The sequence below is a fragment of the Callorhinus ursinus genome, unplaced genomic scaffold (assembly GCF_003265705.2).
Source record: "Callorhinus ursinus isolate GAN/ISIS: 27379988/994484 unplaced genomic scaffold, GSC_fseal_2.0 scaffold9, whole genome shotgun sequence".
Taxonomy (NCBI): Eukaryota; Metazoa; Chordata; class Mammalia; order Carnivora; family Otariidae; genus Callorhinus; species Callorhinus ursinus.
In genome coordinates, this window is record NW_027397071.1 from 35,926,427 (window position 1) to 35,998,515 (window position 72,089).

The following is a 72,089-nucleotide window of genomic DNA, read 5'->3' on the forward strand; positions in this document are numbered from 1 at the left end:
ACCACACATGTGCCCTGTGTCCCTTGCCCTTGTGACACGATTGTCGTCCGACTACAGATTGCTTTAAATCAGCACTGCTGCTCATATCAAATCTTGACTATCTAAGGCCCGGAGGCCAAATCCAGACAGTCATCTCTGCATGCAGGTAAAGTGTCACTGGAACACAGCCACACCCATTCACTTAACACATTATCCACGGTTTCTTTGCTACTACAATGGCGGAGTGAGTCGATGCTACAAAGACCCTATGGCTCACAAAGCATAAAACATTTACTCGTTAGCCCTTTACAGAAAGCTTGCTGACCCCACATCACCACTGTACCGCAATCCCTCAGACCACATCTTCTAGGTACTGTTTTAGTGTCACTTCCCAGGCTGCCTCGGGATCTCGTTCTGAGTACCTCAGCTTTGAAACTCTTATCCCATCTCCTCTGACTTCCCTTTTGCCCATGGACATGTTCTCTGAGACATTTCCTCTACAACCCCTCTGTCTCCTCTCTTCAACTGTAATGCACACCCCTTGGACTACAGCTACTCTCACACTTGAATGTCGGCCAAGCCTGATCCTGTCTGGCTTCCACTCAACTTCAGTCACACAGCTGGAATTCCTTTTAGATTCACCTGTTCCTTCAGATAAGGCCTCTGGCAAGTGTACTGAATGTCAATGCATTAACTTTCTAAATTAACACACACAGCTGTAGAAAAACATTGTCCTGCCTAATCTTCCCTCCCCATATGACTTTTTTCTCCTTTGAAACAGTAGACAGGCTTCAAGCAGTTGAGTTATGTTTCCAAAGAAGAAATGGCAAATGAAATTTCTTTAACTTGCAGGGTCGCTTTAAAAGAGAGTAAATTTAAAGGATTCAGGGAATTTGGTCTAGAAAGGAACTGTCTTTTTCCAAGTTCACCTGTGGCTCCCTCATTCATCATGGTTTTCAAGTTCCTGCCATATTTTCTCAATTTGTTGTATATTTATACCAGAGAGAAACATACTAAGGCTTATAAATTGGAAACTGTTATTCATAGAGTCATTCATTTTCGTTAGGACTGAGTTCTGTTTTCAGCTTAAAAAATATTTGTTTGGGAATAAATTCACCTTAGTTTAATATACATATTATTCCCTGTAGTAAAAGACAATATGTTTGAATTTCACAAGTCTCTAAGAACTCTAAACTCTCTTGCATTGCTTGGTATAAGTTTTGACCTCAGGCAATTTTTTTTTTTTTTTTTATAGAAGGATAAGTTTTAGAAGTGAAAAAGCCTAGGAGCCTTACTTAGGCTAATAAATAGATTATCATGACTTACAAATACAACCGTGATTAATGAATTTTTCTAATAGCCATCCCCTGATCTCTCTCTTTAGACATGACATTTACTCCCAGATAACAACTTGCTTAAAAGTTTCACCAAAACTTAAAGGAACAAAAGACAGCATGAAAAGGCTTTCATTTTTGTCTTTGTCTTTCTTTTTTTAATATTATCACCACTTTGTACAATGGCTACTCTGTTTGCCTACAGACTCCCTACTCTAAAAGCATCTCATTCATTATTTATAAAGTACATTAGGATACTTTGAGTGTGGAAGATGCTACAGAAAACCAATTCTCCTCTTCTTATTGTGTTAATCCTGGATTAAAATTAATGAATTTTATAGCAGAAAGAAAATGAAATAATACATAAAGCTAATATAGCAAATACAATGGAATTCAGAAAATTAATTTTTAATACACTTTACTTTGTAACTTATTGGTTGAGTATGATGTGATGTCCACTTTTATTCTGATGTCTCTATGAACCCTATGGTAAAAATTATTACAGCATATGATCTGTGTCCACTAACCTAGCAATAGTGAAGCTGTCCTAAGATGAAATATGGATTTAACCACAACAATGAATCTATCTGCCTCAAGCCATCATGTGTACCCTTTATTCCTATAATATCTATGTCCTGCACTTTCCCATCTGACAACTTCATGTTCAGGTTATTAGGATTAGAGGTTATTTTACAGCATTGGACTCATGTTATAGGAAACATCATCTAAGCTCACAAAATCTTGTTTAAAATCTTGTTTAAATGTTTCCCCTATGTTTGTTCCAAACATAGGGGAAAAACTAAAGTAAGAGATTTCATCAGCATCTGATTTCCTTAATGCATTTCATGCAAAATATTTACTACCTGTATGGTTTGGGGTAAAGTAGCTTTGCCACTTTAGGCATCATTTTTTGTCATCTGTAATGTGAGGGGTGGATGTGAAGAGGGCTGAGATGAGAATATACAGCACTGGCCACAAGTGTCTCTCTCCTGATATGGGCAAACCCTAAGAGCACAGCTTGGTTACATCAGAAGGCATCCTTTATGCTGGAAAGACACAACCCTACAACAGAGTAAAAGATTTGACCAACAGAGTGGAAATTTGGCTTTACTCATCACTTTTTCCCTTAGCTGGACACACTTGTGCAATGAGCAACCTGCAAAGACAGGTATGGTGGCTCTAGATAAGTATTAGAAAAGTAGGCAGCCCCTAGTTTCTTCATTTCTCCCACTATTTGCTCTTTCTGTGACAATAATATGGAAGCAACGTGTTCAGAACAAGAGAACTTATGATCAGAGCAGACATGGAAAACTGGGTACATTTCTGTGTACCTCGGAGTATACTTTGACAACCTGAAGCATGCATCTACACATGGTGTAAAATAACTACAATGGTGATAGTCACTAAGCTATGCCATAGAGAAGAAGTGGATAAAAGGACTGAAAATTCTAGCATGATAAAGGAATGAATAAAGAGAATCAAGGAAGAAGATACAAAACAAGAAGGTGCATCTTTTTTTCTAGATGTAAATAACAAGGCAGATTTTAATATAACATAAGAAAGAAATGTTAATAGAACTCTCCAAGCAGGAATTAAGTTAATTACAGGAATAACAAGCTACAAATGATTAGAAGTGTTCAAAGTAATGATGGTTGGTCACTGGTTTGGAATACTCTAGAAGGAATCTATTTAATCAAAAAGAGATCAGTTTTTGTGCAAATGCATCAAGATAAACACAAAGCTTTAAGAGATAACAGCTCTACTCCACAACACTGTTTGGAAACATGAATATTCCAAGTTCTCTACCATCTGCTAAGAATATGCACATAGGTAAGAACATGTCTTTATTTTTAAGATACAACAGAACGTGAAAATAAATATATACAAAATTAAATATGCTATCAATATAAACAATACTATTAGCTCTTATACTATTAGAAGGGAAAGCAAGAAGGATTCTTGAAATAGTTAACATTTGGTTGAATCATAGAGACAGCTGGACTAGAATTTCCCAAAATGAGGGATACTAAAAAAGAAGAGATTGGCTGGACAAAACGAGATGGCTTCCTAGATAGGAACCTACAATTGAACCTTTACCTTGACAAGTTCACTGTTATGCAGTGACCAGTGAACAAAACTATTCACTATGTTACTCATTTGACATTAATAGGATACCCTACATGACAACAGAGAATATACATACTTTTCCAGTGCATACAATATATTTACCAAGACTGATCATATCCCGGACCACAAAAGAGGTCTTTATACATTTAAATCCATTCAAGTTATTAAAAGCATGCCCTGTGACTACAATTGGATAATTTAGAAATAAAAAAATGGAAATATCTCTGATAAATTCCTAAATATTTGCAAATTAAATAGCATACTGTAAATAATCATGGGTCAGAGAAGTGGAAGAGATGTTAAAGATTATTTTGTCTGAGTGAAAATGGAAACACAGTATATCAAAATTTGTGGGGTGCCACTAAAGTGGTACTTAGAGGAAGTTTTGTGTCACTGAATTCTTATAATCGAAAAGGATCAAATCAATGATCTCAGCTTTTACCTTAAACTGGAGAAAGAGTTTCACATTAACTTCAGAGTAAGAAGGAGAAAGAAAGATAATTGTGAAATCAATGAAATAAATGTTTAAAAAAGAAAAGATGTTTACCAGCATCTCTGGCTTCTGCCTTTTAGAGTAATTCTCTCCCAACTTGTGAGAAACAAAAATGGCTCTAGACATTGCCAAATAACCCTTTGAGAGCAAAATTTTTTTTAGGGGGAATCAGTAAGTTGCACTCAAGTATTGCTGACTTAGGAACTAGTCTCTAAGGTGGCTCTGTATGGCTTTATTATCTCTCATTGTGTTGATTTCTGAGTTCAATCTTCTGAAAACAATGTTTTGTTAATCCTTGTTCACGTTTCAACAGTAAGTAAGAATTTCCCTTATAAGGGGCACTAGTAAATAGTTATAAGAGACATTTCCATCAGAAAGATCAAGATGAGCAAAAGAACATGGAAGCAATGTACAGTTGGAAAAAATCCAGAGCTAAGAGAGATTAGAGTGTATCTGACAGTATTAAATCCTTGATTTAAATATTAACCCTTTTCATTCTGTACTGATAAGTAGCAATAATTAACACTGAAGTTTAGAACATGTGAAGAAAAGTGTCAAGAGTTACATTTATTACATTATTCAATACTTACCCTATGAAGTAAGTCCTATTATTATTCCCATTATGTACATGACAAAACATAAGTAACTTAACCAAACACATATAATAAGTAGCAGAACTAGTTTACAAATTCATCTTGTCTGTTTCTATAATCTGAATTCTAGACAATGTGCTCTACTACAGGGATAAAAAAAAAGACAAATAAGATAATCTTTCAAGAAGCTCATAGTCTAGGAAATCCTCAATAATCCAGTTTTATCTTTATATATTAGTTTATCCTTTTAGAATATCTAGCCATTAAATGTCAACTTAAATAAACATTAATTACAAATTACTCTGTATTTTATTCATTCCCTAAGCCTTGACCATAATATAGCCTGAATATTCATGTCTTTGGAAATTTTCATTTCAAATACCATACCCCTGAAATCAATTGCTTCCCATCATGTCTGCAAGAGGTAAAAGTAAACAAACAATGGGGGGAATATGTAGTGATGTGACTGCGCCTAGATTTCAAAGACCCAATGGAATCACCTACCTTCAGTGCAGAGGCATTGGCCAAGAACATTTTTGACTTAGAAAATTATTTGACAAAGCTTTAAAGGAATGTTTTACTTAGACTGGAAAGCAATGGCAGTAAAGAAAGAATGTGTAACTCTGTATGCTGATGATTTTCTGTTGTTGTTGTTAAAGGTAAGGCATCTTTATGTTTTCTTTTTTTTTAAAAAAAAAATTTGTGATAAAGTTTATTTATGGGAGTGGGAGTACTCTTTCCTTGTCCTTCCTGGCAACGAAATCCCCCAGAAAGGAGATTTTCACGGTAGCTTCTCTGCCTTCTCAAAGTTGCCATGTCTTTTTTTTTTTATTGTTATGTTAATCACCATACATTACATCATTAGTTCTTGATGTACTGTTCCATGATTCATTGTTTGTGCATAACATCCAGCGCTCCATGCAGAACGTGCCCTCTTTAATACCCATCACCAGGCTAACCCATCCCCCCACCCCCCTCCCCTCTAGAACCCTCAGTTTGTTTTTCAGAGTCCATGGTCTCTCATGGTTCGTCTCCCCCTCCGACTTACTCCCTTTTATTCTTCCCCTCCTGCTATCTTCTTCTTTTTCTTTTTTCTTAACTTATGTTGCATTATTTGTTTCAGAAGTACAGATCTGTGATTCAGCTGTCTTGCACAGTTCACAGCGCTCACCATAGCACATACCCTCCCCAATGTCTGTCACCCAGCTACCCCATCCCTCCCAGCCCCCCACCACTCAGCAACACTCAGTTTGTTTCCTGAGATTAAGAATTCCTCATATCAGTGAGGTCAGATGATACATGTCTTTCTCTGATTGACTTATTTCACTCAGCATAACACCCTCCAGTTCCATCCACATCGTTGCAAATGGCAGGATCTCATTCCTTTTGATGGCTGCATAATATTCCATTGTGTATACATACCACTTCTTCTTTATCCATTCATCTGTCGATGGACATCTTGGCTCTTTCCACACTTTGGCTATTGTGGACGTTGCTGCTATAAACATTGGGGTGCACGTACCCCTTCGAATCCCTACATTTGTATCTTTGGGGTAAATACCCAATAGGGCAATTTCTGGATCGTACGGTAGCTCTATTTTCAACTGTTCGAGGAACCTCCATACTGTTTGCCAGAGTGGTTGCACCAGCTTGCATTCCCACCAACAGTGTAGGAGGGTTCCCCTTTCTCCACATCCCCGCCAACATCTGTCGTTTCCTGACTTGTTAATCTTAGCCATTCTGGCTGGTGTGAGGTGGTATCTCATTGAGGTTTTCATTTGGATTTCCCTGATGCCGAGCGATGTTGAGCACTTTTTCATGTGTCTGTTGGCCATTTGGATGTCTTCTTTGGAAAAATGTCTGTTCATGGCTTCTGCCCATTTCTTGATTCGATTATTTGTTCTTTGGGTGTTGAGTTTGATGAGTTCTTTATAGATTTTGGATACTAGCCCTTTATCTGTTATGTCATTTGCAAATATTTTCTCCCATTCTGTTGGTTGTCTTTTGGTTTTGTGGACTGTTTCTTTTGCTGTGCAAAAGCTTTTTATCTTGATGAGGTCCCGATAGTTCATGTTTGCCCTTGCTTCCCTAGCTTTTGGCGATGTTTCTAGGAAGAAGTTGCTGCGGCTGAGGTCGAAGAGGTGGCTACCTGTGTTCTCCTTTAGGATTTTGATGGACTCCTGTCTCACGTTTAGGTCTTTCAACAATTTTGAGTCTATTTTTGTGTGTGGTGTAAGGAAATGGTCCAGTTTCATTCTGCATGTGGCTGTCCAATTTTCCAAACACCATTTGTTGAAGAGACTGTCTTTTTGCCATTGGACATTCTTTCCTGTTTTGTCAAAGATGAGTTGACCATAGAGTTGAGGGTCCATTTCTGGGCTCTCGATTCTGTTCCATTGACCTATGTGTCTGTTTTTGTGCCAGTACCATACTGTTTTGATGATGACAGCTTTGTAATAGAGCTAGAAGTCTGGAATTGTGATGCCGCCAGCTTTGCTTTTCTTTTTCAATATTCCTCTGGCTATTCGGGGTCTCTTCTGGGTCCATACAAATTTTAGGATTATTTGTTCCATTTCTTTGAAAAAAGTGGATGGTATTTTGATAGGGATTGTATTGAATGTGTAGATTGCTCTAGGTAGCATTGACGTCTTCACAATGTTTGTTCTTCCAATCCATGAGCATGGAACGTTTTTCCATTTCTTTGTGTCTTCTTCAATTTCTTTCATGAGTATTTTATAGTTTTCTGAGTACAGATCCTTTGCCTCTTTGGTTAAATTTATTCCTAGGTATCTTATGGTTTTGGGTGCAATTGTAAATGGGATCGACCCCTTGATTTCTCTCTCTTCTGTCTTGTTGTTGGTGTATAGGAATGCCACTGATTTCTGTGCATTGATTTTATAGCCTGCTACTGTACTGAATTCCTGTATGAGTTCTAGCAGTTTTGGGGTGGAGTCTTTTGGGTTTTCCACATACAGTATCATATCATCTGCAAAGAGTGAGAGTTTGACTTCCTCTTTGCCGATTTGGATGCCTTTGATTTCTTTTTGTTGTCTGATTGCTGTGGCTAGGACTTCTAATACTATGTTGAATAGCAGTGGAGATAGTCGACAAACCTGCCGTGTTCCTGACCTTAGGGGAAGAGCTCTCAGCTTTTCCCCATTGAGAATGATATTCGCTGTAGGTTTTTCATAGATGGCTTTTATGATATTGAGGTATGTACCCTCTATCCCCATACTCTGAAGAGTTTTGATCAAGGAAGGATGCTGTACTTTGTCAAATGCTCTTTCTGCATCTATTGAGAGGATCATATCATTCTTGTTCTTTCTTTTGTTAATGTATTGTATCACGTTGATTGATTTGCAGATGTTGAACCAGCTTGCAGCCCAGGGATAAATCCCACTTGGTCGTGGTGAATAATCCTTTTAATGTACTGTTTCACCCTATTGGCTAGTACTTTGGTGAGAATTTTTGCATCCATGTTCATCAAGGATATTGGTCTGTAATTCTCCTTTTTGATGGGGTCTTTGTCTGGTTTTGGGATCAAGGTAATGGTGGCCTCATAAAATGAGTTTGGAAGTTTTCCTTCCATTTGTATTTTTTGGAACAGTTTCAGGAGAATAGGTATTAATTCTTCTTTAAATGTCTGATAGAATTCCCCTGGAAAGCCATCTGGCCCTGGGCTTTTGTTTCTTGGGAGATTTTTGATGACTGTTTCAATTTCCTTAGTGGTTATAGGTCTGTTCGGGTTTTCTATTTCTTCCTGGTTCCATTTGGTAGTTGATACATCTCTAGGAATGCATGCATTTCTTCCAGGTTATTTAATTTGCTGGCATAGAGTTGCTCGTAATATGTTCTTATAATTGTTTGTATTTCTTTGGTGTTGGTTGTGATCTCTCCTCTTTCATTCATGATTTTGTTGATTTGGGTATTTCTCTTTTCTTTTTGATAAGTCTGGCCAGGGGTTTATCAATCTTGTTAATTCATTCAAAGAACCAGCTTCTAGTGTCGTTGATCTGTTCTACTGTTCTTTTCGTTTCTATTTCATTGATTTCTGCTCTGATCTTTATTATTTCTCTTCTCCTGCTGGGTTTAGGCTTTATTTGCTGTTCTTTCTCCAGCTCCTTTAGGTGTAGGGTTAGTTTGTGTATTTGAGACCTTTCTTGTTTCTTGAGAAAGGCTTGTATTGCTATATACTTTCCTCTTAGGACTGCCTTTGCTGTATTCCAAAGATTTTTAACAGTTGTGTTTTCATTTTCATTGGTTTCCATGAATTTTTTTTAATTCTTCTTAAATTTCCTGGTTCATTCATTCTTTTGTAGGATGCTCTTTAGCCTCCATGTATTTGAGTTCTTTCCGACTTTCCTCTTGTGATTGAGTTCTAGTTTCAAAGCATTGTGGTCTGAAAATATGCAGGGAATAATCCCAATCTTTTGGTACCGGTTGAGACCTGATTTGTGACCTAGGATGTGATCAATTCTGGAGAATGTTCCATGGGCACTAGAGAAGAATGTGTAATCCGTTGCTTTGGGATGGAATGTTCTGAATATGTCTGTGAAGGTCATTTGGTCCAGTGTGTCATTTAAAGTCTTTATTTCCTTGTTGATCTTTTGCTTAGATGATCTGTCCATTTCGGTCAGGGGGGTGTTAAAGTCCCCCACTATTATTGTATTGCTGTCGATGTGTTTCTTCGCTTTTGTTATTAATTGCCTTATATAATTGGCTGCTCCCATGTTAGGGGCATAGATATTTACATTTGTTAGATATTCTTGTTGGATAGACCCTTTAAGTAGGATATTGTGTCCTCCTCATTCTTATTACAGTCTTTGGTTTAAAATCTAATTTGTCTGATATAAGGATTGCCACCCCAGCTTTCTTTTGGTGTCCATTAGCATGGTATATGGTTTTCCACCCCCTCACTTTCAGTCTGGGGGTGTCTTTGGGTCTAAAATGAGTCTCTTGCAGACAGCATATTGATGGGTCTTGTTTTTTAATCCAATCTGATAGCCTATGTCTTTTGATTGGGTCATTTAGCCCATTTACATTCAGGGTAACTATTGAAAGGTATGAATTTAGTGCCATTGTGTTGCCTGTAAGGTGACTCTTACTGTATATTGTCTCTGTTCCTTTCTGTTCTGTGCTGCTTTTAGTCTCTCTCTTTGCTTAGAGGACCGCTTTCAATATTTCTTGGAGGGATGGTTTCATGTTTGCGAATTCCTTTAGCTTTTGTTTGTCCTGGAAGCTTTTTATATCTCCTTCAATTTTCAATGAGAGCCTAGCTGGATATAGTATTCTTGGCTGCATATTTTTCTCGTTTCGTGCTCTGAATATATCATGCCAGTCCTTTCTGGCCTGCCAGGTCTCTGTGGATAGGTTCTGTTGCCAATCTAATATTTCTACCATTGTAGGTGACATATCTCTTCTCCCGAGCTGCTTTCAGGATTTTCTCTTTGTCTCTGAGACTGGTAAGTTTTACTATTAGATGTCGGGGTGTTGACCCATTTTTATTGATTTTGAGAGAGGTTCTCTGTGCCTCCTGGATTTTGATGCCTGTTTCCTTCCTCACATTAGGGAAGTTCTCTGCTATTATTTGCTCCAATATACCTTTTGCCCCTCTCTCTCTTTCTTCTTCTTCTGGGATCCCAATTATTCTAATGTTGTTTTGTCTTATCGTATTGCTTATCTCTCGAATTCTGCTCTCGTGATCCTGTAGTTGTTTCTCTCTCTTTTTCTCAGCCTCTTTATTTTCCATCATTTGGTCTTCTATATCACTGATTCTCTCTTCTGCCTCATTTATCCTAGCAGTTAGTGCCCCCATTTTTGATTGCACCTCATTAATAGCCTTTTTGATTTTGACTTGGTTAGATTTTGGTTTTTCTATTTCTCCAGAAAGGGTTTCTCTAATAACTTCCACGCTTTTTTCAAGCCCAGCTAGTATCTTTAAAGTCATGATTCTGAACTCTAGGTCCGACATTGTACTAATGCCCGTATTGAGTAGGTCCCTGGCTGACGGTATATCTCTTGTTCTTTTTGCTGAGGTGATTTTTTTGTCTTGTCATTTTGTCCAGAGGAGAATAGATGAATGAGAGAACCAAATGCTAACAGGTTAACAACGTCCCCAGGAAATATACTCTATACAAATCAGAAAAGATCTGTAACCAGGGGAAAAGAAAGGGAAAGAAAGAAAAGAGAAAGAAAAAAGAAAGAAAGAAAGGAAAAACAAAAAGAAAAAGATTAAAAACAAAAACAGAACAATACAAAAAAAACCGAATATGATCAAATATGATCAGGCTAGTGCATAGATCAGTGCCACACACTAGATTTGGGGTGTATTTTGGTCTGTTAGAAAAAAGTGCCTCCTAAAATTTTAAAGGAAGAAAGACTTATATATGTACAAAATAAGGGTTGATACAATGAAGGGATGGAAGATGACTGTAAAGATGAAAATTATAAAAGATTTATAAAAGGAATTGATACGATAAGAAGTTGTTTGAAAAAAGATAGAAGAAGATTTAAAAAAAAAAAATAAGGGAAAGAATGTGATCAGGCAGGAGACTAGAACAAAGCCATACACTAGTGATTTAGGGTATATTTTGATCTGTTAGAAGAAACTGTATCTCAAAATTTTAAAGACAGAACAACTTATATATATATATATATGCCAAAAATAAGGGTAACTACTGTGAAGGGATAAAATATGACTCTAAAAATGAAAAATAAAAAAGGTTTTTTTAAAAAAAGGGATTGAAAAGATGTTGGTTGAAAAAGGGAAAAAGAGAAAATAGAAAAAACAGTTAAAAAATTAACTTTGAAAAACTGATGAATCATGGTAAAAAAGCCATGAATTCTATGTACAGTATTCCCCTAGCGCTGGAGTTCTCCTGTTCTCCTTGATCGGTAAACTTGGTCTTGGCTTGCTGGCTGTTCGTGCTGATTTCTGGGGGAGGGGCCTGTTGCCGTGGTTCCCAAATGTCTTTGCCGGAGGTGGAATTGCCCCGCCCTTGTGAGTCCGGCCTAAGTAATCTGCTCAGGTTTGCTCTCAGGAGCTTTTGTTCCCTGCAAGCTCTCGGTACAGCTTTGGAGGATGACAGTGAAAATGGCGGCCTCCCAATCTCCGCCCCGGAGAAGCCGAGAACTCGGGGCCCCACTCCTCAGTGCGCCCCCAGAGAAAAGCAGCCAGTCACTCCCGTGTCCCTGGTCTCTGGCCGCACTCCGTGCTCACCCGGCCTGTGACCGAGCATTTCTATGTCTGGCACCCGACCCCGTGTGGAGTCTCCAAACCCAGCAGATCCCTGCAGTGCGTTCCCGCACCGCTCCTCCCCGGGAAGGAAGGGGAGTCTCCCCAGATCTGCCGCTTGTTGGGTCCCTGCTGGAGGAGCAGTGGCCCGACTGGGCCGCGGATCAAAGTTTATGGCAACCCCGAGCTGAGAGCCCACACCCCGGCTCCGTCTCTGCAGCCGGCTTCCCCGCTCCAATACCTGGGAGCTCTGCCGCACTCAGGCACCCCCGGTCTCTCTGTGACCCCGAGGGTCCTGAGACCACACTGTCCCGGGAGGATTCCACCCCCCGCTTAGCCACTGGAGCGACGTCCCTCCGCCGAGCCAACTTCTAAAAGTTCCGATTTTGTGCTCCGCGGCTCTAGCACTTGCCAGAAGCGGCCGACGGAGGCCCCCTCCCCCGCCGTCTATCCTCCCGAATATCGCCTCGGATTCACTTCTCCGCACGTCCTACCTTCCAGAAAGTGGTCGCTTCTCTGTTCAGAGAGTTGTTGCTACTCTCCTCTTCGATCTCCTGTTGAGTTCGTAGGTGTTCAGAATGGTTTGATCCCTATTCAGCTGAATTCCTGAGACCAGACGAAATCCAGGTCTCCCACTCCTCCGCCATCTTGCTCCCCCTCCTCATCTTTATGTTTTCTTTTGCATTATTTTGGGAAACAGGTAGACTGAAATCAGAAAACCTTGTTTTTTTTTTTTTTTAATTCACATTGATGTGAATGTGTTTTCATCACCCTAAAGTATCTGTTGTTTACAATTTAATCATATAAGAGAAACAAGGAAAGGCATCCAGCTGAGACAAGTGGCGCTCGGGTCCTCTGTTTGATGAGAAAAAGACCCTCTGTTCATACACTCACAGATTTTTTTGATTGGCAGACTCCTCTCAAATGTTTGGATTTGCATCCTAAGTTTTGTGCAGGGTTCACCGGGTTAGTGCCGGCCTCTGTCATTTCATCCTGTACAAAGGATGTCACCTGCTGTCAGTACTGGTAAATAGGAAACAATGATTCGAAGGAAAAGGTCACATTTAGTTTTTTTAAAGACAGTATTCTTTAAGGAGAAATTTTCTATTTTGCAAGAGGGCAGGTCCACAAAAATTCTGTCAGATTTTTTTTCCAGAAAAGGGCATGGAGGAATGTGACTAATAAAAAAAGGTAAAGAGACTTTGTGTGTGTGTATAATTTTATAAGTTTCCTCCAAAAATGTTTGAAGAGGCTGCCAAAGGAGTTATATCAGATGTGTTGGCTTATGGACAAGGACAGACAGCATTCTTGCCTTCAGGATCCTTCGGAGAAGACAAAATCTTTTTCTTCACTGATGCCGATGTACTAATTTTCATTTATTTAGTATTTTAAAGTTTTCCCGTACCTCAGAGTAATTTTAGTAATAGCAAAAAAAAAAAAAGAAAAAAGAGGACAAGAACTTTCCAAAGATGCTCTAGTGTTTAGTATGTGAAAGCCACCCGCAGTATTTATTTAAAATATAGGTTCTTGAGTTTCATCTCAGAGGATGCATCCCAGGGGAGTAAGTAGATCTAGGATGAGGTCCAAGAATCTTCATTTTATAAGTCACCCAGTTGATGAGTTGATCCCAGACCACAATTTGAGAAACATTTGTGACAAGAGCCCAGCAATATGGTATACGATATAGAAACTTTCAATCCTTTAGGAACTAATTATTCACTAAGGCCGTAATGAAAGAAAAACATTTAATATTTCTAAACAAAAATTCCAAGTCAAAGAGAACTTATTCTGAAGGCCCAGAGGTCTAGAAAAGCATGCTTGAGGCTAATGTCAGACCTAGAATCTCCTCTGCCACAGCATTCGCGAAAAATTCAGCCACCAGATGGGGGACTCAACCAACAGATCAAAGGCAAGCATCCTCATGAAATCACAACAAATCCAGTGGTAATTTTTATCTTTTTTCCAAAAATCTTAGAAAGAACAATCAAGGCAGTAAGATCCCAAGCTTAATTTGAACATCCCAGTCTGAAATTCTTGCTTCCCCTACGTTCCTTCAACAATAACAAAGGCAGCAGAAATTATTTGAGTGAAGAATACGCAGTCCAAATTTACTTTCCACTCTTGTTTTCAATGCAAACCATTTTTGAGTCTGTCAACTTAGCTCTCATCTTGTTGATTTTGATGTTTCTCTAATATGATCTGGGAAAAATAAGTCTTATTTTGCTGTTTGTGCAAGTAGAGTTGATGCATGTATTTTTTAATGGATTGTGTTTGTGACAAGAGCTTTCCTTTACCACTTAATTTTAAGACATTTCCTTAAGTGACGGAGAAGTAGTTCCAGTGGAATCAGCCATTTAAAAGAACACAAGAAGATTGTCTGCTCCTGTAACAAGTCCTATATAAAACCAACCAGAACACTCTACAACAGGCTAAAATAAATTAATCCTGAAAGACATCACGGGACTGGAGGGGCACAGTGGTTAAGGGCACAAACCCCACAGCTGAGCTGCCTGCATGGAATTCTTGTCACTAGCTTGTGACTTTGGTCAAATGACTGAATCTCTATGTGGAGAATCACCTTAGTACCCATTTACTGATGGTTAGGAGGATTACATGACTTAATACATGTTAAAGGGCTTAAAACAATGGCTGACAATAGTTTATTTATTTAACAGCACTTCTGTAGCGTTCCATGTGCAAAGGCTGAGGAAAACTGTGAGGGGATGGCTGAGGGAAAAGTTATTATATGGTAGCTACAACTAAACATGTTGAACGTCTTTATCAACCAAACACAATAATTATATCACAGCAAATTCCAAATGAAAAATAAAAAAAAGAGAGAGAAAAGAAATGTTTTAGTATTTAGATTATCTAACTCCAAATAACTACTCTTGGCTAAGACAAATGCATGAATAATACTGAAATACATTCAAAATTTAAATATTTAATCAGACATTTAAAAAATTAAGAGAAAGGAATCCAGTGGGGTTCAAGTGAAGGCAAAAAGAATAGTCTGAAGCGCCCTGCTAACGAAGCAGAGCAACTGTTCCCAGCGCACATGTGGCACTATGCCCACGGTTCTCTGGAATACCCGCCCGTTGCAACCGAGTAAGCCTCAGATCCTATCAAATGGTATCTAACAGGTCCAGTGTCAATGAGTACATGGCACTTTTTCCTGAGGCAACACACTGACAAGCTCCATGTCAGTTTAATGTAGTCGAGGGAATAGTGAGAGAGTATACTTACCAAGGAGTAATCAGCCTCTATGAGGTCAAGAGACAGGTGAGAGAGAACAGAGAAGGAGGTGTCCTTTCCCACCCCCACAGAATGCATTCAGACGGCTTTGCTTACGGTGATTGCTAACTAGGGATCGGGGACAGCTTGAATAAGACATGATTCTCTGCCTGTACTGGGTATGCTAGCACAGATGGTTCATTTGTAGAGATAGGAAAAAAAACCAAAGCACACAATTTTATCAAGTTCAGTTGACCTCACTCCTGAGTCTGCAAAATTTGGTTTGAAACCTTGTGAGACTCAAGTTTCTTGTGAGACTTCTCTGCTTTCAGATTCCATTCAAGTGGAAAATGAACAGGCTCCCTCTCAGCAGCATACTGTTTCTGCTCAGGATAAATCAGAGCCATCTGGGGTTGAGGGTCCACGAACCCGCCAATGCTAGCATACTGTATTTAGCTTTATATACTCTAAGTACCAAGGAAAATCTGCCTTCTCAACCCTGAGGCTCTTGTTCCCTTTATTTTGCTAGAAATGCCTTCATATCATTCGTTCTACACTGACATCCATCATTAGTCCCTTTTGTTCTCAGAGTAGCATTTGCTGTGGAGCGACAGAGAAAGGAGAAAGGCAGTCCACGTAAGAGAAATGGCACATGCCCAGATGTCACAAGGAAGAAGATTTCTGGATTAAAGGATTTGGAACAAGTGATACTGGATGTGAATAAGAGCACCATCCTGAATCAACATTCAATGTGAAGTACCTAAAAGAAATACTTGTTTTTAAACAGCGATTGTAACATTCAGTTTCTTCCATTTCCTTTCCCCATCAATACCTAGTTCCCCCAAAACTGCTGTTGTAAAACAGCAACTAAGTTTTCTCACACCTTCTTCCTTCACCTTTGGGGTTTTAAAACATCCTTTAGCCACACGACCTGTCTACTTCTTAACCTAATAGCACAGATGGTCCATTTGTAATGATCACATTAAATACACACACTGGAAAAGAGCAGTGGCCCCTTCAGGAAGACGGTTACGGTGAATACCACTAAGCATTAATAGCTTTGAGCTAGTGACAGACAATTGCATCTCCTTAGGCCCAGGAAAAGCCCACCACTGTGCAGTGACCCAGATGAGAATGAAGGTAACAAAGCTGAAGGAGAAAGCAACGGGGATGTTAAAGGAAAGGAAAGGGGTGGGGGATGGTACCTGCCAGACGAACGAGCTTCCCATGTAAATAAAGTCTATGAACAATCCTAACCTTTTTATGTTCAGATATTTCTGTCTGAAAGCCCATTCTGGGTCCCATTTCTGGCTGGGGCCCACAATTAAAACAAGGCCTTGAGTAAAATCACACTTTATTTTACTAGATAGACCAGTTTGGAATAAGAGCAGCATGTGATCATGAGATTTGTTGTAACTTAGTTGCTTATTCTATGTATCTTTTAAGTTGTAATGGGGAATTACGTTTGTAAAGTGGTGTTTATGAAACCAGTCCCTTTTTCTAAGATTAAGCAGTTTTAGTGAAACAGATTTAACTAGACTGCTCTTTGGTGCCCCAATAACCAGACCTTAGGAACATAAGGCTCGCTGACATTTAGAGTTATATGTTAATTGCAAGGAGTTTTTTTGTAAGATTCATTTTGGGGAGTGCTTTGCACTCTTGTAAGTCTTGAATCTATTTCTTGAGAAAAAAAAACTGTCATGAAAAACGACGTCTGGCAACTGGGGGTTGGGGAAGGATTCTTTTCAAGTTTTCATGTGCACAAGAGAGCTAGGTCATTAACAATGGTTTATATACACCTTTCGACCAACTCTACAGAGGCAGATAAATAGTTTTTAATGTGCATTTTGACAAGACTGCATCTTGAAATAAATAGATATAAACCAGTAAAATATCGTTTCTTCTATTTTTCAGGAACGAGGTTATGGGAGGAGAACAGGACATGAGAAGGATTGGGGAAGTCGTTAACTGCAGATACAAAGAATGGTGGGTGGGGTAGTTAAGGATCTGCAAAAGTTTTGTTTTGTATGTTAGTTTTTAAAAAATAGTTAAATTTACTTTTTAAACCATTGATAAAGTTTGTCGCAGTAGGCCTTCTTAGAAGTCAATATATAGAGAGAGTCGTTTAAACATTTTTTTCATATTGGACCAATAATATATAATGGAGTTTCTGAGGAAAAATTGAACTTTTCTCAGCACATATGATGTGACTTTTAATAGACAATATAAAACTATTTCATTAGAGCTCCTTGGAACATTCTTGTGTTTAAAATGGACTGTCAGAAAAACTAAACTCTAATATTTTTATGGAGACAAGCAGGAAGAGAGTTATTCTGGACTAAAGCCAACACACAACACATCGAAGAGGTGTGGCTTTTGTGATAATGGTAAAAACTGCACACTTGCAAAGGTCTTTTTTTTTCCTTTTTTCCAAAGGTCAGATGATGTTATATTTATATTGCTCTTTAAAACTGTGATTAAACATTTTTATTTGTACTGTCTGTAGCTGTTAATCAACATCTGGGTAAAATGTCAGAATCACTTTTCATCTTTCTTAAGTGCCTTTCTTACTATTCAACAGCTGGGGTAAGAGTCACACTGAAGGAATGGTTGTTGTCTCTGCCTTGCAGTGTAGGCTGCCGGGGGTGGGGTGCGGAGGGGGTGCTCAAGGCAGACGGTCTTTGTTCTAAACCCTCATCCATGCACTTCACCGCAATAGGGTCAGTCAGTCTGACAGTATGTTCCAAAAGATTGATTTGAAAACAGTCACTTAATGATCAAGGTAAAAGAAAAATACATTTAATACTTAAGGGAGCGATTTTAAAGACTCAGACTTTAATTATGATTCAACCGCATGGTTGTTGACTTTTTTTTTTCCCCAGTGTCAGAAAACAAGACCAGGATATAAGGGAGTGGTTTAGACGGGAATCATTAACACAGAACAAATCTGCAGTCGAGTCCTATTTCTGCCGTAACCTGTGACTCACCAATGACGAGCGTTCAAATGAATGGATCTTTTGCTTCATGTTGCTTCATGAAAATAACAGCCCAACATAAGAAACGGTAACTCTGTTTTTTTTTTATTCTAGTAAGAAGCAGAATCGCTTTTATTTAGGCAAATAACACAGAAGGTAAATGGTAACTCTTAAGCGAGTTGTGTTCTTTAATTAATGCTCAAAGGATAGTTTAATATATTTAGACACAAAACTTTATGAAAACGTAAGGTAATATGATAATGCGTTTTAATTGGTCAGGCTGAATTAGAAAATTCTAATTTAATTGTAACAGTGCCCTTTGCTAACACTCAGTGATAAATCTCTGAGATATCCTCTTACACTTGGGCTGAGCCTGGAGGGGACTGAAATGAGCAAATGACTCCCTTAGCACACAATGTTCAACCATGTGAGGTAGTTTTCTGCTTCCAGTCCTCCAGAGTACTCTCCATCATGTCAAATGAAATAATTCCTCCAAACTGTTCCCCAGTGGTCTAGAAAAGTGAAATCTTTGCATACATAGGGTGGAGCCTCATAAACTTATGGTGAATAGTGGTTGATCTAAATTTCCAAAGTTAAAACTCGATGTTGAAGTTGTGGTCAAATCAAAACAGACACTGAAGAAATATTTACATTTCTGAAAATGCCTAAAACCTTCAGTGCTATTTTCCATCTGGAATAGGACTCAGTGACAGTTCAAGCCTTTTGGACAAAAAGAGGGATTAGCTATTGTTTGCCCTTTAAGCCACAAAGGAATGCCGGAGTAGGGTCCTATTCTCAACCCTCTCCGAGAGGAACCAGGCCATCAGTGCAGTGACTGAAGGTTACAATGATCAAGGGTCTCGCACACACAACCAAGTGGCTTGTCCTATGGTGGTTCAATGCACACGTCTTAGAACCTAAAGGAAACGCTTTTTTCCTTTAAGAAATTATTTAATGAAAATAACAAGTGAGAACAGTTTCCTGTCATTTATCTTTTTGGCCTGAATCATGATATATTTTCTCCCATAGAAGTTAAATTTTAGTCAAAATAGGATAAATTATACTTCTCGAGGTGGTCCTAAAATGCAATCCAACATCCCAAATTATTTAAGTTCACAAAATGTTTCCCACTCTTTCCTCCTACCAAAAGCAAGAAGCATTAATAACCTCAAGAATTATGCTATCCACATAAGCATCCTAATTCTGTCTAGATGTCAGCTAATTCCTTTTCATTATGGATGGACCTGTGCTATTCTAAGTAGTGTAACTAAAATTCCATCATAGCACTATTGTACTTACAAACTACAAATACCCGAGGAGCTAAGTCTCCAACCAACTCAGTGATTTACCCAGTACCAGCACCAGTTCAATTCATGCCAACTTATTTACACATCAGTCTCAGCTGAGTCAGCACACTCGCTCCATCATGCAAGTGGAAACACATACTCAGCCTACTTGTTCTGTCATGAACCAGAAGATTTCAAAATATTTCTGATTAACATACCTCAATCCGTATTACTTCCACATCATAGCAGGCTTGCCAGAAACTGATGTGGGGTCTTTGGAGCAGAAAGAGTTAGAGACAAAGCTGGAGAAACCATGTCATTTGTGGCTTGAGTGGCAATTTACAACACTGAGTTAAAAACATCTCGAACTGTCTGCAATCCAGTGTGAACCGGACAAGTTTTGTCTAACACCATAACAGATTGAAACGCATGATGCTAGGCAGAGCCTGTAGTGAAGCCTCAGCTTAGCAATGACTGCCCTTTCATAGACAGATCTAGGACAACTTGCCACCATTGTTCTAAGACTGGCTTAACTTTCATTTACTTTAGAGAAGTAAACGCAGACAAGGCACTTCCACCCATTGAATGTGTCCTACTTTGGTGACACTGTTGGGACTCTCTTTCTGTCAGTCAGTTGAACGTTACCTAAAAGCCCCAATGAGTATCTGCTTTCGTCTTCTTTACTGATTTGATCCAATATAATTAAGAAGAGTAATGGATTATTTCTAACATATAAGAAAAGAAGGTTTTCTATTTTTAATTTCTGCTTTTTTTTTAATTTGATCATCTTCATTGTTTAAGGAAAAGAATCATAAATGCTACCCTACTAACCACAAGAAAAACTTCAATGAAAATCTAGTCAAAATTAAAGAACTCTGCTGTCTATGACCATGATTCTTGACACCAAAAAGCTTGGAGAGAAGGAAGTGTTAAAGATTAGGGTTTTATTTATTCAGTTGGTTGTTATTCCATATCATCACACATTGATACTTTCAGGCATGCAATTACAGAGTTAACCTCTTTCTAGCAAAGAGTGGAATTTTGGTTACTCAGCAGCCACTCCCAGGAATCTGTTCACTCTTGTTCTGGAATGGGTCTTCATCCTTTCTATTTTATCCAGAGATTCATCCTTCCCTTTTGGCTCATGACATCAGAAAGGAGACCTGTCAACTCTATGCTCTAGGATGGAGAATGGGATTTGGGCCCAAGTTGATCAGATCACTGCATTCCACTCATGATGGTAAATGGCTCTAAGGACAGCATATAACCTCAGACAGTTCAATTAAAATAGTGAATCTTATGACTTTTGGTAAATATATCTAAAACTAAGATCTATCTTTTATACTGCAGTTTCTACTGGATAAATAGAAAGGGATATGAAGAGCTGCAAGAACATTTTTACATGACAAATGGAAGAAGAGGCTGTGAACGCACCAGTACAAAAGAATGTGCTAAGATATACAGAGAGAATAACCAGAACCTTGTAACCTAGTAACATTACTTGAACCCTGGATCAGGCTTCCCAGGAAGCAGAGTTATTGTTACGCTTAAGAGTTATGAAAGCCAATAAGTATATTTCCTTTTCTACAAGCTATTTTGAGTTTTTTGTCACTTCTTTCTCACTTCATAATTGACACTTAGTTTTATTTATCTTCACAGCAATTATATGGTGTAGATAGTATTACTTACATTTACAGAAGTGAGGAAACTTAACCTTAGTGAACTTAGGCAAACTGCCAAAGGTCACCAGTTGGTAAATAGCGGAGTTGAGTTTTGAAGCTATATTCACTTCACTGTAAATTATGCCCTTACAAAATAAGGTCTTCTCTGAAAGGGGGGTGGGGATACTGTGATTTCAAAATCAGAACTCCTTACAACTGATCTGTCACCTGTTTTTACTGGCTTCAAGTATGTGGACAAATAACCCCATAAAGACTGAAATAAATATGATGGAATAACAAAGTCATAGAACTTGTGAATAGTTCGTACAACATATGTCATATCATTCAGTTGTGCTTGATATAATTTATACTTCTTATAATTGCATAACCTTCCTCCCAATAGTAGAATGAATCCTAAACTGACGCTTTCCTCTCCCCTCCCCCTGGCTCATTCTGGACTGGATATGACTCATTCTGTTGATCTTAGCTTCACGGTAAGTCTTCCCAAGGAAAACTTGTTTTGATTAATATTTAAAGTACCTTGGGGATTGTTTCCTGTTTTTCCTCAGCTGTCTACTCCCTTTGTCATTATCTCACAGATGATTTGTTAGGTGTGCAGGTTTGTATTGTTTCTGATACTACAAGAAAAACAAGTAGGGCAGTGTTTTTCCAACTGCTATGCCCAGGAAGCTGTGGAGAGGAGTGGATGTTACATGGTAAGTTCCTGAGTACAATTTCAAATTTTTTTCAAAACAGTGCTGTGTTTCTTTTTAAAACATTTAAAATTCCTAACTAAAAATTTCCTTTAGAATTACGTCACCTGTATGCATGCTATGATTTGGATTTTCTCTGTCCCTTAGATAGTAGCACCACAAGAACAGGGGAACACCAAGCAGTACAATTTAATTTATAGTTTGCTATGCAACCTGGAGTTAACAGCTCAACTTCTCTGATTCTCAGTTTTATTCCTGTAAATTGGAGATAATAACAGAGTGCAGTGGGATAAATTCTGTAATACAGATATGATGATGACACTAAGGGAGAACATTTAATCCCCATCCCAGAAGGAGGAGAAGAAAGATTTCTGAATTGATGTAATAGCTAATATGAATTTTATAACTCAATTGCAAATTTGTCTGAAGGAGGCGGGAGAAAGAGTAGGACAGTTCCAAGTTGAGTGTACCAAGTGCAAAGAACCAGTATATTTAAAAATCTTGTGCAAGATAGAATGTAGGGAAAGTAAATGTCTAAACCCATTGTGCATTAGTAAACTACAAGTAATTCAGTGTAAAAAAGGCAGGAAGTGGATGATAAATCAGGATGGGCAGAAGAATAAAGATTTCTTAGAAATCAGATTAGAGATTTTTATCCTCCAGCAAAGAAAGAGGCATGGAAATATAATAAAGGGTTGAGAAAACTTATTGAATTTACATTTCTAAAATATTACCCAGGTGGCAGTGTGCAAATGTATTGGATGGACCTCAACTCTTCACCACATGGTGACTTGATGAGACGAAGAAGGTGATTTACAAAAAAGACTGGATCCAGGCTCCTAACTTGGTCCTCAGGGTAAATGATGATGCCATTCATTGAGAAAGTGTCATTCAGGAGAAGCAGTAATATTTGGTTGGTGTGAAGGGACACCTTTCAGTCTTTCTTTATTACTTTGGTAGCTAATCATTTTGAGGTTTTTTTTTAAGGTTTTATTTATTTCTTAGAGAGAGAGCACGAGTCCTGGGGAGGGCCAGAAAGAGAAGCAGATTCCCCGCTGAGCAGGGAGCTGGATGTATGCATGTGAGGCTTGATCCCAGGTCCCTGAAATCATGACCTGACCCAAAGGCAGATACTTTACCGGCTGAGCCACCTAGGTGCCCTGGTAGTTAATCATTTTGTCCTAGGTAAATAATTCTTCATTTTGAAGGTCCCTTACTCAAATAACATATTTTTTCTGTCTCCTGAATTGACCCTTACTGATACTATATGTTTAAATGCATAATTATTAAAAATATAAACAAAGAAATAATATACAAATCAAAATAAGTAGCTATAATAACTAACAAAATAAGAAAACCTTGTGTTTTAAAAGATTATTAAGAACTCATTGACCAAAGAAGAAATCAAAATGGAAGTTTAAAAAAATTAAATTAAATTAAACCAGGATTCTTTATGTGAAATCTTCCCTATGCTAGAAAGCAAATTCAATATTAATGATCTAAACTTGTAACTTAAATTAGAAAAAAAATAGCAAAATAAAAGTAAGATGACGGAATGAATGAAAGGATACAGCAGAGATCAACAAGATAGAATACAACCCACAATAAAGTAGAACAAAGCCAAAAGCTGGTTCTCTGAGACAACTGATAAAAATTATAAATCTCTAGTTAGGTGAGTAAGACAAAAAGGAAGGAGGTACACATGCAAAAGTAGTAATAAAAATAAAATCATAATCATAGTCGTTAGTGTTTAAAAATGAAACATAAATATCTTTGTTTTTAAAAAACTGAAAACTTCCATGAAATGGATGAATTTCTAGAAGTGTCAAACTTAGCAGGCAGTGCAGCGTGGAAGCGTCAAAAGTTTGGATTTTGGAATCAGCTGCCTGGGTTCAAATTCTGCCTTTGCAAGCTGCCGCCAGAGTCTCCTTGGGGAAGTGATAAACTCTCTAACCCTATGTTCTTTAGGTGTAACATGGAGGCAATAATAGTTCCTAAGACTGATAATTCCAAAGCAGATTAAGAAGAATTAAAATATTTGATTGGCCTTATAACCAGCAAAATAAATCAGTAATTTAAAAACTTTCCAAAACGAGGACTCTCTGTCCTAATATCTTCCTGACGAAGTTTATCAAATACAGAAGAAAGAAGTAAATGAAATTTTACACTTTTTTTGTTTGCTTGCTTGTGTTTTAGCTAATAGAGAAATAAAAACTTTCTCCAATTCAAATTATGAAGCTACATAGACGTGATAGCAAAATAAGACAAGGTTAGAATGAGAAAGGAAAATTACATTCATGGATATAGATGCAAAACTCCCAAATAAAATATTAACAATCTGGGGGCGCCTGGGTGGCTCAGTTGGTTAAGCGACTGCCTTCGGCTCAGGTCATGATCCTGGAGTCCCGGGATCGAGTCCCACATCGGGCTTCCTGCTCAGCAGGGAGTCTGCTTCTCCCTCTGACCCTCTTCCCTCTCGTGCTTTCTATCTCTCATTCTCTCTCTCTCTCAAATAAATAAATAAAATCTTTAAAAAAAAATAGCAATCTGATTCAGCAATATGTAAAAAGAGAATTCAGCATCGCTTAATTTAAGGCGTTCGGGATAACAATATTAGTTTAACACTATGAAATCAATTAACTTGGTCTACGATGTCAACTGATTAAACAAAAATAAAAACATAAATTATGACAAACTGACATAGATAAGGCATTTGATAAAGTTCAACAATATGTTCTAGAGTCAAACGTTTTGGGTTCAAGTTATGGCTCTGCGTTTACTATGTGTATAACCTTGCAAAGTAGTTTATCTTTGTCTCTCAGTTTTCTGCTCTGTAAAACAGCGTTCATTATAGAATCTTCTTTGAAGGAATGTTGTGAGGATAAATTTAGATAATTCAGGTAAATCCTTTAGAAAAACACCTGGCAGATTATAAATCAGCATTGTGATTATTTCATCGTTATCAGTATCTGTGACATTACTACTCCAAGATGATGCCTATCATTAAACTCTAATCTCCCAACATTAAAAAGTTACCTCTTGGGGTGCCGGGGTGGCTCAGTGGGTTAAAGCATCCTGGTCTTGTTTTTGGCTGGGGTCATGATCTCAGGGTCCTGGGATAAAGCCCTGCCTTGGGCTCCCCGCTCAGCAGGGAATCTGCTTCAGGATTCTCTCCATCTTCCTCTGGCCCTCCCCACCCTCTAAAATAAATAAACAAATCTTAAAAAAAAAAAAGTTACCTCTTGGGCCACAATTTCTTTTCATCTACTGTCTTACCCCCAGTTTCTGTTATAGCAACGCTAAGAATTTTCTATAAACTCTCTCCACTCTACCTTTATTCTATTTCAGTTTCAATCACGTTTTGTCAAAGTTAGCCATGACCTCTATTTTACTAAATCTGACGACACTTTTTCTGTCTTTGTCTTGTGTATACTCTCAACAGAATCTGATACAATTGGGTATCTTTCTTTCTTTTTTTTTCCTCTTTCTTTCTTTCTTTCTTTCTTTCTTTCTTTCTTTCTTTCTTTCTTTCTTTCTTTCTTTCTTTTCTTTCTTTCTTTCTTTCTCTCTCTTTCTCTCTCTCTCTCTCTTCCTTCCTTCCTTTCTTTGTTTCTTTCTTTCCTTTATGATGTTGCTCTGATGTCACTTTTCATTCTCCAGATCTGTATTAAATGTAACCTTTGATGCTTCTAATCAGGGATCCCCCAGTCATTCTACAGCATTATGCTATCATTTTCCCATAACACTTATGCCATCAAAAATGATCTTAATTTTCCTTTTTCTTTTTAATTTCAACTTTACTAGATTGTAAACCTCACAAGAATAAGATCTCCCCAATCTCAGTCATTGCTGTACTTCCAATGCCTTGAACAGTATGCCTAGTGGATTATAGGCACATGCTGGTTAAATAAATTGACAGAGTAAACGACATAACACATAAACAGATGTCTGACATGAAGCAGACACTTAAGGAATGATAATTTTTTTTTCTTTCTAGTTTATATACATCTGAAGTAAAGTTACTGATGGCTTGTTTAGTTAAATGATCCTGAGTGGTATGGCTAGATTCTCAAATATAACTCCAAAATAAGCATGGCCCAATGTTGTCCCTACTCTAAACCGCCATCCTGTATATTCCTTTCTTTTCTCAGTCAGTCAGAAATTGCCATTTCATTTGGATTATCAGCTCTTTTCATTCTCTCTGCAGAGCAGTCGGTTCTTCCTTTATCCTAGCCTTTGCCTCCTAGAGACGCTGTGCCTAGAAACGTCACCCTTTCACCCAAGCATATCTGCTGCTAGCTTAGTCCACTCAGCCAGATGTCTCCTCACGCTCATGATTCCTTTTAAAAAAAACACCCATTGTTTCTCTGGCCAGCTTCATTTCTTTGAGCAGCGTCCATTCCCTCACTTAAGTTTGTGCTTAAGAAAACTGCGGTAACGGACATGATTCAAGTTCTCCTCTACCAAATTCCATAAACCCATGTAAATTTAAAAATATGACCAGGCATGTGTTCCAATGAACATTCTGTGATAGGTCGAGGAATTCTCCAACCGCTCTGTAGTAGTTAGGCTTGTCTAGCAGAGAACACTGAGGGGTGGAAGTAGCTTCGTTCCTTCACACGCTAGCCGAACACCCTCAGCTCTGACCCCCCAAAGAGCGTTATTGCTGTGCCTTTGCAGTATCTTAAAAATCAGTCAATGCAGTAACACGCACAATCATTTTTACAAGAGGTAAAACTGCTTTGAAAGATTGAATTGAGCACTTGTTTTATTTAACTGATCAGCTAAGAAAGAACTGACCATCAGGTGGCCTGAACTGGACACTTAAACAAAACACTATAATTGTCAAATTACGGTTACATACGTTATTTTATTTCATTTATAGCATTATGAGAAAGTTAGAACTACCAAAAGCTATTATCACCAGAACTGACCTAAGTTGTCATCTACTTCAGTTTCTTTATTTCTATAATAGTGGTGATAATGACACCACATTACTGATTTATCTTATTCTTTTGTTAAGATGCTTAATATAGTTTTAAAATTAACTTTAAAATCGACTTTGACTAGTCAGGGTTCTTCTGTCTCAGTAATATTGCAACCCATGTCAATTATTCCAGATACGTGACATTCTATCCTATATGGCAGCAGATTTTTAATACTGTTTAAATTAAATATAGGAAGAAAATGTAAATTAGAAAATTTAAAAGATGAAGTGCTGTCACATATTGGCAGTTGTCATACATGTATTATCTTTTATTTGAAGACATGGCAAATGCACAGAACTCGTACCATATTCTGCTGACTCTGATACCAAAGCTTGAAATGTGCTAAAATGTTGAAGCTACCAATGTCATTTAGTAGTACCTTCTGTGAAAGTGTATTCAATTTTTTTAAGTCAGTTTTCTTTCTTTACAGATATGATTTTGGAAGCTTCATAAGGTATTCATGGAAGTTATTATTTTGTTGCATCATAGATGTTACAGTTTGAAGAGTCCAGAAAAAAAGCTTCTCCACACTGATTGTTCTTACCCGGGTAATAACTCATAATTTCACTTTATGGATGAAGTAGTCGAGTCTCTGAGAGTTCAAATGCTTTGAAAAATAACGCACAGTTAATTCAACTAGAAATGGGCACTTAGTACACTGTCGTAATTGCCTATTTAGTTCTTATTTGTTGGCCTCCCCAAAAGATCCTAAGCACCAAAAAGTACACATAAAGAGATCACGTTCATATTTATCACTTTTGAATCACTGTCTCCTAGCATTCTGCTTGGCACATAGGAGTTCGATGTTATAGGGAAAAAAGTAATAAATAGAGAATGGTAGCTCCAGGACTGCCCACAATACACTACTCATGAGTGGGTATGAACAGGTATTTGTTTTAGTTAGAAAGTGTGAATGATGCATCTTATTTGCATTTAGTAAAATTGTGAAATCAGATAATTTTTTAAAATAGGAGAGGACCATATCATACCATACCCCTCCCCCCAAAAAAAAGAAAAAAATTTTTTTAGTCTTTCAAACTATAAAATGGAGTATGGAAATTGAAACAAAAAATGGGCAACAATACTTATTTCATTCTGTTCAATGGAGCCCAAATGAGGCTTTATTTCTTAGGGTGATTGATACCCTTTATGAATAGAATTTAAAAAACATTTTGTAACCTCTTCAGGAAGTGTTATATTTTCCTTTCTCTCACCAGAGGAGTTTCTTTCTGAGCCAGAGTACCCAATAAATTCACATTGACAATTAACTTCAGAACTATCATGCCTTCCTACCATCATCATTATTAAAGGCCTCCAGGTGCCCAGTCCTCAGCCTCTTTCAGGCAGGAAACTGTTCAGGTCTTTTTGAAAGATTTCCAAACAGAGAACCAATAAATCCATCTGTAACCTCGAAGACCTATCTGTCAGTTGCAGACTGACAGGTCTTTGTTTTCTTTTGTTTTGTTTTGCTTTGCTTTCCTTTATCCTGGGGGCACTAATGGCTGCTAATAATTGGGACATAAAGATAATCAAAGAAGAGATACAAACAACATCATATATTAGAGAATACCATCAGATTGCCCTAAGCATCATTTTTTTTTTCTCATCTCCCACTAACATGCATGGGTTTACATAATGTTTCTTTCAAATACAACTGTCAGAAAACATCAAACCAAATTGATACTATTTAGTATTCAGGTGGTCATTTATTTTGCCAGAGAAGAATGGAAACAACATATGAACAGAGTAACTTTCCTGTAGAAAACACCTACTCTTTTAACATACTCTTATTTACCAGAGCTCTATTATTATGTGAAAAATCTCTTGGGTTTTGAATAATCATTTATCAGATCAACTTTGTAGTGATTTTATTTATCAGCCAACTGGAAATTCATTCATATTCACAAAGTCATTGTTCTGTCAAGTATATTGACTCCAAAAAAAAAAAAAAAAAAAAACCAGGAAAAGAAGGAGAAAAAAAGAAAGAGATGTTGCTTCATGAAATGTTTTATTCTGATGCACAGATGATTAGGTTATTCTTGGGTCTCTCTTTCTCTGTTCTATAATCCAGAAAATGAGCTTCCTATATTATTCTATTCTTATAATTTAAAAAGTCCTGACTTCTAGAGCAGAAACTTGAGTTGCTTTTAGTTTTGAAGATAATATATAAAGTTTGCATAAATATCTATATAATTGATGAAAATTGCTCAACAATTTACCTTTCTTGAAAAATCTGAGGAAAAATATTGGAGAATAATAATAGAGGGTTGCATTTGATTTTACATTGGTTGGCAGTTTTTCCTTCTTAATTTTAATGAACATGCAAGCATCACGGGTCATCTCATTTCCATGTTTCTACTCTGTTGCTATAGATTTTAACGCAATGGCTGATCTGAGGGGGCATTCCTATGATCAAAGGCAAAACAAACTTTAAAGAGATTTCTCTTTTTCATTAAAGACCATCGTAAAGGCCTCAGTGGAGTAAGACCATTTTTTTCTTTATCTTACTTGGAAGTTTCTTATTTGAAGCTAACCTAGAGAAACCAACTGAATGAGAAGTTTATCTTCAGATTTCTTGGATTGTCCTACGAAAGGACATCTTTCCTGGTCACGCCATGACATCTGAAACAGTCCGTCATTCCCAGTGTCCACCTCTGTAATGTGATGCAGGTGTACGCTTGTCCTTTATGGAAGTTATTGTGAATTGTAATGAGGCTCCGTTTATCTGGCTATACTTGACTATTCTAGAGATCAAATTCTGATGTCAACATGGACGTGGAGGCAGTGACCTATGACGAATCCTGCCAAGTAGAAAAATTTGCTTGTGAGAGGTGCTCTGTACCACACAGTGACTAGTAAATAAATTATATCTTCTCTCTCAGGGTTTTTAATTATGAGACAGACAGAGAGACAAAGACAGTAAAGTGGCTTAGAAGCCAAAAAACATTTGGACTATTATCACTTTGGATGCTGACTGCAGCTAATAAAATACTCTGTCCCAAACTGGATTGAATAATAAGGAAACTATATTTTCTTCCAGAAAAAAATCCAGAAGCAGGTGTGGTGTAGGGGAAATATTTTAAGGCTCCAGCTCCATTTCCCAGTGCCTCATGCTCTGTCCATGGCTCTGGTCTCAAGCTGGAAGCAAAATGCATGCAGTGGTTTAACAAGCAAAATTCCAGAGCCAACAATACAAAAAAAAAAAAGTAGATATACCATTTCTTCTAATACTGTTCAAGGAAATACTTCTAATAGTGGAAGGAAACCTTTCCAGAATACCTCCATTCACCCTTCTTCTTATACCCTTCATAGCCCAATCACTAGCAGAGGGAATAGGATTATCATGAGTTACCCAGTTTAGAAGATTCATTTGGGGAACATTAACGTTTAGGGGATTCAACTTCAAGGAAGAAGGAAATATCAAAAACAGAGAGAGTAAGAAAAAAGAATTAGAAGAACAAAGCTGAGTCAGGATAATAAGAAGAATTGTTTTGTCTTGAAAACCTATCAGATCTCCCTAAAACCTTGCTGAGTGTATATAAATGATTCTATTTTCTAAGCCTACTTCCTGTGTATCTTTGCAACAAAATTTCATAAGTTGAATTAATTTTAACGTATTCCTATCAACTTCTAAAGACTCCAGCACAGCATCCTATGTACTAGTAACACCCCAAACTCCAGACCTTTTCTTACGTCTTATCCTGTGTTGTAAAGTACTTTTTTGTATCTTATTCCTTTAAGTCTTACTCTTTAATATTTAGAGTAAAATGCCATTAAGTGCCGTAAGTTCTTCCCAGATTCAAAAGGTCCTTGGTCTAACTGGAACCTAAAGATAAGTAGTAAAAGTGTTTGCTTTAGGCCTCTCTATCTTACTGTTAAAGATACTCCCTGCTTCAAACACTCTTTCTTATTTTCCTACTCCTTAGCTGCTGTCACAGTTTGCTATTGCTTTCCTTCACTCAGTCATTGCTGGAAGGAAATCCATCATCATGCCACCTATGATTCTACTGTTGTTGGTTATTCACCAATAGTTTTCCTGCAACTGCCATCGTTGCCATGGCCACCACAAGAAATCCTATAAAGGGAGAGCCTTCTCCTGTGACTATAGTTCTTTCCAGCGACTCAACAAACTACAGCTATTTTAGCAGTGTAGCCTTTAAAAAGCCTATTCCATTTCTGGTGTTGTGCAATACATTGTTGCAAACATAACACATTAAAACAATACAAATTTATTATCTCAGAGTTTCTGTGGGTGAGAAGTATAACATAGTTGGCTGGGTCCTGGGCTCAAGGTCTCAGGAGGCAGTAATTGAAGTATTGTCTTAGACTGAGTTCTCTTCTGTGTACTCTTCCAAGCTCACAAGATTATTACTAGAATTAACTTCCTTGCAGCTGTCGAATTCATGGAGCTTCCTTTTTCAATGACAGCAGGAAAATTTCTCTGACTTTAGGAAAGCCCAGTTCCTTATAAGTGTTACATAATTAGGTAAGTCTCATCCAGGATAATCCCCTTTTTGATTAATTAAAACACAACTGATTTGGGACCTAATCATGGGGGTGATAATCCATCATATTCATGGTCCCATCCAGACTCAATGGGAAAGGATTATAAAAGGTGCACCAGAGGGTGCAAATATGGGAAAAGTTTTCAATTAGCAATAATCGCGCCTCGGATAAACCTCATTGGCTACGATACTGCCACTGCGCAAAGCTGAGGGTGCAAATATGGAAGAGCAAATAAAAATTCTGCCTATCACAAAAGGCACCCTTCATTTTCACTTTATAGTCTATGTTGGGATAAAAAGATGAATGAGAATTTATCTATACTCTTAGAGAGTTTAATCCAGAAGGCATATGTAAAGATGTTAAATAAAGGCAATGGGATAAGTATTGTGATAAAAACAGTCAAGGAACGCAATAATTCAGCAGAGGAGAAATGCTCATCCAGTTTGGGGGAGGAGAAAGAAAGAAGGGTCATGACTTCAAGAGGTGAAAATTCTCTTTAAAATGTGATGCTCTCAGGGATGGGTAAACATTGTTCAGGTTAAAAGTTAGAGAAAGGAGAAAACAAGCAAAAGTAAGAGAAAAGAGAAAAGAGAGAGAAAACAGTCATAGGCCTTGAAGTACATATTGTTAATTAAACAAAGAGGCCATCAGACTGAGGTGCTTTTAGCACCTTAGCAGCCTACTAAGCAAACCAAAGCCTAAGCTTATAGATGCATTAAGATTGAAGCACCTGGGTGGCTGTCGGTTGAGCATCCAATTCTTGGTTTGGGCTCAGGTTGTGATTTCAGGGTCATGAGATTGAGCCCCGAGTCAGGCTCTGTGTTCAGTAGGGAATCTGCTGGAGATTCTTTCTCTCCCTCTCCCACTGCCCCCTTCCCTGCTTCTCTCTCTCTCCAAAATAAATAAATAAATCTTAAAAATGCGTCAAGATTAAAAAATCAAAACCTAAGGACAACAGCCACAGACAACTAGACGTTCCCAAATAAGGCAACTTCTTAAGCTACAGCCAAATAACTTTCGTGTTTTGCTTCTGCCCCTTTCTGTTTAAGTCTTTTCCTGAGTTCTTTTTGGTGGAGAGTTAACCACTTCCTGTTTGACACTGGTCAATCCGGATCAATTTTTGCTCAAATAAAACTTTAAAAATTTGTAACATGCTCTAGTTTATCTTTTAACAGTATCAACATGCAGCATCCCGTAAAACAGTAGCCATTTTTCATTTTGCTACAGTTTGAGGTTGGAGGCAGGAAATAGAAACTATTAAAAATAGTAGCATTACATTGGGAATAGTGAATGCCCCTGTGTAGTGTGACCACATAGCCTATTGTGAACGGGAAACTATTTAAGAGACTTCGCAGGAAATTATTATTGTATTTGTGTTCTTAGTATATCATATCATCTTGCTGATCATGTGAAAGATGGCTAGCAGAAAGAAAAGAGGAAAACATGGGGCAATAGGTTATTGCAGATTCAGGTCGGAGATATGAAGGTATTACAATAGCATCAGAGCTAGGGAAAACAGGAGAAATCGTGGTATGTTGAGGGGCAAAGTTGGGCAATACTTGACAATTGTCAATATTGAGGGAAAAATCCAGACAAATTCCCAGTTTCGCATCTTGGCAATTAAAATCTTTAGTGGTGTACTATAAGTAGTAGAAAGTACAGGAGAAGGATTTATGGGCCTGGAATTGGGGAAGAAAAGACTAGTGCAGTGTAAGAAAATTCATTTTGAGGTTCTTATGTGATGTCCAATTGTAATGTCCAAAAAACCATTTTATATACAAACTAAAGCATATATATGAAGCATAGAGAGAATTCAAAGATCTGGACTTTAGAGTCAACAGCATGTAAGTTTTAGATAATCATATTGAAATGCCCAGGAAGAATAAATGGAGGGAAAAAACAATGAGCCAATAATTGAAAAATGGTTAAATGGAGGGAGAAGAAGGATCTTCAAAGCTATTAGAAAAACAATAGCTTAGGGGCTCCTGGGTGGCTCAGTTGGTTGAGTGACTGCCTTCGGCTCAGGTCATGATCCTGGAGTCCCGGGATCAAGTCCCGCATGGGGCTCCCTGCTCAGCGGGGAGTCTGCTTCTCCCTCTGACCCTCCCCCCTCTCATGTGCTCTCTCTCTCTCTCTCTCTCTCTCTCTCTCTCATTCTCTCTCTCAAATAAATAAATAAAATCTTTAAAAAAAAAGAAAAAGAAAAACAATAGCCTAATAGCTAGAGGAAGTTGGACAAAGAAGAATCATAAGAGTCCAAGAAGAAATGTCAATTATAAGACTGCATAGAATAAGATAAAGACCAGAAAGCCCTTTCCATTTGATATGGCAGTTAGAAGGTCATTGAGCACCTTCCTTAAAGAAATTTAATGAAGTAATGGAGAGAAAAAGCCACTTGAAATTGTCCTAGGCATAACAGGAGGTGACAAAATGGAAATAAAAGAGAAGACTATTCTTTAAGAAGTCTACACATGAAGGAAAGAAGCTTAAGAGAAAATCTAGAGGAGATAAAATTTTTTAAAAATGTAAAGTTTGGAGTATTTGTAGGTTGCATGTAATAAATCAACACAAAAAGTATTAAAGTAAAGGACTCGGAAAAAATAACTGATGAAAAGAAATCATGAAAGAGAGAATGGAAATCAGAAGCACTGATAAAGGGGATTGGTCTTGAGAAGCAGAGATGGTATCTCTCCTAGTGAGACTGAACAGAAGCAGGAATGGGGGGCACCTGAGTAGCTTAGTCAGTTAGGCATCTGCCTTCAGCTCAGGTCCTGATGTCAGGGTCCTGGGATCCAGCCCTGCATCGGGCTCCCTACTCATGGGCAGTCTGCCTCTCCCTCTGCCCCTCACCTCTGCTTGTACTCTCTCTCACACTCTCTGTCTCTCTGTCTCTCAAATAAAGAAAGAAAGAAGCAGGAATGGCAGAAATATAACTTATATTAGACAATAATATTTTGTTAATGGAGCTCAGACCACATTACTGCAACTTGTTTTTTGTTTGTTTTTCTAAAATAAAAGTGAGATTAGGGTAAAAGGTTTGTTTAGAAGACTTGATTTAGGTAAGTTTTTCAGAGGAACAGGAGAAGAGCTTTAAAAGAGAGAGAGAGAGAAAGAGAGAGAGACGCATTGGGGATCCAGGTGTAGATTACATTTAGCATCTTGTGATTCTGAACAGAACAAGCCAACAAGATGAGTTATTAAACTAAGGAAATAGATCAAGCAGCATGAAGGTCCTACTTAAGGTTATGAATGTAAAATTACTCCTGTCAGCATGATTGTGTGCTTTTACCCAGCCACATTCAGCCATGTTGGCACAAAATTAAATGGACAGAGACTTGGAATCAACCTTGAGCCTTGATTATCTTATTGACATTTTTACCCTTAGTGCTTAAATAAGATTCCAGTTGCCACTAACAGAGCTGTTGGTATTCAAATGCATTTGTCTTTAGAAGCTGGATATCATGTCATACAATTGATCACGACTTCCTTCCTACAACAGTGCTACTGATTCTTTCTCCTAAGTATATCTGGAATCTAATCAAAATGCCTTCAGTTCCAAAGCTGCCACATTGGTTCAAGGAAATACTATCTCTCCCATAAGCCAATTTGTATCTCTCTTCATGTTCACCCTTCTTTCTCTCACTTTAATTATGAAGTATTTAAACATTCAGAAAGCTGTTGAAAACAATGGTAGGCATTTATTTTGTCATATACGCTACAGAGATCTAAAAGGAACATGAGATTAAAATACAGCTAAAATCCTTTCTACTTCTTTCTATTTTTATCCCTAGCTTCTCTTTCCAAGAGTAAGCACTGTCCTGAATTTGGTGTCTATCACTTCCATGTATGTTTTTAAAATAAATTTACCACATGTTCATTATAAATTAAAATATATGAATGTTGTTTTCATATTTTAAAATCATTTAAATGGTATCATACTTCATGCCCATACTAGGTTTCATTTTTTAAAATATGATTTAATTTACAAGAAATTCAAACACATAATTACTCAAGCATTTTTAGCAAAATATGCAAAATATAAGTACATGTTGAAAATGATAAAGAACTGTTATGTTTATGAATTGGAAAATTCAATATTGCTGTGTCAATTCTATTTGAGCTATAGATTCAACACAATCGTTTTCAAACTTACAGTGTGATTTTTTTTCAAATACAGATGGCCAAGGTGAATCTAAAACATATATGAAAATACAAATGATCTGTAATAGCCAAAACAATTTTTGAAAGAAAGGATAACAATAGAGATGCTGTCATGTTTCAATATTTACTATCTATCTAGATACATTAGTCAAGACTCTGGTATTAAAAAATAGGATAGACAAAGGAATTAATTCAACAGAATAAAGTCCAGGAATAGATCCACAGTTGTATGGTCAATCATTAACTCAAAATACATTATAAATCTAATAATAAAAACTAGAAGTATAAAACTTTTAGAAGAAAATCTTTGCAATCTTGGAGTAGGTCAATATTTCTTAGGACACATGCACAAATAATAAAAGAAAAATAATACAATGGATTTTCTCAAAATTATAGACTTTTTCTTTAAAAAATATTCTTAAGGAAATGCAAGGCAAGACCCAAAATGAGGGAAATATTTCTAATACCTATTTATATTTACATAATATTTAATGCATATATCTTTTAAAAAGAACTTGTATTGAGAACATTTTAGTAATTCATAATATAATAATTAAGACAACTCAATAAAAATGGGCATTGTAAAACATACTTCATAAGAGAAAATATATGAATGGTCAAGAAGCACCTAAAAAGAGATTTAATATCATTAATTAGAAAAGGAAATTAAAATTACAGTGAGATTAGAAATTTGTTAGAATTGCTAAAATTAGAAAGATTGACAATAGCAAGAATTGGCAAGCATGTGGAGGTACTGGAATTCTTACTGGAAAGAAAAATGGCGTAACCACTTAAGATAACTGTTTGGAATTTCCTGAGTCCAATACACCCCCACCATACAACTCAGAAATTCTATTCATTGGCATTCAGACTAATACCAATTATTATGTTATTACTAATAACCAAGCCCTTAAAACAACTCAAGGGTCCATGAACAGATGAAAAGATAAACAAAATGTGATATGTTCATATGGAATACTATTTAGCAACAAAAAGGAAAGAAGTACTAAATCACTCAACATTATAAATGATATTAAAAATCATTTTGTTAAATAAAAGCAGCCAGACATGAGCACGTACTGTATTACTCCAGCAGTATAAAATTCAAGACAATGAAAACTGACATATAATGATAGAAAGTAGATTATTGTTTGGGAAAGGGGTTGAAAGGAGTTGTAGTCTGCAAAGGTGCACAAAGAATCCACCAGAAATGATGAAAATGCTCTGTATCTTGACTTTACACTTTAAATGGGTGTAGTTTATTGTATATAAGTTAAATGAAATAATACTGTTACTAAAAATTTTAAAGAAAGAAATTAGAGATACAACTATACAATTTTACTGAGTTAGCCAACAAAAGAATTTTAAAGCAGTAATAAAGCTTTCAAAAGTGTGTTCAGGAAAAGAGGAAATAAGGACTTGAGTGAACAAATCTTCATCTGCATTGCACGTGTGAAAATTAACAGATTAATAAACAAATATGTGTATTTTTTAAAGTTATGGAACAGAAATAACTAAGAGTTTAAAGAAAGGAATATTTCTATGCTCTCCTCTGAAGAGCACATTTGGAGTAAATGTTTAATGGAGCAATATATCATACTTATATTATTACTTGTTTGTTTTTAATAAATTCTTCATGACCATTTAACTTTTTTCTCCATGCAAATCTATTATATGATTTTTAAAAGACATTCCTCTCAAATAATGATAGTTTTTCTATAGTGCATGTCTTTTCTTTCTTAGCTATAAGCTCTAGACGTTCGCCCACACACCTTGTGCTTTGTTTTCTTTACAGAACATTAATCCTGCCTGTCCAGGGAACTGAACAACAACCCCAAAATAACCTTCATCATTTTTTCCCAAGAAGCCTTATAATAGAGTATTTTTATGCAAATAAGAATCCTTGTAGCTTTTTCTCTGTAACCTTGTGTATATTCATAAGAGCTATATCACTTTCATCTCCCAAGCTATGAAATTAGAGCCCCATTCAATACCCAGGTGACATAGAAATTCCCAGGTGGAAATTCCCAGGTGACAAAGGCAAAACAGCAGAAGAGGGGCTTTAGGTCAGAGGCAAAAGCAGTGGTTTAGGCTACATGTGCAGAGATATAGCGAGAACATAGAAATGTGGTTTAACCAAACATAGGATGCTAGAATTGGAAAGAAACATGTTGGGCCCAACTGATGAAGCTGTCTCAGCTGGTCCTCGGTGATGCCCGTTGCTAAAAACATCAGCAGGTATTAGAAATCGGCCTTTAGGCCTCAGTGTATATTCCCATCTGAATTTCACTATAAAACCCAAGTTTCAAATGTTCAGAAAAAGATGGGTTTAATTCTTTTATTGAGCTTCACAAATATTTTTATTTACCATTTTTGACATCTACAAACCCCTGAGATTATTCCAAAATCCTTAATAATATTGCAAGCATGACAAAATGCTAACAGTTATTTTGTCTGGAGCTAAAAGTGGGGGGTGGAGGAGTGGAATCTAGGATGTTAAGCTCTAATAAAGTTTTTTAACTCAAAAAACATTGACTTTAACACAAAAATTTTAAACAATGTATCCACTGGAAAGAATTTATTTCTGTGCTCATTTCTACATTCTCATAGAAACAAAATAAACAAATTGATCAGATTGTAAATCCACATTAGAATTAATAACTTCTATGTATAGATATTTAAATATATATTCCAACTGAATGTTTAATTTTGTCTAAGAAGGAACAGACAAAAAGACTTTTAATGTTCAAACTTAGTTATTGATATCCTTTAAAATGATGATAATTAAACCTCAGAGGAAGATTCCATTGTCTTCATTCTAAGTCCATGGTAGTACCTGGGAAAAGTATTTATCAACTAGTATTTAGATTTACTTCTGAGAAAAATGCAAGTTTTTGGTAATATCCATCTCTCTAATTAAATTATATTTAGGGGCGCCTGGGTGGCCAGTCAGTTAAGCCGCCGATCTTTAATCTCAGTTCAGGTCTTTATCTCAGGGTGGTGAGTTCAAGCCCTGTGTTGGGGCTACTAAAAATAAAAATAAATAAATAAAAATAAAAAATTATATTAAGTTAGCCTCTCTTAAAAGCTTTGACTCCCAAGTTCTAGCCCAATGCCTGACACAAAGGTCTAATGACACAATAAATGCCTGGTGAATTACTGAGTGAATAAAAGAAAACAAACATATTTAAATTTTTTTAAAGATTTATTTATTTTATTTGAGAGAGAGAGCGAGGGGAGGGGCAGAGGGAAAGAATCTCAAGCAGACTACCTGCTGAGTGGGGAGCCTGATATGGGACTCCATCTCAGGACCCTGAGATCATGACCGGATCCTAAATCAAGAGTCAGCCGCTTAACCAACTGAGCCGAGCACTCCAAACATCTTTAGTTTTTTATTTGGAAGTTCTTCATGCCTAAATTATTCTCTAAAATAGTTTAAGCACCATCAGTAGTCATACTAGCTTTTATAGAACTTAGAGCATGAAATAAAAAGAACTTCAAAAAAAAATTCCTACATGCCTGAAAAAGTCAATGGAACATGTTTTGATTGTCAAAATCCAAGCATTTTAAATCAACCAGTTAATCAGAAATTGCCTTTTGGTTCTTCCTATGGATGAACACAGTGATACTGACAACAATAATACTGTGAAGCAGTTATGCTTTATATTTTGTCTACATTCGCAAATATCCAGATAATTTGAGTGCAAGTCGATGACTATTTTACTTTGCATTTTCAGTGATCTGCCTTTTATAAATAGCCACTGGAAGAGATTTAATCTGATGGGGGTTAGGAAAGGAGAGATTGTTAAATTCTCAGTTTAAAAGTTTCTAATCCCTCTATGGAAGAATCAGCACATTTTTTTTATCAGAAGTTTTTAAAGAATTAAATCAAAAGGGAAAAAGTTTCCATTATCTCATATTCAGTATTCAAAATGAAGAAATGATTTATAAATTTTATTACAGAAACTTTGACCACATTTTTAAAAAGTTTCTGAAAGGTGAATCAGTTGACTGATAAGAACCTGAGCTTTTCCATAAAGAATATATTTTGAATTAGGGCTTAGATTTATCTACCATATAGCTTTTATATAAAAATGTAAAATTATACATTTCTTAAAGCTTGTGGAATTAATATTGCTGTAAGAATATTTTTCTCTCTGGGTATATTTAAATAAGTCAATTTCATGTAAATGTCCATCTTGTTTTCATTGTCAGTGGTAAAATGGAGAAATGTAACATTTTACAAAACAACAAATCTCCAAAATAATCACTACTGAGAAGAAACCTGACATAATATTAATAAAATAAGATGTCTGCATACTAGGTAAAATGATATGGGCTATGATTAAATGTCACCTTTATTTTTATAGACACAGAGTCTAAAAATAGGGATCAGAGATGTTCATAAATTCACCCATTGAATATACAAATATCATTGAGAAAACCTTATCAGGCACATTCCATGAAAACCTTCTGAACTTTAATCATACATGGATAATGAAAAATTTGTCACAGAGTTCATGAAGTGAGATTGTGATTTAATTTGAAAACATGTAATGAGAGAGGCTTGCATAAGATAGTCATTAATTCAGGTCCTGAAGTTGCATAACCAAAGACACCCCTCTGCAAATTTTCCAAGGTGTATACTGTATCTTATTCATTCTGTCCCTGGATGTCTTGCCTAAAGATATGCATGGTTTTTCAGTTCCTCCTTCAACTCTGTGAGCTGTGCAGTTTTTTCCCCATAAATTACTCTTTTCACTTAAGTTATCTTAAAATTTGTTTAAGCTAGCTAGAGTTTGCTTCTGATTGCTATCAGATAACCATAATGATTATCAAAATCAGTAACAAGAGTAGGTTATGGGCAACATAACCTTGGAAATGTGGAGCATTTGGAATTGGTTACTAGGTTGAAATGAACCAAAAGACTGAAATGCTAGTTCATATTCTACTACTTCCTTTGTTGACCTGAAGCCACATGCCTACCAAATGTTTAGCTCCTGGTATTGATTTTTGTATTAGAATCCTTCACTTGCTATTATTAGAGATAAATTATCTTATCTTGAATTGTAAATAATTGGAAGGAAAAGCATAATTCATAAGATTGGCAGGTGGGGAGACAGTTGACCAACTAGATCAGGGAAGTGACAGGAGCTAACATTCCCTCTTCAGGAAATAATCATTCTTCTTTTGATGTGCACCTCTTGGCTTGATATTGAGAATTTTTGGAGACTGAATGCTTGATAACAAGATGTAAGAAGGAAAGGTTTCCTTGACCCTCTTAGGGTCCCTGGCTGAGTCCGAAAATTAAACTGACAAAGACAGATTAACAGGGAAAAGGCATACACACTTTATTAAAGTTTTACATGTACATGGGAGGCTTCACAAGACAATGCAGACCTGAAGAAATGACCAGAGCAGGAAGCTTTTGTGCCTTTAAGACCAAGAATAAATTTGTGAAGAATAGTCAAGACAAATGGGATTGGGCTAGAGGTAGTAAATGGTGAAGAAGTAACTAAAAATATAAGGGTTAGTTTAACAAGGTTTGTTTGTACAGATGTCTTGGCTTGAAATTCCCTGTCTCTGATGATAAGAATGTCTTCCCTCTTCCTGGTGTAGAGAAAGCACCTTTCACAGGGGAGTTTTATGGCTTGTTTCAGGGAAGAAGGGTGGGTGGTGGAGGGTGGGTATCAGAGTGACCTTCCTTCTTCTGCTGTTTTGTTTTGTTTTGATTTGTTTTAAATTCCTTCAGCTTAAGCTATACAATATGCCATATTTTGAGATAGCATATCCTGAGCCTCATCAAGGACACCAGCAAATGTCCATCATAAACTAGGCACTATCCGATCAACTCCCAATAGTATAACATGTTAGCCCTAAAGGCAGAAATGTGAATGAGAAAGTCGCTCAATCTACATATGTGCTACTATTTTCATATTGTCACCTGTCCCACAGTCCACAATATGGTCCCATGAAGCATTTCCTATGACTTCATCATTGAGGGTGAAAAACCTCTAGGTTTACAAAAAGCCCAATAAATTGCACCAATTCTAGTTGGAAGTATGCTGCTTAGATCTTGCAACTTCACCAAGGAATGGCCTTCTAGGGACTATAGAAAGTGATAGTCTTGCAGTGGGTTCATTTATTTTCTACTTTACTGAAAAGTGATTTGACCATGCTCAATTAGACGTTAACAATCTTGGAATAAGCAAGACTGGGGGATTAGTGACAAGACTTGGGAATGGGAAACTGAACCTCCTAGAGTAAGTCTGGAGTTTGAACATGACTGTGTTTGATGTGATCACTCATCAAATCCTTTCCGCCCACATCACCCATTCTCATTAAAGAAGCCCCTAGGAATCAGGTGACGAGGCACACCCTCTCTGAATGTTGTCATCTTCTTCACTCAACCAGATAACCAATTAATTATTAAAAGGGCACACCACAAAGCAACTATGCAAAAAAAAAAAAAGGCAATGCACAGACTAAACAACATATATTTCCCTTCAACACTGACCTGCTTACTTTAGTTGCCAAATTTTTTGTTTTCTTGGAATAGAAACCAATTTTAAGTTCCTTATATGTCAAAAAACTTGCAGAATATCTGGTGTCGGTTTGATTAATTGAAGGAGGCAGAAATATACCTTCATCGGAACAATGCCTTAGAGTCACTTAGATTATTCTGAATTTGGATTTGTGTACAGAGTTGAATACTGTACTCTCAATTATAAGGTCACACATAATTAGTAATTAGGACAAGATCATACTGGATTAGGGTAGGCCGTAAATCCAATATGACTAGTATCTTAATAAGAAAATGTGGACTCTTGATATTGAGAGTATTTTGATTTATAATAAAAAATTGTTAAACTGAATAAAAGAAACTTCTTTTAAAATAGAGTTATTTAGGAGGCCGACAGGGGGAGCTCTCTCATCCCAGATAGGAAGAAGCCTACTTTCCGACGCCACGGGGAGGAAGGATGATTCCACCCATGCCTGTTCAGGCTAGCCAATGGGAAACCGCCACAACTCAGCCAATCAGAAACAGTCACCACCTGAACTCTCACTTTTTTCCAATAAATTTTCATTCAAAGCAGCCTCTTCCAACTTTCTCCTTTTTCTCTGTAAAGTAATATTCCTCTCCTGTGTTCTCTGGATTTGCCTAGGCTTTGCCATAGCTTGCATGTCCCAAATTGCAATCCCTTTGCCATTTCCCAGTAAACCCAATTTGCTGGTAAAACAACTGGTGGTTTTATTTTCAAGGTCAACAAAATATGTATTTGGTCATCCTCTACTGTTGCTAACATGTAGCTCCTAAAACACTGTAATTCCCTATATAAGAACCAGAGAGGCATCTTTTGTAATAATACTTAGCTTTGTTTCCAGTTCCTAAAATGGCTCCAGAGCAATAAAGATTAAATGGGTGTCTTGTTTTTCATATAACAAGCCCCTTTCAACTTCACCTGAGTTTATGTTACTGAGGTGAATTTAAAACCCCTGAAGTTGGGACTGGTTGCCAGGGGAACCAACTGGGTATTTAGAGGGTTGGAACGTTTTTAAATCCACCCCTAGAGTTGGGGAGAGGGACTGGAGGTTGACCAATGATTTAATCAATCGTGCCTAAGGAATGAAGCTGCCATAAAAATCCCAAAAGGACAGGGTTTGGAGAACTTCTGGGTTGGTGAGGGTGCTGGGAGAGTGGGGAGGTCAGAGAGGGCATGGAAGCTCTAAGTCCCTTTCCCATGTACCTAGCCCTGTGCACCTCTTCCATCTGGTTGTTCCTGAGTTACTTCCTTTTATATAATAAACCAGTAATTGAGCAAGTTAACAGTTTTCCTCAACTCTGTGAGCTGGTCTAGTATATTAATTGAACCTGTGGAGAGGGTCACAGGAACCTATGATTCATAGCCACACAGAAGTACAGACAACAACCTAGATTTACAATTAGTATCTGAAGTGGGGAAGGGGAAAGGGCGGTGTGTGGGACTGAGCCCTTAACCTGTGAGATTTGATGCTAACTCCAAGTAGATAGTGTAGAATTCAGTTAAATGATAGGACACCCAGCTGGTATCCAAAGAATCTGAGACTTGTTTGGTTTGGGACTCCCCTCCAACACATAGGCACGCATGCAAGGACATGCAGGCTGGGTGGCCCAGGAGTGCTGTGAGTATAATGTTAAGAATAGAGGAGACAGACGGAGGAGTGGTTTTCCTTTGTGGGAACACAGACCCAAAGAGAGAACACCATAGGAGAATGGAGACAGAGACTGAGTGATGTGTCTACAGCCAAGGAGCGCCAAGTTTTGCTGGCAACCACCAGAAGTTAAGAGAAAGACATGAACGGGATTCTTCCCTAGAAACTTCAGAGAGCATGGCCCTGCCAACATCTTGATCCCAGACTTCTAGCCTCCAGAAATGTGAGAATAAATTTCTGCTGTTTGAAGCCACCCAGTTAGTGGTACTTTATTATGGCAGCCTATAAAACTAATAAAGCTTTCTTTACACGTCAGATCTCTGCTAGTATCCCCATCTATGGATCAACAGAATCAAAACAAAATTTCCTCTGAGCAAAACATTCACTTCAAAATGAAAGAAACACAAAAATTGTTCGATTCTCGGAGGATTTATTGTAGTGGTTGGGTTGTCTCTCACTGGAAAAGGATTGAATGCATTTTCAGTTGTGATGGGTTAATGTGATAAGACTAAAGAAAGGTGCATTAATTAGGGCATGTTCTGTTGTGAAAATTGTAGAAATAAGCATAAAAAAGAAAGGCCTTCAATGTTTATTATATAATCCTGTGTCCAAAAGGAGAAGAGAATTGGTTTATTTGCTTTCCAGAGATAATTGGATGATTTAGGAATTTAAATTATCCTGCCTTTTCGGACAAGAGCTGCAATCCCGTATTTTCAACTGTACCCCACTGGAATTACAAAGTTTTGAGGCAGGATGGAGACTTAGCAAGAGAAATAAGTGACAAAACAGATAAGAAATAAACACGTTGAGCTACAAGAAAGTAGGCATTAGAAAAATGAAAACAAACCTCAAGGAGGTTGTGGGAACAAATAGTAGTCAAAGCAGAATAGAGGCTGTATTTTATACAACACAATATAGGCATTTAATAAATGTGAATATGTTTTCTTTATTACTTTTCCCTTGCTATCATTAACGTTATTAATTTATGAATCACTGCAAACTTAGAAAATAGATGGTAATTGTAATGCTTAATTAAACTAGGCTAAGTGCTACCAAAGTAAATGAATAAGTAAAACTTCCAAGTTCATTTTATGAAAACCTCAGCAGCTTTATGTTATTAAAATCCATACTAGTCGGTTCTTTTTTTACAGACAAATTTTCTGATGTTTTCCTACATCAAATATTATATTAGTCTCATAATTTATATAACTGTAATGTAGGTAACCAAAAACATGTATTTTAGCACATTGGTATGTATGTGTCTTGGGTTCTACAGAAATTGAAGCAAATAAAAAATTGTTTGATGAAAATATTTTAGAAGAAAAGAAAGAGAATTGGAACTTGAACAGTATTCAAGGTTTTCTATGTTTTGGTATGAAACTGTTTTTTAGAAAACACATTTCAAGGGAAACTGGATTATAGGTTTATTTATAATTTAAGATCTCATCCCCCCAAAGATACAATTAGATTGTAGCAAATTACTTATTATAAAAATACTTCATGTCTAATGAGCACTTCTTATATGCAAGGCCTCATTCTAAACTCTGTTCATATATGTGTGAGCTCACTTACACTCACAGTTTAATGAAAGAATTATTGATATTATCCTCATTTTGCCAGAGGAAGCTATGGCATAAAGAGGTTAAAAATAATCTCTCCAGGCCCATAGAAAATTGAAATAACATCCTTTAATATTAACTGGTTAAAACTGTGTAAAAAATAAGATTTCCCGCAAAACTCACAATCTAACATGGCATTTCTCCAAGTATGTTTTACTTTCCCATTACAAAATAATAGTCAATGTAAGAAAAAGAACTCCATGAACACAAAACACCAAGAGATGTTAGTTTAAACAAAGATAATTGTGTGTGTGTGTGTGTGTGTGTGTCTCATATATATATAGGGGTGTGTGTGTGTGTATTCATGTGTGTGTGTGTGTGTAAATACATGACAACTCTAGTCCTTTAGTCTTTAATAGACTAATGTATATTGTGATTCATGAAAAGAAAGATATGGACAATTATTTAGCCAAAATATTTATTGAATTCCCACTACATTCTAGGTACTAGGCTAGGAACTAAGGAAGCAAAAATGACAAATATCTATCTATATATATCTATATATAGTATGGACTCCTGGAGAAGTCATGAATGATAAGGGCCATGAAGAAATACAAGGTGTGGTTTAAAGATATAAAAAGCAATCTCAGGGCACCGCGGTGGCTCAGTCATTAAGCATCTGCCCTTGGCTCAGGTCATGATCCCAGGGTCCTGGGGTTGGGCCCCGCATCAGGCTCCCTGCTCCTCCATCTCCCACTCTCTCTGCTTTGTGTTCCCTCTCTAGCTGTCTCTCTCTCTCTCTCTCTGTCAAAATAAATAAATAAAATCTTTAAAAAAAAAAAAAGGCAATCTCGGCTCCCTGCTCGGCGGGAAGCCTGCTTCTCCCTCTCCCACTCCCCCTGCTTGTGTTCCCTCTCTAGTTCTCTCTCTCTCTCTGTCAAATAAATAAATAAAATCTTAAAAAAAAAAAAGGCAATCTCAGGGAAGTTTTGGTAAGAAATGACATTTAAGGTTTTTAGAATAAAATCAGTAGAAGAATGAGTTACTTAGCTGAAGAGAAGGGAAGATGTTCCACTCAGAAATACATCATGTGCAAAGATGCTGAGGGTAATAGAATAGATTCAGTAATTATGAAAATTCCAGTATAGCTGGATTTGGAAGAATGAAAAGATACTGCCAAAAGGTGAGGCAAATGAACTTGACTTAGGTTCAGAGACTTAGTGAGATCTGATAAGGAATTTTTTAAATTTTATCCCAAATGTAGTTAGTCATTAAAAAAGTTTTTATTAAATATATGCTAATATTAATTATCTATTATATAAAGATAAAGAGTAGTAACCACTTACCTCATGGTCTGACTTAATAATAGAGGTCATATTCACTTTGCCTCCAAAGTATATTTTCAATCTATTTGCTTCTCTCTTTTTCTATTGCTACTACCCTAGTCTAAATCACCATCCATCTTTTTTCAACTTTATTACTCCCACTTCCCACCACCCTCAATTTCTTGACTTCACCCAAAGATCATTTCATCACATGAGCATTAGATTGTATCTCTCGCCTGCTCTAATACCTCCCGTACTGCCCACTGCTGATAAAGTACCAGTGTCTCACCATGGCCATCAAGCTCCTTCATGCCTTCGTTTTTATCTGTGCCATGATCTTGCCTACTCCTACTTTAGAGCTTCTGTACTTACTATCCCTTCTGTTTTGTCTTTAGCCAGTCCCTAGTGTAGGCATGACAGGGGCACCCAGTCAAAAACAGGAGCAGATCAGAATTCATTTTTCACCCAGTAATATAAGATTTGTAAAGTTGTTGCTGTGTCCAGTTGTATGGTCTCTTTGATTTCTAGAGCTCCACCAAGAAGAGCTGAGATAACTCAAAATTCTAAATATTTCAGGCAACTTGAATAGAAATACAAAGACTGACACCTGATTTTCCTCAGAGGATAAAACAAAGTTTGGAATTGGAGAATACATGAAAGTTATAATTACCTCAAACTTCTCTTTTCCTTTTTATATGTGGATATATATGTGGGGAGAAATCTGGCCATTTATTTTTTTAGTGAGAATTAAGAACCTTAATTCCCTGGTTAATGCTGAAACATACTTTCCACTGCCCTTGTTAATTATGATGCCTTACTCTTAGGACTTAAAAAAAGTGCTTCTGTAAAACAATAGATGGATTGTTCATGTCCTTGAATGTGTCTTTCTACAGTGGGTGTTGGGATCTGGGTGTGGTTCCTGAGTTGATTACTCAGTCTAAGTGAGTAGCGGATTTTTTAAATAGCAAGCTAACACCATCTGCACAGGCTGTGTATTTTGACTGTTCATAAGCTACAGGAAATCAACTCTGCCCTAATTTCCTACATGATTCAAAGGGTGGAAGCCAAGGGAATACAAGCTAATGTGACCTTTAAATACATTCCTATGATATTAAGCTTCAGATGAAAAATTTTGGGAAGAGGTAGACTGCCCTTTAATATTAGGAATATGCAACTTTGCTGGTATTAGTAAATAAAACTTAGCAATTTTGAAGTCATCAGTCTTAGCCACAGGAATTGCCTCAAATTCACAGAATTTATTTATGCAAATCTTGTAAAGCTTAGAATTGTAACGAGTATTTAAAAATAATTACAACCTAGTCATCTAGATTGGTGCCCAAATTTAATATAATATGCTTATACTGTGACTGTTTGCAATATTATTTCTAATTATTCTTTATCTTTACATAGTTCCCAGATACTTAATAGTTTTCTTAGAAACCCTCGTACTATTAGATCTCTAATATCATTAGAGATCGCTCTCTCTAGTATTATTATTATTCTAAATTTATAAATTTGATGTAACCATATATTAGTTGCAAGCACTGCCTGATAAAAATGTAAGGATTTCTAAGCTAAAGAGTGAATTTTTTAAGAAAATGTTGGTAATATTGATGGATGTCTATGGCAATAATGTTGTTGCTCCTTATCAGAAAAAAAAAAAAAATAAACCAAAAATTGCCCAAACCACTGAAATGGCAGCCACAGACCTTTCAAGCACAGCTGAAACTTCAAAGTAGAAAACACTGGAATGTCACTTACATTTTCAGGCAAACATACCTGAAAAAACAGAATGCAAAAGAGGCTGCAAGTCTGAGAGGAGAAATTGGACCGTTCCTCTCTCTAGATAGAAAGAGGTAATAACACATTTATCCCCATCCTAAAATGAGCATATGGCAATAATCACATATTTCTCCTCTATTAAAAAATGTTATTTTTTTTAATGTGACTCCAGAAAATTGTTAATCCAGCAAAAAATTTTAAACAACTTTGTTAGAATGCCATCATGGTGCTGGCAAGCCAATTGCCCTTTCTGGTTATGGCAAAGAAATTAAAACCTGAGAAATCCTTATTCAGGAATACAAATACTAGTGAATGTAAGAGAGGGTTGATTTTTCTCCCAATTCATTTATTCAAAAACATTTGAAAGGTATGTGCCAAGATTGTGCCAGTTGGAGTTTCAACAATACAATATTGTCTCTGGACTCTAATAAAGAGATTCTGTCCAACTTCTACTGTAATGGTGGGCACTCAGCAGTCATGTGTATGTTTTGAGCCCTGCTCCCTGAGTGTGGCTGATTAGAGTAGTGGTGAGTTCTCAGTCCAAGCTGGAATCATCAAATTTTCTCCCCAGCAAATTTGGGAAGGGAGTTCAGAGACTTACTCCATGGAGCTGGAACTATAATGTGTAGACTCTTGAGCTCCAGGTTAGCCATATTGTATTCTGTCATGAGGATGGTTTACAAAGAGAGAAAATACTGAGGGAAATGAAGACCAAGAAACAAAGACAATAGTGAGAAAAACCTCAGTTGACCTCGGTTAGAGTTTCAGACCCTTACGCCTGTTTTTCTTGATGAAAACTTGCTGTACTCCAGCCCTTGGGTTCCATTAAACATTTCTCAATCTTTACGTTAGATTCCTCTATTTTCCTCAATCCAGTTTGTATTGCTTCTGTTAATTGCAAGTAAAATCCCCTTGTGTAAGTTAACTCTAAGGGCATTTTATTCTAGCGTGGAGCCAGAAAACTAAGCCCATAATTATAATACAGGTGCTAACTGGTAAAGAAAGCACATGGAGAGGATTATACACCAAACTAAGCTAGAAGGGATGATGGGTATTGAAAGCAAGGAAGAACGAAGATAGAGATAAAGACAGAAAAATGCTCCTGAAGTGAAGGTTGCCATAAATTTAATGCATGGTCCATATGCTAATAAATATAGCAGAAAAACAAAGCAGGCACAAGAAAATATATGCAAGATTTGAGAGTGCATATGATTGATATATACTAGATTTGGGTTCTCTCTGTGTCTTTATAATACATGTGTGGGGCAAGACTTCCAGGTAACAATTATTCTGAATCAGAGGGGACTAGTTTTGTTCTAAGGTAAAATGAGGGGGAGCACAGAGAAAACTGTGTATGTGCATGTGCCTGCACACACGCACACACACACACATTCCTGTTTGCCAGGGCATCGAGCCAATATCCAAAACAGTGACTATTAATTCAATATCTCTGTTTCTTTGAGATGCTACAGATATACAAAAGAGTTAGGTCAGCATAGGTGTTATCAATGGAAAATAAAATGCCTACCGACTTCATTAAGATAAACTTTGCCATTGATGTTAAAGAAACATCATACAAACAAATACTGTTTTGAAACAGTATTAGCCAACCTCTATAAGGAATGTTATTCCTATAACAGTTTCATACTTAAGAACTTAACCTACTTCAGTTGGCTGTAGATTTCCTTTGCCTCAGGCTTTCTAGTTAGTTGGTTATTGTGACAAAAAGTCTTACTGCAATTTCCCTTCAGAACCTATAAGAAGGATTCAAGTTAAGTTCCATCAGCTCTATTTTAAATGCCTTAATATCATATCAACAAGATCTACTACTTCCCATTTCATTCGTAAAAATGTAGTACCACAGGGGGACGCCTGGATTAATCAGTCAATTAAGCATCTGACTCTTGATTTCAGCTCAGGTCACGATCTCAGAGTAGTGAGATCGAGCCCCGTGTCAGGCTTCACAACCAGTGTGGAGACCTGCTTAGGATTCTCTCTCTCCCTCTCCCTTTGCCCCTCCCCCTCCTCTCTTTATCTCTCTCTCTAAAAAAAAAAAGAAAAAAATTGTAATACCACAGGAACATCGAAAGCAAAATGAGTTGGCTTTTATAATTCTGTCAAATTTCACCACATTTCTTTCCCTTCTGATATGAATATGCTATTTGGGAACCAAAAGTTTCATTCTCAAAAGAAATATGGATAGTAAAACAAACAATTCAATAAACACACACACACACACACACACAAAACAAAACCAAGGAAAAGAATAAGCCTACTGAAATGAATTGAAGAAGTCCACACCTTCCCCACAGTCAATGGAGCTACCAACTTCTTTAGACCCAAGGAGTCCCAAAATACTGAAACCATCCCTAACTCTCCACAAAAGTAACCCGAAATGGAGAAATATGCACAGATCCATTATTTGCAATATTACTAGCTTATCTATCATAAAATTTTAAATCTAAAAAACTCTTAGAAATTATTTTTAGTCTCCTGATTTTACCAGAAATGGATGCTCAAAGAGGTTAAAAGATTCTTGCAATAATCTATGTTTTCTGGTCTGCCAGAAGTCACAACTTAACGCTCCAATGACATCATCTCTGGACCTATAATAACCTCCTTAATAATTGTATTCTTCAATGATCTCCCTCTCCATAAAAAGTATAGAATAACTAGCATAAGTTAAAATTAATATTTTGCTGTCTGTAAAATTTTCTACAACATATCTCTTTTATGGTATGCTACCCAGAAGTGTACAGAACTTATTTTACCTTTGCTTTGATACTGTTTCTTTAGGAGTCTGCACTATTCAGGATCACCTCCAACATAAAACTGAAACCACTTTTTTAAGGCTGGAATTAGATTGCTCTCTACGGAAGCACTCATCAGCCTCCATCTTTAATAGTATCTTTAGTTATTGACTACCCCCCTACAACTTACTCCAACTCCAAACATAACAACATTCTTCTGAGCCAATTAACCGAATATTTCCTTCAAACCTCTCCTCTAAAGTCCTGGTGAAATCTATCTTTTCTGTTCTTCTAATTTATATTTGATTTATTTATTCTGGGAAGATGACCCATAAAAATCCTTCTGGGCACTATTGTTTTATTAGTCCCTTTCTCGGTTCAGCATTTTTTAACAATGCTGTTCATATCATTGACCCACAGACAGCCCTTGACTTAGAATTTTTCCCCCAGCAATGGCTGTGGATTACACTACTCAAGGCATAGATGATGGAAATTACTGGTAATACTGCATAATTTGTGGAACAGTTTTTCTCTATGCCAAGCAAAAGGGCCAGTACAATAATAGACATCATGACTTTAATGCTTTTAACACCATTAACCAAATTCTAGTCAAATAAAAATTATGTTGAGCCATTGGCTGGCTTATGTTTATGTTTGTTGTTTTGCCGTTGTTTGGTTATGTTTGTTTATTTATCTGGTGGGGTGTGTGTGTGTGTGCATGCACGTGCATGTGTGTGTATTTATGTGTTTCAGTTTTAGACATATGGCACACCTAAAAAAAAGTCTGATATTTTTATATCATGCAAATTCTAAATAATCAGATGACCATGCCAAGCATCACTTCCGTAACTGCCTCTAGCCCCTTTGACTATTTCAGAACTGGCAATTGTTCTTGTCATGAGATGAGTTAAAAAGTAATGAAGTACATCAATTCCAACACCACCCCCACCATCACTCACAAATGTGTGTGTGTGCATGCCTGTGTACATTTATAATCTCCTCATCAGCCTACAGTTAGATCTAACAATTCTGCTCACAGAATTAAAGGCTCTAAGAAAGCAGACTTCCTACTCTTGTCTTAGGATAACACATAGCTCTGGATATAATCCTCCTTGGCATCTATAATGCAGAGGTCCACCTTGGTTTTTTAATTCTCTCCTTTAATAACTTAGTGTTTTTTAAGTTACTTCCTGCCTTCACAAAGAGAACTATGATTGCAAAGTGTCCTTTTCTTTCCCCCTACATGGATCATCTTTAAACATTTATATTAATAAATGATCTCCTACACTCTGAAAAATTTTTTAATTTGATATATTTCTGTCTCACTGAATTGTAAACAGTTCCATTTTCCTTCAGCATTTAGATATTATTAGCTTTCAAAAAATATTAAATTAACATGTTGAATAATAAAAGAGTCAATAAGATGTTTTTACAAGCTTTGCATACAAATTTAAGGAAAAGATTGTTGAAGAGCTGACAGATTGAAAACAGTAATAGTTAATGGACACATAGTGCAGGATAAATCACATTCTTTACGGAAATTCACAGAAAATAATTTTTGAAGACCATTTCTTTTCATCAGGGTAAACCATGAGCAAAGATTATAAAAACAAAAGAAACTTTTGTGTTGCACTCACATGAAGGATCCAAACAGGATTTTTAAAAGTCAAACTGTAGTCAAAGTATGATGCGTAAAAACATACTTTGTTAATCTGTGGTTTGAAAGAACCGCATGCACTTCACTTGCCCTTGAATTTCGGCACCTCATTTTTAACTGTACTTAGTTTACATTTTACTTACAGAGATTAATCTCTTTTGCTAAGTGCATTGGAAATCATGAGCACTAACTATGTAAATGATGTTAGGAAATGTATCCCCCAAGTATGAAATAAAGCTCTAAGTAGATAATACTAATAAATATTAATATGTGAAGATAGCAAAGGAATATTAAATGATTAAGCTGCCCAAAATAAGAATAATAATATACCTAAACTCTCATAGAAGCCACTCAGTATTTTAGGGCTCTACAAATATTAACAAAAGCAGAGCCTGCAGAGAATCGTAGGTCCTAAAAGCTTTCTGACTTGAATCACCAGAAGAACAAGAACGGGCAGTGGTTACAACTAACCAGGTGAAGAGTTGACTCAGTTGGTTAGAGCTGATAATTAATTCTCATAGACACGGTCCACTTTATCATCTTTCATAATCAGGTTTTCCTATAGAAATTACCACACACCAGTCTTTCTCTTTTTTAAAAAAAGAAAGTACTTTGTAGGGCTTGGGAGTCTCTGGGGATTTTGCCTCCATCCTAACCATATTACCCATTTTCAGTCTTCAGATAACTGGATAATGAATACTGAAGTCAAGGGAATAGACCTTGTTACACAGAGTGTAGAAGCCTTTGTCATGCAAAGAAGTGAAGTCCACTGCCCTGCATCAGGGTTCTTTCCAGCACACTCTGATTACTATGAAGTGACCTGACTGATGACTGGATCAGTAGGGTTTTCTAAGAAAGAATTTGTACCAAGCCATAAAGGTTTTGTTTCCATATTTAAGAAGGGGAAGAGAGTAGATAGATGATGTTTCCTCGGGACACTACCCACCCCAAACCCCATCTCAGTTCCATCAAGGAAAAGATACAAAGTTGTACTACTGTATATATTAGCAGCCTGCTAACAAGCTCTGAGCATGGTTGTAAGATTATTTCTCATCCCTGCAAGATTTGAAAAGGATGCCTGTCTACCTACCCACATTAGCAATGACTCCGGGGTCTGCACTATAAATAAGGGAACGGAGTTGGGGATATTAAAAGTCGGTATTCTTAATCAAAGAACTGCTGCAGCAGTTTAAATTGCACTTCTTGCTCATGAGGGTTATGTAAAACCAGTAGTAAGAGAATGACCTGGAAACAATTGAATAGCTGTAGCATGATTGTTACCCTGCTTGCACAAATCAGAGAAACACAAAAAAGGGAAAAGGGAGTTATTAGAAGAAGCAGTACAAAGCAAACAGCACAAAGCAAAGAGTCTATAGATGTGATTTCAAGTAATTCGGTCAGTTTCTATACAGTGCATAGCTTTCAGCCTCAATAAAAAGCCAATTATTAATCCTGCAATTACCCAGCCTTATCGCTACTGCCCACACATGCTGACTATGGCTAGAGTTCTAGATGATATTCTTTTCATTAGTGTGGCCAAAGGGAAATTTAATTAGAGATACATCTCTTGAATGAACAAGGGAAAATACAAGGATTAACAAATTAATCCTAACGCTTAATTACATTAAAATGTTTATCATTCCATATAGGAAATATTGACACTCTAGCTAACCTCCTTTTTATCTGTCCTCTCTTATATAACAGTGAACACACTATCTTTGAAGAGGAAAAAAGGTGGGATTTCCTTCCTGCCAGTTTGTGTACTGCACAGGAAGAAACAATCAACCCAGTTTATTCTGGACCCTATCAGTTCCTGACCACATTCCGTAAATGCAGGCATTCAGAAGAAAACAAACTGATACACAGGTAACAGAAACCAAACGATGTATTGATGGAGAGATAGGGGAACTGTGACTAAATGAATTCAGGTAAGTCTAAAATAGAGTGATGGAAAGAAACAGGGGGGTGAGGTGGGGGTGGAAGGGGGCTATTTAAAGAGATAGTCATAATTGCATCACAAACTTCTATTATCCAAGCCAATTCCTCTTCCATAAATTGTAATCTCTGCCTGCCCACATCATTCATTCTGTTTCCTTTTTCTGGCCTTCTCCCCATACTGCATGCGTGCGCAGGTAAGATAATATATGTGCTTTCTTGGGGAATTTCTCAGCTGTGTAAAAATAAGGCCCAGCTCTACAGTGGTAGGACACCCACTCAAACCTTAACGTGTGTCTGCTGGAACTTTACTGTTATTGTTTTGACATTTAAGAAACAGATGCATGTTTTTCACTTTAGAAGGCAGACATCTGTTTCTCAGAATTCTCTCCAGAAGCTGGAGCTTTCTAGCAGGAGCATATTAAATTAAAGAAGCTCTGCCATCTTGCCCCCTACTTGAGTCCCTTGATCAAAACTATTTCAAGAAACAGAACAGAGAAACTTATGAATAAGCTTACAAGCACCAAGAGTCTCCTGGCGTTGATTAAAGAAGTCCATACAAGGTTCACTCCAAAGTAATCTATGCTAATGCAATTTACTAGGATGAAGGAAGAAGGAAGTTGAGCTCTGAGCTCTGATATACGGAGAGTTGCCTGAGGAGCCAGGTAGCCCAGAACTTCAGAAAAAATTGCCTAATTCCCATGAAAATTAATTCTGTCTGTTTTTATTATGAAAAATCTAATCTAAAATGCATATAATCATTTGTGTCTGGTTCTGGCATGTTGAACACCATGGTGAAAAGGGGAGATAATGTTTCATGAAACGTGCATAGGAGGAATTCTTTTTGGTGTGTTGTTTCATTTGGGCTTTATTTTAGGAGGGGGTTCTGTTTTGATTTTCCTCTGGAAAGTAGACATTGCCAGCTCCATCAAAAGTGTAGTTTCCAAAATATGAAATTGCAAAGCCCTCAGAACATATCTAGTTCATCTGGAATTTGTAAATATATTAACTCGCTATTCTCCAGGGGGAAAATGGTATGTTTTAGATGAATTTTGGATGTAAATTCTAAACAGGTGGACAGAACAGCAGGAGGAGATATCAGGCTTTCCGCAGGGGGCCCATGCCACATAGTTGCAGAAAATGAATCACGGGGATTGGTGGTAAAAGAAATCAGATTTGCCAAGCCAAATATTTATATATGAAAGGAGCGTGAATGCTCAGTAAATTATAGACCGGGGATTCAAAGCCATGTGTCCACAACCACAATCATGCAGACTCCCTGCAAGCCACTGACAGGCCTTCACAAAAACAAGACACACATTTTTCATTTAATTTTCCAAATTTTGTGCTACAGCCTGAGTGTTCACATGGTGAAAAACATCTTTTCTTATAGACAGACTGCCCATGCACCTGGGAGTAAAGTTGTTTCTTAATTACAGACATTTGTGAGCTTCCTGCTGATGACACCGTTTGTGACACGGACAGGAACAGAGTTCAGATGGAGAGGTGATGAACTTTAGAGCCCTCCAAGTTAAATAATACAGAAGAGAGTGAGGGAGTCCCTGTGTCATTTTCTAGCAAGGTACAAATTGTCCCGAGAATAAATAGCGGATGTTGTTTTTGGTGCCATACTCCCAGTGGGGACACAGATATTTTTGTGGAATTTCCATTTATTGCTGGCATTCCAAGAAATGGCAGTTTGTTTGTTTTCTTCCTAGTTGGCAATTTGCAGGAAGCTTGAGAATTTTAATGAAAAAAATGCATTTTAGATCTTTCAAAACATCGGAAGTTCAGTGTTTAAATGGCCTTGGCTTACAAGGCTTCTTGAAACGTCAAGGGTTCATCTGTGTCTCCCAGCTGTAAACGAGGAAGGCTCCTCCGCAATTTTTGCCTTCTCACACAGCCCCCCTGATGGTCCCAGGTGTTTTGCTCTGCATGACAAGCAATATAATGATAATAATGTCATTAAGATTTACTGGGAATTTACTACTTACAAGACACTGGATTAAATGTTTTGCATTCATTGCCTCACTTAATCCTCACTCTGACTCTGGGCGTTAGGTAGCATTGTTAGCCCCTTTACAAAATGGATGAGGAAGCTGTAGTTTGAAGAGGTTAATTAATTTGTCTGAGATTATTCATTCTAATCCTTGGTACCACCAGACTCAAAGGTAGAATTCTCTGACAATAAAGCCGTATGAGTGGCTTTATTGCCACTTTATTTGCATCTCAATGCAAAGTGTCCTGACCGTTCTCCAAGTTGATAATTTTAATTTTCACTAATTGCAGTTTTAGAGTATTAGCCTTCAAAAATCACTCAAAACACCGGTAAGCCCATGTGGTTTGACTTGATCGGACTTGCCTTTTCATGGACCCTGCAAAAGGTATCCGCTGACTTTTCTCTCCAGCAGTTCTCTTGTCCCAGGTAAACGACGAAGGTGATGGCTTAGTACTCACTCCTCAGCCCTTAGGTGTTTAACTGCCAATTTCTTCTTATTGGAGCCTCCACTCTAGGCAACCCAATGAGACAAGACCTATGAAGACCATGCACATGGTCTATTCCTAATGGTCCTCATCTAATTGACAATAACTCATTCACCTTTACTTCACCCGAGTCTGGGCTTGTAAGTTACCCCATAGAACAGTGCTCCAATCAGATCAACCACCAAGGCTGTGAGTCAAGCCACATTAATCCTAGATGTTTGTAGGTGGGAGTTAGACCATCATTTGTCCTTGCCTTTTAATGGCAGAGGGTCACATGTAAGTTCTTTGCGGACCTCCATAGAATATCTCCACTATAAGCTTGATGAAAGAGGGCAAGAAATTCTCTTGCCACGGGGATGAAGGAGAGAATGAAACTCAAAACATGGTCTTTACAAATATTATGTCCTCCTAAGAATTATCTCTCATTCACCCTCATGAAATCTCAAAGTGGCTGAGGAAACTCAAAATATATTTGATATTTTACTAAATTAATTTAAAAATGGAGGGATTACCATGGTTATATTTAAGACTTTTGCCTTCCTTCATTATAATTTAAGGTTTATAGTATTCAAATTTAACATATTATTTCAAAAGAAAAAAACATGTTTAATGGCATTAAAACTATCACTTATTTTTTTGAATACCATTCTAATATTGGATTATTTTAAATGGATAGGTAAAATGATAGTAAATACTTGTTGTTAAGATAAAATAATCTATAATTACTTATTTCTTACCAAAACAAGTATAAAAAGTGAGATTCTTTGTGCAAAACATAAAATATCTCCCATCCTTTTTAAGAAATTTCCATTCTTTAGACTGGAATTGCCCATTTTATTTCTTTTCTTTATTTTTTTTCCCGAAGTGTGCAGGACTTATTCTGCCAGAGTTATTAATGTGTCAGCATTTCCATCCTTTTTGAGAGGTTTATAAATCAGCCATAAAAAATGTGATACTGGTGTAAACTTGGCATATATTCTTAGCCCAGAAGCATTATTTTTTTTCACACTTTTTAAATGAAATAGTTTGGCTGCTATAAACCTACAAAAAGGCAAAATCTAAATGTTTTCTGACTCTATATATGTTATGCCCTTTTCCTAGAAAGATCTGTTCAACAAAGAGGAAAGGAAAATTTAGAGACAGTTCAAGATAACAGCTTCAGGGAAGTCATTACAAGTTTGCCCTGTCAAAGATTTCTGTGTTAATAGCTTCATGTATACATCAATGCATACATAATAATAACTTTAGAACTTGTTTGACTCCCACTTAGGCAGCAGTGGGAAAACATAGTCAAGAGAGAACAGGCAGCATACAAACTGAGGTATTTATTTAAACATTTTAACTATTGAAATTCTTTCTTGTTATCACCCACATTTTTGTAACCAAAGCTCACTGAATATAGCTAATAGAAGATAACATAGCAGAAGTGGCAACATGTTACAAAAAGGAAAGTATACAAAGCTCACTCATAGATCTGCTCAACATCTTCTCTCTCTACACAGTATTCTGGTTTCTTGGAGTCGGGCGGTTGGGGGGAGGTGGGGAGACAAAAGGAAAAGCAAGATTTCATTATTGTTGCTACCTAACGCTTTTTAAATTTCAGAAAAAGTCTGAGGCATTTTTTTATTTGATTATTTTAACATGCAAAGACATTCAAATAATATTAAGAAAAATTGCCTTATATCAAATATTTCTGTAATTATCTCATTTATAAAGCTTTCTTGAAGTAGTAACCACATAATCATTGAAAAGCAATTATGAAGAACTAAAATGTACATTTGTTGTTTCTTTTCTTCTTCCTACTTGTGAAATAAACATTGCGCAAATGTAATAACTAAGAGAAATTTTATAGTCTCACCACATAGCTGATAATCAAAAGTAAGAAGTAGTATTTGTTCGAAGTGTATCCTCTATATCTTACATTTCAAAGGGGAAACTGAGGTGAGTGTTAATAGGTAATCATTCCCTAAGGGAACCTACTTTTTCAATGAAATATTTAGCGTCTCACACAAAAATCACCAAAACCCTTCTTGACATAGTTCATTGACCTTGAACAGATTATATTTCACTACCAAAGACTGCCAGGTTGTTTGACCAAGAATATACTCCAAGTAATATCTGATTTTATATTTCTACTCTAGAAAATGTCCTCCCTATTAAAAGCATAGAAAATAAAAAGAAAACCTTGGATGGAGGATAATATTTAAATGTAGAAGGAAAGAAGTTTCCTAGTATGAGAAAATATTGCCCAGTTCCTGTCTCTCAAAAACAAATAAGATATTTCCCATCCATATCCAGATGGATTTTGACTTGCTCTGATTTCATAATGATTCAACCATTTTCAAATCACAGGTTCTACTCTCAGATCAAAAATTATTCATCACCAATGTCACATAGCTTTTTCTATAATATATACTACAATTCACATAAATCGTTTTGGAGGGCCATATGAAAATAACTCTGACTTAAGATTTAATTCATGGTTATTATAATTTATAAAATTTCTGACAATTAAAGAACTCCAATAACATACTCATCAGATTTGTTTTCCTCTATTTCTTCATAACAGAAATACTCAGGTCTACAATACAAAAAAAATATTTAACTTGTGTTTCATTTAAAATTAGATCTGTTATCAAATTCTCTTGGGGCTACAGAGCATAGTAACAGGTCAAGAAATGTTTATCTGCAGGGAGAGCAGGGCTTTGCTCCAAACTCCAAAAGTCCTGTGCTACAACTCACCTACAAGGACTCCCAAGGGCCCCTAAGGGCATCCCTGTCTGCCACCGCCACTGTAAACCCCATTGGATCTGCTGGATCATGCCTGGACCTGCTGCAGATCTCTCTACTGTTCTGGGCCTTACTCAAAACCAGCAGCTCTTTGGTTCTATCAAGAAATGGGCCAGTGGGGTGCCTGGGTGGCTCAGTCGTTAAGCATCTGCCTTCAGCTCAGGTCATGATCCCAGGTTCCTGGATGGAGCCCTGCTCCGCGGGAAGCCTGCTTCTCCCTCTGCCACTCCCCCTGCTTGTGTTCCCTCTCCCACTCCCCCTGCTTGTGTTCCCTCTCTCGCTGTCTCTTTGTCAAATAAATAAATAAAAGCTTTAAAAAAAAGACATGACTGCAAAATTCTTTGCTACTCTTCTAACCAAGAAATTGAGTCTCTTAAACACAGAGAACAAACTGATGGTTGCCAAAAGGGAGGATGGTGGGGGAATGGGTGAAACAGATAAAGAGGACTAAGAGTACGTTTAATCTTGATGAGCACTGACAAATGTATAGAATTGTTGAGTCATTAGACACCTGAAACTAACATAGCACTGTATGCTTATGATAGATAGATGATAGATAGATAGACAGATAGATTGAAGAAGTTGAGTCTCTTAATCATCCCTTGAATCTGAGAAAAGAAGGGGAGATAAAAAGTTGGTAGGCTAATGTAACCATCCAGTCAAGATTATTGTGAGCCCTCAGTTGGTTAAGCGACTGCCTTCGGCTCAGGTCATGATCCTGGAGTCCCAGGATCGAGTCCCACATCAGGCTCCCTGCTCAGCAGGGAGTCTGCTTCTCCCTCTGACCCTCTCCCCTCTCATGTGCTCTCTCTATCTCATTCTCTCTCTCAAATAAATAAATAAAAAATCTTAAAAAAAAGATTATTGTGAGCCTTATCTAGGACAGTAGCCTTAAAAATGGAAAGGAAGTGTTACATGTGAGAAATGTTTAACACATAAAATTCTAAAGAAGCATACAATTTGGTGGTGACAGACTTGTAGATAAGAATCTATAATGAAAAGCAGAGTGTAATAGAGTTATAGTAACAGACACTATGCCTTGAAGCATATGCCAGACACTCTTGGTACATGACTCATATCCTCTAGGTGCTCACCTTTCCAGACTTGCAAATGATGTCCACCCTGCCTGAGGACTTTGGCAGAGCCCTTCTGCTAGAAGCATCTAAAAGTTAGTGCCCCTATGAGCAACCCTCAGCCAATGATACATTAGAGTTTCAGGATAAATAAATGCTTCATCATCCTCATGCCCTGGATGTGATAATGCTGAGGACTTTTCTATTCCATTTCCCTCAATTCCTAGAGGAACTGAGGCTCAATAGCCCACAGTGGTGACCAACTCATTAACATACCCTCTTCTCCCTTCCTCAGCCCTGAAGAGTGACTTTTGGGGTCTCCTTACAATAAACTACTCTCACACGAGTCCTTGCCTTAAAATGATCTTTTGAAAATTTCTATAAACCAATAAAAGGTAAAGAGATTGAATTAGTAATTTTGAGACTTCCCACAAAGAAAAGTTCAAGTGCAGATGACTTCATTGGTAAATTCTGCTAAACATTTAAAGGAGACTTAATACCATTTTTTATAAAATCTTCCAAAAAATGAAAGAGGAGGGAAGCCTTCCCAATTCCTTCTATGAGGTCAATCAGTATTGCCATGATACCCAAATCAGACAAAGACATCATCAGGAAAGGAAACCATAATATCCCCTATGATTATTGCATAAAAATCCTCAACAAAATATTGCAAAGCAAAACCAGCAACATACAAAAAGGAATATAGACCATGAAAAAGTACGATTTATTGCAGAAATGCAAATTGGCTTAACATCTGAAAACTGATCAATGTAATACACCATGTTGATAGAAAGAACAAAAACCACATGATCACTTCAATAGATGCAGAAAAAGCATCTAACAAAATCTGACACCTTTCAGGATAAACATCCTTAACAAACTTGCTATCAAAAGGACCTGTGTCAACCTGTTAAAGGACATCTACCAAAAAACCCACACTAACAATCCACTTGACAGTGAAGACTGGATTCTTTCCCCTTTATAGCAGAAACAAGAATGATACCCAGTGTCCTCTGTTTACATGGCACTGAACATCCTCACTGGGGCAAAAAGTCTGGGGACTGATTTCTAATGGGTATGGGATTTCAATTCAGGGTGAGGAAGTGATCTGAAATTAGTGAAGGTGATTGCACAACACTGTGGATATACTAAATACTACAGAATTATAAATGTCAACAGCATGAATTTTATTATATGGGGGTTATATCTCTACAAATGTCTTATTAAAAAGAAATGACAATGACTTGACAAAATTAAGCATCTCATTTTTTTATTTTGAAAAGCTCTCAGTGAACTAAAAATGTCCTCTATCCGAAAAACATTCTTGAATAAACTTAAGCTAACACCGTAATTATATATCTAATATTGAAATATTGAATGTTTTCTTCTAAGATTAGAGACAGGCAAGGATGCCCACTGCCACACTTCTATTCAACAATACACTAGAAATAAACTCTTTATTCACGGATAACATGATACTATTTTTCATATAAAATTGTAAGAAATTTGCAATCAAGCTGCCAAAAATAAAAAGTGGATTTAGCAAGGCAATATTCCAAAAACAATTATATTTCCATTACTTCCAGCATAAATTTAGAAAATGTAATTTAAGGAATACCATTTACAATAATATCAAAATCATAAAATATTACAATTACGTTAAATGATTTAACAAGAGACAGAGAAGATATCTATAGTTAAGATTATAAAATGCTCTTTAGAGAAATTAAAGACCTAAATAAATGGAAAGATATGCCATACTCATGAGTTGGAAATGATTAAGATGTCAATTCTTCCCAATTTAGTCCATACTTTTAATGCAATCCTGATCAATATCCATTTCTTTGTAGGAACTGAGAAATTGATTCTAAAATTCATATGGACATGCAAATGACCAAGAATAGCCATAATATATTTAAGAAGAAAAATGTAGTTGGAGGATGAACACTGATTTCAAGACTCACTCTAATGTTACAATAATATACCAGTTTGACGTGAGCTTAAGGATAGGCAAATAGGTCAGAGGAACAGTATTCTGAGTCTGGAAATAGAACAACACAATCGATTTTTGGCAAAGACTCCAGAACAAGTTATTAAAGAAAGAAAAATCTTTTCAACAAATGTTACTGGAACAAGTAGATAGAAGGAAAAAATATACCAAAATATACAAAATCAAAAATCAGTTTGAGATGGATCATAAAATTAAAGGTAAATGTTAAAACCATAAAACTTCTTTTAGAAGGAAATATAAGAGAACATCTTTGCAGCTGGTGGGTCTGCAAAATTTCTTAAAGGGAACACCAAAAGCAATAATCATGAAATAAAGCAATGATAAAATATTTTCATCAATTTTTTTAAAAAACATCAACCAAAACCCCAGTAACAGAAAATGAATAGGCAAGCTACATTCCGGGAGACACTATTTACCCTACCTATACTTGCAAAGAATTTTTTTTTCCTCCTGTTTTTTTTGTTTTTTGTTTGTTTGTATTTTGAGAGAGAAAGAGAGCATGAGAGGGAGGGCAGGGGAGAAGCGGAGGGAGAGAGAGAGAGAGAGAGAATCCCAAGCAGTCTCCATGCCCAGTGCAAGGACTTTTGACTATTTGTCAAAAGTCATACACTTGTGCAAGGAGTCTGTCAGGGGGTTTGATCTCAGAGCCTGAGATCATGACCTGAGCCATATCAAGAGTTGGATGCCTAACTGACTGAGACATCCAGGTGCCCCCGCTGCAAATGATTTTTAGAAAGAAAGTTTACAAATGCTTACATAATAAAAAAAAATTTAAAAAGAAAAAAACAACAAAAAAAAACCAAATGCTTACAAGTCAGTACCAAAATATAAGCAAAAACAAAGGCAACCCAATCGAATATAGAGACAAAAGGTTTGAGCAGATACTTAACAGAAGAATATAAAGAAATGATTAATAACCACATGAAAACGTTAGCATCACTGGAGAAAGGCAAACCAAAATCACAAAGTATCACTTTATGCCTGCTAGAATAGCTAAAATTTAGATTCTTGATAACAAATATTGACAAAAATATGGTGCAATTTGGACTTTCCCATATTGCTGGGAATGTAAAATGATTCAACTACTTTAGAAAATTGTCCATTTCTTATGAAGTTAACTATATACCTCCCCTGTGGTCAGATCATTCCAAATATCAGTCCATAAACAAAGACATGAACTAGAATGTTTAGAGCAGCTTTATTCATAATAACCAAAACCCACAAACAACTCCAAAGTCCAAGAGAATGGATAAAGAAATTCTGAGGTGCTCTAACAATGGAACACTAGTCATCAACAAAATCACATGAACAACACATCCATGATCACAGGCTAGGTCCGTTGGGAAGCAACTACTGAGGAGGTAGGACTGCACAAAATTATTGGAGAGTAACACCTGAAGAAAGAGGGAAGAGAAAACTTGATTGGTCAGAACTTTTCATGCCTTTGCAGTCCTGAAGTTCTCTGCCAGCTCAGTGGGAAGCTTGTGAGCAAAGACTTCCCATAAGAGGGGCTCTGCATAGGGTGTAAATGTCTTACACCAAGACTTTACTGCCATTGGCTGGAGGCCACCTCAGTAACAGCATGATCTCACCTACTTCTGCCTTGACGTGCCATTGTATGAGAGCAGCCCGCAAAGAAACTGTAACCCAGACTCAAAGTGGAGGTGGATCATGAAGGAGCTTTGGGTAGAGGTTATCAGCTGACCACAATTCTTGCAGTTGGGCAGTGAGTTCTTTCTTGCTGGTGGACTCAGAGCAGAATAGTCTATATCTGCTATACTCAACAAACATAAATGAATCTGAACCTCATTATTTGAGTAAATGAAATTAGACACAAAACCAGATGTACTATCCAAGTCCTTTCATAAGACAATCAAAATCAGGTATAACTATGTATATAGAAATCAGAATAGTGTTTGTCTTTGGGAGGGTGAGAAATGTCTGGAACGAGGCATGAGAAAATACTCTGGGGTGATGAAAATTTTTATCTCATAATTAGTGTACTGAATGTATCACTCTATTTGTCAAAAGTCATCCACTTGTACAATAGAGTTATACATTTCATTTCAATTTTAAAAATCTCTGTTTAACCACTGTTCCTCCTTCTTACAGTAAATACAAAAGATATAAGCATCTGAAACTTAAAATAGCCATCAAAATTGCTTATAATTCTCTATTCATTTACATTTGCCAACCACTGATCAGCTATTAGGATAACTGGGTTTGAACACAGGCAGTTGAATCTTGATTGTCATTTAACTGAGCATGATGTGAGTGTGTGTGTGTGTGTGTGTGCATGCCTGTTTTCTAGGTGAGTACTGTTGTATAGTTGTATGTATGTAGAGACAAGCCTAGGTCTGCATTACTAATCAATTGTACATTTTAAATAAGTTTAAATATGACTATATACAGAGTATGTCCAGACCTTATTTTGAAGTCTCCATGAATAGCCAGTGGGGTGGTTATACACATGTGTGCATGCATTCAAATTAACTCTATACTCAAGTTATTTTATTGAAATAATACAAGTGTTAAGGATTCATGTAAAAGAGCAGCTCTGCCCTTCTGTTTTCCCCGAAGGAAAGTATTCCCTTCTACTTGTTCTTGTATTTATCTTAAAATTTGTTTATGATTTTCATATATTGCCACTGATTGATTCTGTATTTTATTTTATTTTTTTAAGATTTATTTATTTATTTGAGAGAGAGGGAGGGAGAGAGCATGATCTAGGAGAGGGGAGAGAGAGAAAGAGAGGCAGAGTATCCCAAGCAGACTCCCAGCTGAGTGTGGAGCCCGTGGTGGGGCTTGATCTCACCACCCATGAGATGACCTGAACCAAAATCGAAAGCCGACTGACTGCTTAATCGACTGAGCCACCCAGGTGCCCTTTGACTCTGCATTTTAAATATTATCTAATGACTTGTTTTTATGGTAGATACAAATTTAGTCCTTTTACACCAATAATCCCATTCTGGATTTTTTTTCCACCTATCATTCTAACATAGTCTTTCTACTATTTACTTAATATTCATACTATTTTGAATGTACAAAAATAATGCCCTGCTAAGTCAAGTGACATATTTATTTTTTCTTTCCTGTATGATTTGTAGTTTCTCCTATTACTAAAAATTGCCTTGTATTCATCTATATTCATCTATAATTTCCAGTAGATATTAAGTGCAATTTCTCAAATGTTCAGATACCTTCTAGAATTTATCACTTCGATTTATTTGCAGAACTCTTGCTCCTGAATACTTATATCTTCTGCTCCAATATGAATTGGTTATTCTTACGGTCTACACATAGCTCTTGTCCTGGACCTTTTTTTCTTGACCATCTTTTGCCTATCTTTTGGGCTGGATTTCCAGTTTCTTTGATCTCATGTTCCTGTCCTTTCTTACTTAACTTTCTCAATTTAGTAAATTCCTGATCACGTGTGCAAAGATGGTAATTTTTTGAGAAGTTGCATATCTGATTGTGTATTTTTTGTATCTTCACATTAGATTCATAATTTTTCCCAGTATTGAATTCTATGATAAAACCAAGATTTCCTCAGAATTTTTTAATCATTACTCTTTTTGTCTTCTGACTACCATTACTACTGAGAGCCTCTTGACTATGTGTGAACTTTGTATAATAACGGTCTTATTTTTCTTCTCTCTACAAGCTTCGAGCTCTTCATTTACTCCTTTTGATTATGCAAATTTAATGACAAATATGTATTTTAATAATCATTGTTTTAACACATATATTGTAATACTTATTTGATAATTTTCTTCCATCTCTTTTCTCTATTTTCTTTCTGAAAATCATTAGTCAGATTTTTGACCTTCTAAATCAAATCTCTAATCATTTCAAAAAATATGGTCTTCTCCTATTGTCTCAATGTCTTTTTTGGTTATTCTCTGAAAAATTTCCCTAAATTTATCTCTCATTATTCCCCCTTGAAGTAAATTTTGCATATTATATTTCAGTAATATGATAGAAGTAGACTGATAGGAACACCTGTGTGTTATGATCGACAACTCCACTAACCTACATCCATCTGCTCCTATATGCTTTTCTTCCCTCCTGTGACAATGAAGAAATTGTCTGTCCTCCCATCTAAGGCCACACTACTGCTTCATTTGTTTATTTTTGTTTATTTATGTTTTCATTCATTTATTTGCACCTGTTTAACAAATATTTATTATATGCCTGTTTCCTAGCCCTCTTGTAGGTGGGACAAATGAAAAAATGCCTTCATAGAGTCTTATTTGAGGAGCCAAGAAGACAATAAACAACAACAACAAATTACACTGGATGGTTAATTAGAACATTATAACTCAGTCCTTTGCATGTTTTGAAGGATTTTGCTCCTGCAACCAATCGCCTCATCTCTTGCATCATCAACTTCAATATCTACTGAATCATTTCTATTAGTGAGTAAATACTCTATAACAAATTCCAAATTAAAAAAAAAAATTCTTATACTTTGTTGGTCCCCTTTACCTACTGACACATTTCTCTGCTCCTAGAATTTGTTGTCTGTGCTCAGTACCATCGCTTTTCTGTGTCCTTGCTTCTTTCTCACTCCAGCACATTACAAAACTGCTGTTTCAAGGTGACCCTGTTGCCAACACTAATGGACAAGTCTTAATCCTACCATCACCTCCTCTTCATAGTGGAAATAGTTGATCACTCTTTCCTTTTTGAAATATTTTTTGCACTGGATTTTCAGAATACTCTCCTCGTTTCCTCCAATCTTGTCAGCAGTTCTTAGTCTCACGTTCTGGCTAAACCTCTAAATACTGTCTGAACACTTACACGTAGTCTTGGCTTACTTCTCTTAGGCTTACTTCTCTTAGCCCACTTCTCTTCACTAGCCAGACTCCAGTCTCAACTCTAAATGCCTTTCGTATGATGACGAGCCCAAACACATATAACCAGGTGCCTAGTATTGATACCTTCACTAGGATAACAACTAATAATAAGAGCTTAACAGTAATTGAGTAATTTTTATGAAACAGAAACTGTTCTAAGAACAGTTAGAACTTTAATTAATACATCTTATTTCCCAACAACTAATTTTAGATGATGAAGCTTAATATTATATAGCTAATAAATGATTTAACCAAATTTAAACCTAAACAGTCTGGCTCCACCTGCCCATGCTCTTACCTACTACACTGTATTTCTTTTGGCTAATTACCAGCTGGCATTTCAGACTAAATACAGAAAGACATTTAATTCAATTCAAATTTAAATCAGATTTGTTTCTAGTAGAAACCAATGCAATATGTATGCATGCTTATATGTAAATATACAGCTCATATTTAAAGATTAAACAATATATGCTCAGGACAAAAATGAGGTAGAAGCTGATTTCCAAGATGGTCAACAAATGTACACTCTTCTAAAATAATATTTTGTCTGTTTTCTGCTTTCATTCCACTGAAAATGTGGTCACTATCAGTATTAACATAAAGGAATCAGCAGTGAAGAAAACCTAGAGTCTGTGGTAAGGATGTAAGAAATATTTATAAATATGAAGGTAAAAGCCTGTTACATATGTAAATAAATTGATCAAGTCTAGATTATTTCTATCAGCTTATTGCTGAATGAAACTTAAGATGACAAAAATAGGCTAAGATATTTCTACAGGAAAAATGAACATGTTTCTTGCTTCACATGACCTTTACTATTGATTGGATATAATGTGGAATGATATCATAACCGAAATAGTAATAGACTATACCAATAACTGAAAGCAGCACAAATTGAGTACAAACAACATGAAAAGAGAGAGTCACCAGTTCACTTAGTCAATAAAGATCACAGCTTTCCAGATCATGCTTGAATTGCTGCTATTAATCACACTACCCACTTATAGCAGACAATATTGTGCAGCCGATGATTGATAATCATTTTGGACATAATGGCAGGTCTTCCATGAACCAGGTAGACTGAGCCACATATTTGAGATCTCACAGATTGTCGGATCCACCGTTCAATACCTGCTCAAATCAGTTACTTTTTTTTTATTGTCATTATTGAATATATTGGGAGAAAACAACTGAAGAGCAATTCTTTAGATTTCTTAGGTCATTTTTGAAATTCAGGTGAATTTATGACACATTGATCATGAACATAAAAGTTATTAGAAGCAATTGTTCTATAATAAAAATTGAGTGCACATAATGTGGTTATAGCACAAACAACTGCCACTCATGCAGACATCCTTCTGTAAACCCATCTAACTAACTCTATTTTCCTTTCTGATTGTATCAGGGTGGCTCGTGGCATGACAGTGATTTGAGTGACATGCGTCCACCCTGGCACAGTGTGATGCATACTTATGTTTTGTTCGTGGGAATCATCCCTCCTTGAAAAATGTAAATTTCTAAATTGGTTTTTATTGAAAAGAGGTATGTAAGGAAGCAATGTTGTTGTCTTCACTCTTTAAAAATCCAAAGTTATTATAGGCTCCAGCTTTCATAAAAACTTTACTAAGTTTTTAAGTTGACTTTTTGGTTTTGTAATGAAAAAGAGCATGAATTATTAAAAAAAAAAAGCTCCAGACAGGTTTTCTTTAAATATATATATATATATATATATATATATATATATATATTAGAACCATACAGTACAAGGGAAAAGACAATGTTCAAGAAAAAGCACATCACTCACTACATTTAAGAGAGGTTAACATCCTCACATCTACCTCCACAGAAACAGCCAAAATCATTTTCAAATTTTAAAGTTGTGTTGGTGTCAGGTTGACTATATGTCATATACAACTGTGGTAAATATCTGTTATGGAATCCTTATTGAGAAGTTAGCATGTTAGATTTGAAAAGGACTTTTGAGGACACCTAGTTTGGTCCTGGAAGCAATGTGGAAATTTCATAATGGTACTCCCATCAGAGGATCTTCCTGCATTTGCTCAAACATTTACTTTTATAGGAAATCTATAACTTCATAAGGCAACATTCTATATTAAAAATCTATATTAGAAATCTACTGTTGTCAGGAGACTTGTTCACATTAAGCCAACATCTATCTGGCCTTGACTTCACAGAGAAGCCCTCCAAGTCTACAGGCACAACAAAAGAACTCACAAAAGAGACCCTTAAAATGTGTATAAGTATGTGAAATGTTATTTTGATGTTGAAGTGCAACCAATTATTTCCATCATTCATATAAATATCATAATGAAAACTGTTAACAAATATGAACCTTAATAGCACTTTGGTAAAATAATTGCAATGGCTTTATATACTGAAATTACTCTTATCAGAACAAATCAATTCCCAATTTTGACAAAACTGTGAAAAAGAATCAAACGCGAATGGGGAAAAGATGCAGGAGGATTTGGATTCCTGAGCTTTTTTTTTGGTCCCATTTAACCATATCTTCATTCCTTCACAATGTAGCAGACGTAATGGATCATATACCAAACATTGTAAACAGCTCTCCACCACCAGAGCTGTCATGGAGGGGAATTGTGGTCCCTTGCCAATAAACTCATGCTCTCCTTTCAATTTTATCAATCTGTAAGTTGGCTTTATACATTATGTGTTTATTTGCCAAGCAGTAAATTGATTCGTGAGGGGGAGAGAGAATTTTAAAAGGAGAAAACAACGTCTATAGACTCCAATAGTCATGCATCATTATATCAGTGGGCTGTGCAAAAGAAAAAACAAAGGTCTCTTTTGCTGTTTTTTTTTTTTTTAATCCAGTTTCTTCAAAGACAACTTGGCCCTCATGACTGTATTTTGTCTTTGGATACCTGATATTCTCTGAGTATACTTATTAATCAGAAAATATTCTAATGGATAACTTAAAAGAGAAGACAGGGATTTAGAATTTAGCACAAGCATGTCATTTTAATGTGGACTAAACTAAGAAGCCAAACCTCAGTTCTGACTCAGAATTCTGATTATTTGAACAATGTAGAGAAAACAACCAGGGGGTTTAATGAAAAATTCCACCAAGTCATGTATATTGTAGCTTTATTCATAGATAGATATGTCTTATCTTAAGAAAAAAGGGCAAATTCTGACACTTTTCTCCTAAAAAAATGTTCTCTCCACTTTGAATTAAGAGGAAGGGGACAGTAGGTAGGGAATGGGTTAAAACCTACCCATTCCCTTGCCAAGCTTGGACAATTAAAACTTAGCTCTGTTTTGTTTTTGCTTGGTTATGTACCCCAAATACTATACTATACTGACCCACGTAAATCATACATTTTTTAATTGACCCATGTATATCATTTTATATTGACCCATGTAAATCATACATACAATTGTAGGCCAGAAAAGAAATACATTACACTCTTCTATCAGAATGAAAACATGAGAAAAAGACGTCATTAATCTAAGAGTTTATTTTCTAAGAACCACATCCTCATAAATCAAAAATCTATCAGGGACATACATAATTGTTACTATGAAATCATTCCAGTTACCTAAAAGAAAGTTCTGTCTTTCTGCATTGGATCTGTGTGCTTTCAAGTGATTCAGATAGTCTGACCTATTATAGGGTGACTAACCATCCTGGTTTGCCAGGAGCCAGGGAATTTCACTGGACACAGAACTTGCGGTGTGAAAACTGGGAAAAGTCCTGGGAAAAAGTCCTGGACAGTTGGTCACCCCAGTGGATCCACAATTACCAAGGAATCTCTAAATTTAACCCATAAAAGTCAGTGGAAGAAAAGAAAGATACAATTCCATTCCTGAAAAGCCTCAAAATTGATCATTTCCCAGCTTATCTCATAGACGAAATAGAATAAGGAGTAACTATTTTAAAAAAAATAGGAGCTACCTTAGGGAGAGTGTTTGTTTTGTTTTGTTTTAGTTCCTGGTAGTATTCCAGGTAAAAAATAATTATTATCCTTTCAGAATGATGGGCTTTTCTGAAGGAAAATAAATACTGCTTTTTTTCTAGGCAGAGAATTAATTAAGGGAAATCTAGAGCCAACCTATCCATTATGATGCAATTTGTTAGTTCAGAAAACAAAAACTTAACAGAATAAAACATAAAAATAGAAGAAAAAATTAAAACTGCAAATTTGAATTCAGGGAGAGAAGGCAGCTAAAGAAGCATTGTGCATTATGCTGTGACCGAGGATATTTGCTGACTGAAAGAAAAAAAAGTTTTAAGAGTAACAGAGAGAAGGAGAGAAGTTGAAAAATATACAAAGAAGAGTGAGATAAAATATAGTAACTCCTATAAAATTTGAGAGCTAAGGTAAGCAAGTGAGTA

At 36.6% G+C, this 72,089-nt stretch overlaps 1 pseudogene; it reads right to left on the reverse strand.

Annotated features, from left to right (window-relative positions):
* Positions 1 to 31,210: 31,210 nt before the first annotated feature.
* Positions 31,211 to 31,330, reverse strand: LOC112824158 (U4 spliceosomal RNA; annotated as a pseudogene).
* Between the last annotated feature and the right edge of the window lie 40,759 nt (positions 31,331 to 72,089).